This window comes from Gopherus evgoodei, chromosome 1 (assembly GCF_007399415.2).
Source record: "Gopherus evgoodei ecotype Sinaloan lineage chromosome 1, rGopEvg1_v1.p, whole genome shotgun sequence".
Lineage (NCBI taxonomy): Eukaryota > Metazoa > Chordata > Testudines > Testudinidae > Gopherus > Gopherus evgoodei.
Genome location: NC_044322.1, coordinates 364,029,054 through 364,097,700, shown reverse-complemented (window position 1 = coordinate 364,097,700; position 68,647 = coordinate 364,029,054). Strand labels below are relative to the sequence as shown.

The window sequence follows — 68,647 nt, the reverse complement described above, 5'->3', positions numbered from 1 at the left end:
ATGCCTGGCACTCTGTCTCCTAGCAACTGATGGCCTGGGCCCCTCCCCTGCAAAGGTGCCAGCTGAAGGTGTTGGAGACAAAGGGATCAGGTGACCTCCTGGCCCGGGAAAGGGGCTGAGCAGAGAGGAGGGGCTGGGAGGGGTGGTTAGTCTGGAGCTGGCTGGGGTCAAGGGTGGAGGGCAGACCTGGGGGTCTGGCTCACTGCCCCCCAGAATGGACCCAGCCGAGGGGTCCGGTTCGCTGTATCTACAAGCTCTGTTTTAGACCCTGTTCCTGTCATCGAATAAACCTCTGTTTTACTGGCTGGCTGAGAGTCACATCTGACTGCAAAGTGGGGGTGCAGAACCCGGTGGCTTCCCCAGGACCCCGCTGGGGTGGACTCGCTGTGGGAAGCACATGGAGGGGCAGAGGATGCTGAATGCTCCAAGGAGAGACCCAGGAGGTGAAGCTGTGTGAGCTTCTTGCCCTGAACAAGTCTGCTCTAAGGGAGAGGAGGCTCCCCAAAGTCCTGACTGGCTTTGTGGGGAGCAGTTCCAGAGCATCGCCCGGTGACTCCGTGACAACGAGCAGCGTAGCAGTGACCGGAGTGAAGTGTGTGGCTGGGAGGGACACTGCAGAGTTTATTAGCAGTGCAGCAGTGACCGGAGTGAGGTGTGTGGCGGAGAGGGACACTGCAGAGTTTATTAGCAGTGCAGCAGTGACCGGAGTGAGTTGTGTGTGGCTGGGAGGGACACTGCAGAGTTTATTAGCAGTGCAGCAGTGACCGGAGTGAGGTGTGTGGCTGGGAGGGACACTGCAGAGTTTATTAGCAGTGCAGCAGTGACCGGAGTGAGGTGTGTGGCTGGGAGGGACACTGCAGAGTTTATTAGCAGTGCAGCAGTGACCGGAGTGAGTTGTGTGTGGCTGGGAGGGACACTGCAGAGTTTATTAGCAGTGCAGCAGTGACCGGAGTGAGGTGTGTGGCGGGGAGGGACACTGCAGAGTTTATTAGCAGCGCAGCAGTGACCGGAGTGAGGTGTGTGGCAGGGAGGGACACTGCAGAGTTTATTAGCAATGCAGCAGTGACCGGAGTGAAGTGTGTGGCAGGGAGGGACACTGCAGAGTTTATTAGCAGTGCAGCAGTGACCGGAGTGAGGTGTGTGGCGGGGAGGGACACTGCAGAGTTTATTAGCAGTGCAGCAGTGACCAGAGTGAAGTGTGTGGCTGGGAGGGACACTGCAGAGTTTATTAGCAGTGCAGCAGTGACCGGAGTGAGGTGTGTGACGGGGAGGGACACTGCAGAGTTTATTAGCAGCGCAGCAGTGACCGGAGTGAGGTCTGTGGCTGGGAGGGACACTGCAGAGTTTATTAGCAGTGCAGCAGTGACCGCAGTGAGGTGTGCGTGGCTGGGAGGGACACTGCAGAGTTTATTAGCAGTGACCGGACTGAGGTGTGTGGCAGGGAGGGACACTGTAGAGTTTATTAGCAGTGCAGCAGTGACCGGAGTGAGGTGTGTGGCGGGGAGGGACACTGCAGAGTTTATTAGCAGCGCAGCAGTGACCGGAGTGAAGTGTGTGGCTGGGAGGGACACTGCAGAGTTTATTAGCAGCGCAGCAGTGACCGGAGTGAGGTGTGTGGCGGCGAGGGACACTGCAGAGTTTATTAGCAGTGCAGCAGTGACCAGAGTGAAGTGTGTGGCTGGGAGGGACACTGCAGAGTTTATTAGCAGTGCAGCAGTGACCGGAGTGAGGTGTGTGGCAGGGAGGGACACTGCAGAGTTTATTAGCAGTGCAGCAGTGACCGGAGTGAGGTGTGTGGCGGGGAGGGACACTGCAGAGTTTATTAGCAGCGCAGCAGTGACCGGAGTGAGGTGTGTGGCGGGGAGGGACACTGCAGAGTTTATTAGCAGTGCAGCAGTGACCGGAGTGAGGTGTGTGGCGGGGAGGGACACTGCAGAGTTTATTAGCAGCGCAGCAGTGACCGGAGTGAGATTTGTGGCGGGGAGGGACACTGCAGAGTTTATTAGCAGTGCAGCAGTGACCGGAGTGAGGTGTGTGGCAGGGAGGGACACTGCAGAGTTTATTAGCAGTGCAGCAGTGACCGGAGTGAGGTGTGTGGCGGGGAGGGACACTGCAGAGTTTATTAGCAGCGCATCAGTGACCAGAGTGAGGTGTGTGGCGGGTAGGGACACTGCAGAGCTTATTAGCAGCGCAGCAGTGACCGGAGTGAGATTTGTGGCGGGGAGGGACACTGCAGAGTTTATTAGCAGTGCAGCAGTGACCGGAGTGAGGTGTGTGGCAGGGAGGGACACTGCAGAGTTTATTAGCAGTGCAGCAGTGACCGGAGTGAAGTGTGTGGCGGGGAGGGACACTGCAGAGTTTATTAGCAGCGCAGCAGTGACCGGAGTGAGATTTGTGGCGGGGAGGGACACTGCAGAGTTTATTAGCAGTGCAGCAGTGACCGGAGTGAGGAGTGTGGCGAGGAGGGACACTGCAGAGTTTATTCGCAGTGACCAGAGTGAGGTGTGTGGCAGGGAGGGACACTGCAGAGTTTATTAGCAGCGCAGCAGTGACCGGAGTGAAGTGTGTGGCTGGGAGGGACACTGCAGAGTTTATTAGCAGCGCAGCAGTGACCGGAGTGAGGTGTGTGGCGGCGAGGGACACTGCAGAGTTTATTAGCAGTGCAGCAGTGACCAGAGTGAAGTGTGTGGCTGGGAGGGACACTGCAGAGTTTATTAGCAGTGCAGCAGTGACCAGAGTGAAGTGTGTGGCTGGGAGGGACACTGCAGAGTTTATTAGCAGTGCAGCAGTGACCGGAGTGCAGTGTGTGGCAGGGAGGGACACTGCAGAGTTTATTAGCAGTGCAGCAGTGACCGGAGTGAGGTGTGTGGCGGGGAGGGACACTGCAGAGTTTATTAGCAGCGCAGCAGTGACCGGAGTGAGGTGTGTGGCGGGGAGGGACACTGCAGAGTTTATTAGCAGCGCAGCAGTGACCGCAGTGAGGTGTGCGTGGCTGGGAGGGACACTGCAGAGTTTATTAGCAGTGACCGGAGTGAGGTGTGTGGCAGGGAGGGACACTGCAGAGTTTATTAGCAGTGCAGCAGTGACCGGAGTGAGGTGTGTGGCGGGGAGGGACACTGCAGAGTTTATTAGCAGCGCAGCAGTGACCGGAGTGAAGTGTGTGGCTGGGAGGGACACTGCAGAGTTTATTAGCAGCGCAGCAGTGACCGGAGTGAGGTGTGTGGCGGCGAGGGACACTGCAGAGTTTATTAGCAGTGCAGCAGTGACCGGAGTGAGGTGTGTGGCAGGGAGGGACACTGCAGAGTTTATTAGCAGCGCAGCAGTGACCAGAGTGAGGTGTGTGGCAGGGAGGGACACTGCAGAGCTTATTAGCAGCGCAGCAGTTACCGGAGTGAGGTGTGTGGCAGGGAGGGACACTGCAGAGTTTATTAGCAGTGCAGCAGTGACCGGAGTGAGGTGTGTGGCAGGGAGGGACACTGCAGAGTTTATTAGCAGCGCAGCAGTGACCGGAGTGAGGTGCGTGGCAGGGAGGGACACTGCAGAGTTTATTAGCAGTGCGGCAGTGACCGGAGTGAGGTGTGTGGCGGGTAGGGACACTGCAGAGTTTATTAGCAGTGACCGGAGTGAGGTGTGTGGCGGGGAGGGACACTGCAGAGTTTATTAGCAGTGACCAGAGTGAGGTGTGTGGCGGGGAGGGACACTGCAGAGCTTATTAGCAGCGCAGCAGTTACCGGAGTGAGGTGTGTGGCAGGGAGGGACACTGCAGAGTTTATTAGCAGTGCAGCAGTGACCGGAGTGAGGTGTGTGGCAGGGAGGGACACTGCAGAGTTTATTAGCAGCGCAGCAGTGACCGGAGTGAGGTGCGTGGCAGGGAGGGACACTGCAGAGTTTATTAGCAGTGCGGCAGTGACCGGAGTGAGGTGTGTGGCGGGTAGGGACACTGCAGAGTTTATTAGCAGTGACCGGAGTGAGGTGTGTGGCGGGGAGGGACACTGCAGAGTTTATTAGCAGTGACCAGAGTGAGGTGTGTGGCGGGGAGGGACACTGCAGAGCTTATTAGCAGCGCAGCAGTTACCGGAGTGAGGTGTGTGGCAGGGAGGGACACTGCAGAGTTTATTAGCAGTGCAGCAGTGACCGGAGTGAGGTGTGTGGCGGGGAGGGACACTGCAGAGTTTATTAGCAGTGCAGCAGTGACCGGAGTGAGGTGTGTGGCAGGGAGGGACACTGCAGAGTTTATTAGCAGCGCAGCAGTGACCGGAGTGAGGTGCGTGGCAGGGAGGGACACTGCAGAGTTTATTAGCAGTGCGGCAGTGACCGGAGTGAGGTGTGTGGCGGGTAGGGACACTGCAGAGTTTATTAGCAGTGACCGGAGTGAGGTGTGTGGCGGGGAGGGACACTGCAGAGTTTATTAGCAGTGACCAGAGTGAGGTGTGTGGCGGGGAGGGACACTGCAGCCGATATTATTCTGGTTAAAGTGAGTCTTGTTAGGGAGGAAGATTATTGGCCAGAGGAAAGAGTAACTCAGGGGTCAGCAACCTTTCAGAAGTGCTGTGCCCAGTCTTCATTTATTCACTCTAATTTAAGGTTTCCCGTGCCAGTAATACATTTGAACATTTTTAGAAGTGCTCTTTCTAGAAGTCTATAATATAGAACTAAACTATTGTTGTATGTAAAGTAAATAAGTTTTATTAAATGTTTAAGAAGCTTAATTTAAAATTAAATTAAAATGCAGAGCCAGGGCCAGCTCCAGGCCCCAGCGTGCCAAGCATGGGGGGCGCTCTGCCGGTTGCCGGGAGCAGGGTAGGCAGCTTCAGTGGACCTCCCGCAGGCATGCCTGCGGCAGGTCCACTGGAGCCGCGGGACCGGCTGACCGTCCGCAGAAACGCCTGCTGCAGATTCACCAGAGCCATGGGACTGGCGAGCGGCAGAGTGCCCCCCGCCGCGTGCCACCGTGCTTGGGGCGGCGAAATTGCTAGAGCCGGCCCTGTGCAGTGCCTCCCAGACGGGTGGCCAGGACCCGGGCAGTGTGAGTGCCACTGAAAATCAGCTCACGTGCCGCCTTTGGCACACATGCCATAGCTTGCCTACCCCGGTGTAACTGTTGTAGCCTTATCTGAGTATTTTGTCAGGGTGCCTTTGGCTAAAATCCACCTAAAATGGAAGGGATTTGAGGGCACCATGGTTGTGGGGGTAAAAGACACAGTCCCTAAGGATCTTATGATTGGAAATGATATTAAAGCCATGTTCAGTCAAGTTGACACAACCCACGCACAGGAGAGGATTAACCCTACGGTTGTGTCTGAGGAGTGTTTCTCCAAAAGTTTGTCTGAGGAAAAGAGCTGTTTGTCTGTGAATGAAGTTCCTGAATGTCTGTCTAATGTCTCAGAAGTGAAACTGGAATTAGCTCAAGACAGGGAAGAGGAGGACAAGATTTTGGAGGAGCCTAGGCAGCCTTGTGAGCTGATGGCTTTGTCTAGTCAGCAGTTTGGGAAGACAGGGATAGTGGAAGATGAGTGTCCCTATCCCTTACCTGTTTCCTGTGTGGAGAAATGTGACAGTGAAGGGAATGTGCCTGTGTCTGTCGGGCGTATTGACTTGCCTATGGAGGAAGCTGCCCCGGTCTCCAAGCAGTTGTCTGTGAACAGCCCGGTGTGCTGGGACAGGGGAAATGAGACCCCAAGCTGTGTGTCTGGGGAAGAAGAAGGCGTCTCCAGCTTTTCTGTGTCTGTGGAGCAGACAGAAGGGGCCTTTCAGCCTGTGAGGGTTGAGAATAGTGCGGTTGTCCCAGATAGGGCCAGCTTTAGGTCCATTTGCCCGATTCCCCCGAACTGGGCCCCGTGCCTGAGGGGGCCCCGCGCCGGCCGGCAGCGTCTCTCCCGGAAGCAGCAGCTGTTGCTGCTAGGCACCGAGACCGGCAGAGGGCTGAGGCAGAGGCAGCCACGTGGGGGTTGCAGGTCAGGAGGGGGGAGAAGGCACATGTGCTTTGCAGCCTTCCTTCCCCCCCTACCCCCTAGCAGTCACCTGGAGGAGACGCCGATGGGGCGTCTGGTCCGGTGGAAGACAGGAATCTCTGCAGTGGATCTCACCTACCTGAGCAGCTGCTGGGGCTCCCAGCGGTGAGTGTCTGACCCTGTGATTCCCCGCAGGTTTGTAACATTGGGTTGGTGTTGTGGTTTTCGGGGTGTTGCTGTTTGAGGGTGACTTTGTGCCTGCCTGTGTCTGTTTCAGAACTAAACTCGGGATCATGTCATGGAACCCAGGGAAAAGCCCCCAGCTGCTACTTAGGGCTGTGAACTCCAGGTGAGAGAGAGAGGGAGGTTTGGAGGAGGAAATCAAATACATCAAGAGGGGAGAATGCGAAAGGTCTGCAACAAGGCAGGCTGAGACTTCTCTCTCCCCCACCCCCAAGAGGGGAAACTGAGGCACAGAGTGATCTGATTCCCTCTCCAAATTATTTTGCAAAGGAAGGGGACTGGGGCTCCTATCCAAACCAGTTCCCTTCCCATCAACTCTGCTTTCCCTGCTGCAAGACCACTGTAGGGGCTGAATATTTCCATTAAACTATGGCTTCTTCGTTTGCCCTACAACAATAAATTAGATCAGCTTTTGGGGGTGGGCTGTTCTCCCTCCAAAGCTGTGAGGATATTAAGGTTTTTTGAGGGGGGAGGCATGATAATATTCCAGATCAATCAAATGCCCAGCTCAGCTTTCTAGCCATCCAGCAGCTCTAGGCCAGGAAAGGAAGGTGCTCTTGGTGCAGAGTGGTCGCAAAACAGGGGTGAATTTAGTGGGGGGATGGGGGCTCCGGTTGAAATCCTGTCTGATGCAGCCACACAGAATCACTGGCAGCGCTGGGAGAGGCCGGGAGTGGAAACAGGTCGCCTGGGGGTGGGGGGACATTTGCCCTCAGTCCTGGGCTCTCGGATGGACTAGTCTGGGTGGTGTGTTCAGTCTAGTCTTCCAGCCTGTTGCTCTCTGGGGTTTGTGGTTTTCATCTGGCTCCACCGAAAAGATCAAACAAGCCCAGTAGAAAAGGGGGGTGAGAGAGGCGGGAAAGGGTGTGTAAGGGGTTAAAGTGACCCATCAATGAAAGAGTAAAACCAGAGTTTGACTGGTTCCCCCCCAGCCACCACTCCTGCAAACACTGGGCAAGGGGCAGCCCCATTCCCCACCGAGGCTGTGGTGAGGGGCAGCAGAGGAGGAAGGAAGCCACATGTGATGGCAGTCCCCTCCCCTCCCCTCCCCGCACCCCCTCCTCTCTGGTCCCCAAACTCTGTCCCAGAGCCTGCACCCACCCCTCCGCACTTCCTCCCAGAGCCTGCACCCCTCCACCCTTCCTGCACCCCACCCCGTGCCCCAGCCCGGATCCTGCACCCAACACCCAAACTCCGTCCCACTCAGCCTGGGCAAAGCTCTCCTTGGTCTGGCTCCCAGCCCCTCTCCAAGGGTTGCAGCTGTCTGGAGGTGCTGCCTTCCACACCTTCCTAATTCACACCTCATTCATTCAATAGGGTAACTGACTACAAAGTGGGGGGAAGATCTTATTCTACTCCTAGCAAAAAGACATTTTTCTTTTCCCTTAATTACACTGCCTCTGGGGGCTGCTATAACATATTACCAAGGTTCAATACAAAGTCATATAAAAGTTATACAAAAATGCATAATGCAGAGATTTATCTACAACTGCATTGACTGACTGCTGTGTGCAGTAATATAGTGACCCCTGAGTCTTTGACTGAGGCTTTATACTTGGGGGGGAGGTGAGGGGGCAAGTGGCGGGTGGGCAGAGGCAAGCACTGAGCCAGCGGGTGTTCTAGGGGCGTGCATGGGGGTTTTGGGCAGGGGAGGGAGAAGGTGAAAGGAGGTGAGTGATGGGTGGGGGACTGACTAGGAGGGATGCAGCAAGCCAGCGGGGGACTAGGGGGTGAAGAGGGGTGTGGTGGGGGGGAGCAGGGAGGCGGCAGGTCCTATTTTACTGCTGTGATCTGGTCACCCCATGTGTGCTGTTTCTTCCCGCCCCCCCGCAACCTTGTTTCGATGGGACAGAGCTGGGGAAGGAGGGTTTGTTTCCACAGGGCCTGGTGGCAGTGGGGAGGGAAGGAGGGGGCAATTTTTTATTAATGAGGAAATATTTTATAAACTTTAATAAACATTAGTGAAGAAAATCAGTTGTACAACTATCAAAACAAGTTATTTTCCTAATATGGAAGTGCAAATCAGCTAATTAATATATGATGCAATGTATGTAATATATAATTTTGTTATTTATATAGTCATGAGAAGTAAATAATACATGGAAGAAATGAAAGGGGTTTTTTGTTTTAGTCATCCCTGCCGGGGCCCCATCGAAACTGTTCGAATTGGGCCCTGCACTTCCTAAAGCTGGCCCTGGTCCCAGAGTTGGTTCTGGATTCAACTAAAGCCCAGGAATGGTCCTAAGTTTGGGTCTGCTGGGGAGGTGGCATCCAGTTAGCATCGTAGCGAAATCCCAGAGACCAGACAATTCTGGTGCTTGTAGTTTGCCTGTTGCTGACGTATGATTGGAAAAGAGTGTAGCAGCTCTGTCTGCTCAGGGTGATACCCTAGCCAGGGCACAAGGAGGGCATGAAGGTGATTTGATTGTGTTACCTACGGACAGTTTGACAACTTGTACCAAGAAGGAAAAGATTCCTGAGCTTGTGTGTGGCAAAGGGAAGGAGCAGGTTGCTGACCTTTTGACTATGAAGTTTATGAGTTTGCCTGAAACAGGACTGGGGGGAAATCCGTCTGATGGGCCAGAGGTGATCCTGGATATGAGTAAGACCCAGCAAGAGTCTGTTGTGGCTCAGGGAAGTGCTTCTTTAGAGCAAGCCCAAGGGGAAGTGGGGAAGAGCAGAAGTTCTGTGAGGGGGGAATTGTTGCTTAGAAAAGCGTCTAGGGAAAGGAATCCTCATGGTAACCTCTGCAAGCAGCTTACTACAGCTAAAGGGTGCGAAAGTGATTTAATCAAGGAAGTTTCAGTTCCTAACAGCCAGAAATTTTCTGTTGTAAATGGATCCACTGACTTTCCTTTCGAAAGACCCAGTGTGGGGAGCTTTGAGAAGATCTCAGCTGGAGTAAGAGCTGTTAAGAAAGTTGAGCAGCTCTAGAACCACGTGGCTGTGCTTGATCAGCTGGTTGGGAAGACAATGGTGTTGGAACAGGACTGTCTCCCTGCTGATTCTGTGAGTGAGCAGTCTGTGCTGCAGGCTCTGAGGACAGGTTTGGTTACTGGTGTGTCAGAGCAGAAGTTTTATGGGTGAATACTTGAGGATGCAGGGGAGAGCAAGCGAACTCTCACTCTGAGGGTACGTCTTCACTACCCGCCGTATCGGCAGGTAGCAATCGATTGCTCAGGGACCGATATATCGTGTCTCATCTAGACGCGATATATCGATCCCCAACACGCTTATATCGATTCCGTAACTCCACCAACCTGAACAGAGTTGCGGAATCGACAGGGGGAGCCGCGGACATCGATCCCGTGCTGTGAGGATGGTAATTCGATCTTAGATACTTCGACTTCAGCTACGTTATTCACGTAGCTGAAGTTGCGTATCTAAGATCGATTTTCCCCCGTAGTGTAGACCAGCCCTCAGACTCTTTGGATTTGTGGGTATCTTTGTAAGCCAAAGTCCAGCCTTGGAATTGGTAGCAGCTGAAAATCTAAAAGCTAGTGTCTGTGTTGATGCAAATTACCTGACTGACTGGGGGAAGAAAGACTTGCTAATAGCTGTTAGCACAGAGAGCCCACCCCTTCAGCCAGTGAATTAGCTTAAGCAAGAGGAATCAGGGTTTCATCCTGCAGGAGAAAAGAGAGAACTTCCTTTTTCAAAGGGAAGCCACAGGGTAACCCTAGAAGGCCCAAACCTCAATGGTATTGAGCCAAAGGTCTGGCATGACAAACATGACGGTAGATGGACACTTGCAATGGATTTGTTGTTATTGCTAATGGTGCTTTTTGTAACTAATGTGTTGCTAATACCAAGACGTATAAAAATGTACAATGTGCCTAATCGTTTGGAAAATCCCTTGAACACGTAAAGGGGGATACATGAGGACACAATGTGAAAAGGCCCTGTAATACTAATGTTGCACTGTTAGTGACTGCAAACACTATTAGAACTTTCCACAGGAGAAAGGACATTCCAGACCTGATGTGTTGTATAAAAAGGGAGACTGAGGCACACTACCACATTGCTTTATGGCGAAATGCCAAGACTCCTGTACTATGGACAACATTAATATCTACATTGACTTGATGGTTAGTGGGTTCCAAACATTTGCCAGACCTGGTATGGATAAAGTAACTGTTTTCTTTAGCTCTTGACAAGATCACATGAAACATACAGGAACCAGGCTGCAAGAGCAGATCCAATCCACTATTGTTCTAAGTTTTACCTTGAGTTTGTAAAGAGATTCAACATGTTATTGAACATGACTTTGATAAACCATTTCTGTTATACACCAATCCTTGCTGTTGTGAGACAGACCCAAGGGTGGGAAGCTTTTGGGATGCAGCCAGTGATGTCTGTGTTATCCCTTCCTGCATCAATTTTGCGTTGGGGGTGTGACTGTGGGGGAGTCTCCTCTTTGGGAGCAGACTGGCTCCAGGGCAGGAAGCTCCCACGGCTTCACCTTCCTGGGTCTGACCTTGGAGCATCCAGCCTCCTCTGCCCCTTCGCGCGCTTCCCCCAGTGAGTCTGCCCGGGCACGGTCCTGGGGCAGCCAGAGGGTCCTGCCTCCCAATTCCGCAGTCAGACGTGACTCTCAGCCCAGCTGGGAAAACAGGTTTAATAGAGAGGAACATGGTCTAACAGAGCTTGTAGGTACAGAGAACAGAACCCCACAGCTGGGTCCATTCTGAGGGGCACTGAGCCAGACCCCCACATCTGCCCTCACTTCCATCCCCAGCCAGCTCCAAACTGACTCCCCCTCCAGCCCCTCCTCCTTTACTTTGTCCCTTTCCCGGGCCAGGAGGTCACCTGATTCCTTTGTCCTTCAGTACCTTCAGCTATCGCCTTGCAAGAGGGGAGGGCTCCGGCCAGTAATTGCCAGGAGACAGAGTGTTGGCCATTTATGTGCACTGACCCTTTGCTCTGCAACAATTACACTCCCTTATTCCACCACCTAGAGACTTAAGAAATGCTTGGAGAAACTGAGGCACCCACACGGTATTCAGAGGAAATATTACGAACAGTCCCACTTCGTCACAAAGGGTCACGTCTAGGTCACCAACTGGGAGTGGGCCAGGCCCGAGGCCATGGCGGAGGTCACGGGTGCCCCGGGGGCTGCGGGAGGGAGGGTGGCCGGATCTGGGGCCAAGGCAGAGGGCACCGGGTCCCAGGAGCACGGGATTCGGGGGCTCAGAGGCTGCCGTAGACCACCCGGGGACAGGCCTCGGGCAGGATGCAGTGGGCCTCGTGCTCTACCCGCCCAGCAGGGCACTGGCACCCAGGCATGCAGGGTGTGAAGCAGTGCGACTCGATGGCCCCCAGTGGCGCGTCCTTGTTGTAACATGTCTTGGGGCAGGGAGGGCCGCACTCGTCGAACACGTAGCCCCGGTCCTGAGGGCAGCCAACGGCTGTGGGGAGATGGGTGGAGGGGTCAGAGCAGGGCTTGGGGGTGGAGAGGCAGACCTGGGACCTGCCTCCCCCCTCACCCCAGGCTCAGCCCAAGGGTGAGAAGCCAGAACTGTCCCCACAGCCCTGAGGCCAGCCTGAATTTCCTCAGGGGATGGGGCTGTGCTCACCACCTGCCCCTTTCTGCACCCCCTCCCCCAGCCCTAAGCCAACCCAGGACCTGCTCCCCCCTTAGGGGCTCCCCCCGCTCTGAGCCAGCCCAGGGCCTGCCCCCCTTCAGGGGCTCCCCTTGCTCTGAGCCAGCCCCGGGCCTGCCCCCCCCAAGGGGCTCCCCCCACTCTGAGCCAGCCCAGGGCCTACCCGCCCCAGGGTCTTCCCCTGCCCTGAACCAGCCCAGGGCATGTCTGCCCAAGGGGCTCCCCCTGCTCTGAGCCAGCTTGGGTCCTGCCCCCCGACTGGTGGGGGTCAGTGCCAGGCCGGGGCTGCGAGGGAAGCGCTGCCCTCCCCCTCACCGCAGAGCGTGGGCGAGCGCCAGCGCAGAGCCAGCCCTGCCCGGCGGCACAGGGCGGTGTAGGCCTCCAGCACGTCGCACAGGCACTGGTCGGCACCGGCCCCACAGGCGCACAGGTCGTAGACGCAGGCGGCGAAGAAGGGCTCCGGGGGCACCAGGGGGTGGCAGGGCTCGAATGTCCCCGATTTCAGCACCTTACAGCGGGCGTTGGCCTCCTTTCGGGCACGGTAGCCGGCCTCCTTGCAGGGATCCACATCTTGCCCGTCAGCACACGGCCCGCCCGCGCCGTTCCCGTTCTTCACCTGCCCCAGAGACGCCGTCAGCATGGGGGGGGGCATCGCCCCCACCATCCACCCAGCCTGGGCCTGGCAGCTGCCTGGGTCTCCGGGGGCTGCAGGGAGGGAAAGCAGGGGCTGGGGGGGCCAGTGCTCCATGGTGGCACTAGGGGCTGCAGTCCTGCAGGGAGTGGGGGGCTCAGCAGGGGGCGCTCTCCCCTGGCAGTCAGTGCTGACTTCAATGCCCCTATGTGGCACTAGGGGGCGCGGTCCTGCAGGGAGTGGGGGGCTCAGCAGGGGGCGCTCTCCCCTGGCAGTGCTGACTCCAATGCCCTGGTGTGGCACTGGGGGGCGCTGCAGGGAGCAGGGCAAGCGGGGCTGTTAACCCGTGTCCTGACTGCCTCCTCCCCATGGGTGTCTCCCTTCTGCCTCAACCACGCCCCAGTCAGGGGTTGCAGCCCTCATTCCAGGGCATCTGGGGGTCGTGACAGGAATGGTCCCCAATGCGGTGCCCGCTGGGGTGTCCAAGTGCGCCCGTGTACTGTCCAGCGGACGAGCATCTGCTGAAATGCTGCCAACAAGCAGCGTCACTCAGAGGCGTCGCCGTTGAAATGCCGCTGATTTTCGATGGCATTTCAGCAGATGCTCGTCCACCGGCCATAGTCCTCGGTGGCTCGTCATCCAGCACCCGCCAGATGAAAAAGGTTGGGGACCACTGCCCCAGAGGGATGCTGAGAGCTTCCTCTGCCGGTTCAGACCTGGGTGGCAATGTGGAGGTAAAGGGAGCTGGTCTGTGGGGTGATGGGGTGAAGGGAGCCAGGCTCGGGGGGTGATGGGGGGGGGAAAGAGCTGGGCTGGGGGACGATGGGGGGTTAGGGAGCTGGGCTGCGGGGTGTTATGGGGGAAGGGAGCCAGGCCGGGCGGGGGGGGCAATGCAGGGTTAGGGAGCTGGGCTGGGGGCTGATGGGGGAAGGGAGTCAGGCTGGGGGAGGCATTATAGGGGGAAGGGAGCCAGGCTGGGGGGAACGACAGTGGGGAAGGTAGCCAGGCGGGGGGCTGATGGGGGGAAGGTAGCCAGGCTGGGGGGGGGTTTATGGGGGGGAGGGAGCCAGGCCGGGGGGAATGACAGTTGGGAAGGGAGCCAGGCTGGGGGCTGATGGGGGGAAGGGAGCCAGGCCAGGGGAGAATGACAGCGGGGAAGGGAGCCAGGCTGGGGGGGTTATGGGGGGAAGAGAGCCAGGCCGGGGGGAATGACAGCGGGGAAGGGAACCAGGCTGAGGGCTGATGGGGGGAAGGGAGCCAGGCCGGGGGAGAATGACAGCGGGGAAGGGAGCCACGCTGGGGGGGTTATTGGGGGAAGGGAGCCAGGCCGGGGGGGAATGACAGCAGGCAAGGGAGCCAGGCTGGGGGGGTTATGGGGGAAAGGGAGCCAGGCTGGGGGGGGTTATGGGAGGAAGGGAGCCTGGCCCCCGCTCACCCTCCAGCTGTTGCCGAAGGCGGCCTCGGCACGGGCCAGCTGCCCCGAGCGCAGGCGGGCGTCGTCCTGCGGGTGGCCGTTGAAGTCGCCGCACAGGCCGCACATGTGCCCCTTGTAAGTGCCAGGCACGCTGACCTCCAGTTGTGAGTGCCCGCTCCACAGCACCTGGGCGAGAGGGGAGATGGGCAGCACCCCGCAATGCAGGGCACAGAGCCCAGCCAGGTGCTGGTCACATGCCGCTCTGCCTGCCAGGCCCAGGGCTGAATCGGGCACCGCCAGGAAGGGTCTGCAATGTCTGCGTGGCAGCACCCTCCCAGTGGCACAGCCTGGATTCGGGGCCCGGCGACATCACCCCAGCGGGCAGCAGGAGGCAGAGGACCCCCACGCCCAGCTGTTACCTTCACCCCGATGTTGGTGTTGAGCAGGACGGTGTTGGTTTGGCGCTCGACGTAGAGGTGGGGCTCCTTGAGGAAGGGCAGCGTCACCACCTGGCCGTCCACCTGGGAGGGGAGGGCAGGGGCTCAGTGGGCACCACAGGACACCGGGGTCCCACCTGTGCAGCCTGGCTCCCTCTTGCCTCCAGGTGACCTCCCGTAACCGCACCAGGGCCCTGCTCCGCGTGGGCTCCGGGCGACCTCCCCGTAACCGCACCAGGGCCCTGCCCCGCCCAGCACGGGCTCCAGGCGACCTCCCCGTAACCGACTCAGGGCCCCACCCTGCCAGGCACAGGCTCCAGGCAACCTCCCCATAACCGCACCAGGGCCCTGCCCAGCACGGGCTCCGGGAAACCTCCGTGTAACTGAATCAGGGTCCCGCCCCGCCAGGCACAGGCTCTAGGCAACCTCCCCATAACCGCACCAGGGCCCTGCCCAGCATGGGCTCCAGGTGACCTCCTTGTAACCAAATCAGGGCCCTGCCCCGCCCACCACAGGCTCCGGGAAACCTCCGTGTAACCGAATCAGGGCTCCGCCCAGCACAGGCTCTGGGCGACCTCCCCATAACTGCACCAGGGCCCTGCCCCACTCAGCACAGGCTCCAGGCGACCTCCCCATAACTGCACCAGGGCCCCGCCCAGCACGGGCTCTAGGCAACCTCCTCATAACCGAATCAGGGCCCTGCCCAGCACAGGCTCCAGGAAACCTCTGTGTAACCGAATCAGGGCCCTGTCCCACCCAGCACAGGCTCCGGGCGACCTCCCCATAACCAAACCAGGGCCCTGCCCCGCCCAGCACAGGAGCCGGGTGACCTCCCTGTAACCACACCAGGGCCCCGCCGCACCCAGCATGGGCTCTGGGCAATTCCCTGTAACCGAACCAGAGCCCCAAGCTGCCCCGCCCAGTGCGGACTTCAGCCTCGGCTCCATCCCGGGCGGTGGCGGGCAGAGGACCGGGGTGCAGTGGGTGTCTGGCCCGGCAGCGTTGCCCGTCTCACCTTGACCAGCCAGTCCTGCAGCAGCTGCACCACGGCATCCCCGACTTGCACTGTCACCTCCTTGGTCCAGGCCACGCCCGGGCGCCCCCTGTCGTCATTGGTCACGTGGATGCTGTGGGCAGGAGACGGGCCCAGGGTCAGCAGACCGGGCTGTGAGTGGGGGGGCTTTCCTCGGTGGGCTAGGGTCAGAACGGGGAGTCCAGGCTCCAAACCTCCAACCACTAGGCCCCACTCCCCCCCCAGAGCCGGGGAGAGAACCCAGGAGTCCTGGCTCCCAGCCCCCTGCTCTAACCCCTCCCCTCCCAGAGCCAGGGAGAGAACCCAGGAGTCCTGGCTCCCAGCCTTCTGCTCTAATCACTAGGCACCACTCCCCTCCCAGAGCTGGGGATAGAACCCAGGAGTCCTGGCCCCTGCCCCCCAGCTCTCACCACTAGGCCCCACTTCTCTCCCCCCTGGCGCCTGTCCCTGGGGCTGTTGCCCATGTCAGCCACGCCCCTCTCACCTGAAGTCCCCCGCCTGGCAGTCCTGGGCCAGGACGTAGGTGCAGGTGCCCTGGAAGTGCAGCAGTCGCCCGTCGAAGGTGCGGTAGTGTGGGTCGCCGAAGGCCAGGCAGGTGGCAGGGCGGGGCAGGCAGTGAGGGCAGCACATGCCTGGCGTTAACGCGGGTGTCTCATCCTGGGCACACAGGGGCTGTTACGGGGCTGCGGGTGCCAGCCTCTGCCCCCTCCTGTCCCTGTAATGCCCACAGCTGGCTGCCCCTCTCCCATCCCCTTCCTGGCCCCGTCACGCCTGCAGCTGGCTTCCACCCTGGATGCCCCCCTCCCCTCAGCATGGCTATGGGACCCCCCCCGGGGTAATGGGGTGGCACAATGACCCCAGCAATGGGACACCACTCCCACCACAATGGCCAAGGCCAGTCCTCTCTGGGGCCTCTGACGCGCCCCCCATGGGCTGGAGGGGAAGGCCAGCCAAGGAGCTTGACCAGCGGGGAGAGGGAGGGCAGGGTCTAGCCGGGCCCCTGCCCAAGCGCCCCACTCACCGCGGCGCAGGCGGCTGGGGGGCAGCGCTGGCTCCGGCAGTGCACCTCCCCGGAGACGCAGGTACAGGTGGTGCAGGTGTCCACCTGCCAGTGCTCGCTGGCCTGGTACCGCTGGCCCTGGTAGGAGCAGGAGCCGTCCGAGTCTGGGGGCAGAGGATGGGATTCAGTGCTGGGTCCTGACAAGGTGGCAGGACTGGCACGGCGCAGGCAGGGGCACCAGGTCTGGCCCGCCCAGCGAGGGGCCGGTTTGCCGCCTGATAGTGTGAATGCAGAAGGCAGCATGGCTGGTGATTCGAGCAGAGCACATCCCAGCACTGGCCCCTTCCCTGCTCTGGGCCTCAGTCTCCCCATCCGGGGTGTAGGGTGGACACTGGTCAGCCTCATCGCAGAGGCTGTGAAGTTAACCCCGCTCAGACTGGCACCAAGGCAGCTGAATGTGCCGTCTGTGCACAGCCCCTCTAACCTCTTCCGTGCTGCCCTCTGGGATCTGCCAGCGAGGGGCTGGCACCGAACTGGGCACCCCCCACCCCTAGGGAGCCTGGCATTGTGGAGTTACTGGTCTGGCACCCCTCCTCTCCTGGGATGTGGGCCCTGCACCTGGCCAGACCACCAGGAGCAGCTCCTACCTTGGCACTCGTAGCAGCAGGAGCCGGGCATCCGCACCCTCCGCAGCCCGCCCTGGCACTCCACGGGTTCACACTCTGCGATGTGGCACTCCACGTGGCCCCGCTGCATGGCAAAGACACCAGAGAGAAGGGGACATCCGGGCCCTTGGGCCCAGCCCCTGGCAGCGCTCTGCCCCTCTCCCCCCCGGCCAGGCACCCCCATGGCGCAGAGGACACGGTAGCCAGTCTGCAGAGGGCACACCTGCTGCAGGGGGGCTGCTCCATCCTTTCCACATGGAGAGCCCTGCCCTCTGCCCCCCAAACACACCCCTTGGCCTCGCATGCACACAGGCGGGCATGCCCCCTCCCAGTTCAGTACCGCGCACCCGCTGGCCAGGAGGGGGCAGCCCAAGCAAGGTGCCACATGGCCTGTCCGGGTATCTCTGCCACAGAGCCAGGACTCCTGGGTTCCCCTCCCTGCCTGGCGACTGGGGAATCGCTGGCTGGAGGGAGAGGGGTAGGGACACAGACACACCAGGCTGCGGGCAGGAAGGGAGTCCCCAGGGCACAGATGCACCAGGTGGGGGGGAGGGGATGCCCCAGGGCACAGGCGCACTGGGATGGGGTGGGGGTGCCCCTGCTGGGCCATGCCAGGGCTTACATTACAGGTGCAGCTGACGCAGTCTTCCTCGCTGTCCGTCCAGCTCTCACCGTCCAACACCCGACGCCCTCCAGTCTCTATCACGCACTCTGCAAGGGGGGGGGTTGTCAGCCACTGCCCCCAGACCCACGGGAACGGGCACTGGGAACTGCGTGGGCAGACAGCTGTCCTGTGACCAGCTGTACCAATGACAGAACAGGACGGTTCCCGGGGGGGCCACATGATGGGAAGGGGGGGGGATTCTCGCACGCTGACTGGTACACAGCCATCACTAGGCTTCAGAGTTATCAGCCCTGGGATGGGCGGGGCTCAGAGCTAGTGCTGTGCTGTCTGTCCGCAGGGACGGGTGCCTGGACAGACAGACCTGGGGGAAGCTAACCCAAGGTCACTGCTTGGGGTCCCCCTCACCCGCTTGGCCTCTGCTGTCCCAGAAGGGGCAGCTGTCCTGTGGCCAGCTCCAAGCACCTCAGCCACAGGGCTCCGTGCCCAGCTGAGAAGGGGGGGAGCTGCTGCCTGATCCCCAGATCCCAGCCCCCCGCTTCTTGGTGCCATGCTGTTCCCCCTCCCCTCCACAACAAAATGTGCACTGAGGTGCCCATCGGCGAGGCCTCTGGGCACGAGTGGGCGCTGGCCATACATCACCATCGCAGATGGGACAGCAGGCGCCCGGGGGGGTAAACTGCTCAGTGAGGGGGCAGCTGAGCTGTGGGCAGCCCTGGCGCACACACACCCAGGTGAGATCCTGCAATGAGAAAAGCGGGGGCCGGGATTCAGCCGTGCCAGCCTGGGACGGGGCCGCGGCATGGGCACACACACCCGAGACGGGGCCGCGGCACCCCCTGCACACACACCCGGGGGGCGGCTGTGCATACGGAGGCCAGTGCCGAGAGCTGAGGACCCCGACACCATGCTCTCTCGGCCAGGCCTCCTGCGAATGGGGTGAGAGGGGAGGGGTGCGGCAGGGGAGCCATGGGGCAGATGGGCCGCACACAGCGTGCTTCCTATGGCTCCGAGGGTCACCGGAGGGAGAGTTGGAGCCTTCAAACTGCGGGGGGCCCCTGAAAATCAAGGGCCATGAACCCCCACTTCCCCCTGCCGGGCTCTGGCCCCATCTCACGACACATGGGGTTGGGCCCGGTCACTCTTTGGATGGGAGACCTCCAAGGAAAGCACAGGGTGCTGCAGGGAGCAAGGCAGGGGGCTCAGCAGGGGGCGCTCTCCCCTGGCAGTCAGTGCCGGTCCCAATGCCCTAGTGAAGCACTAGGGGGCGCTGTGCTTCAGGGAGCAAGGCAGGGGGCTCTGCAGGGGGCGCTCTCCCCTGGCAGTCAGTGCTGGTCCCAATGCCCTAGTGAAGCACTAGGGGGCGCTGTGCTGCAGGGGGCAGGGCAGGGGGCTCTGCAGGGGGCGCGCTCCCCTGGCAGTCAGTGCTGGTCCCAATGCCCTAGCGAAGCACTAGGGGGCGCTGTGCTGCAGGGGGCAGGGCAGGGGGCTCTGCAGGGGGCGCTCTCCCCTGGCAGTCAGTGCCGGTCCCAATGCTCTAGTGAAGCACTAGGGGGCGCTGTGCTGCAGGGGGCAGGGCAGGGGACTCAGCAGGGGGCGCGCTCCCCTGACAGTCAGTGCCGGTCCCAATGCCCTAGTGAAGCACTAGGGGGCGCTGTGCTGCAGGGGGCAGGGCAGGGGACTCAGCAGGGGGCGCTCTCCCCTGGCAGTCAGTGCCGGTCCCAATGCCCTAGTGAAGCACTAGGGGGCGCTGTGCTGCAGGGGGCAGGGCAGGGGACTCAGCAGGGGGCGCTCTCCCCTGGCAGTCAGTGCTGGTCCCAATGCCCTAGTGAAGCACTAGGGACCCGCTGGCAGGCGGAGGGACAGAGCAACCCCGGGGCCACATACCTTGCACTGGCAGGTGTAACAGGGGTCGTCAGCCGCCTGGAGCTCGTTCCCAGCCAGCTCAGCTGTGCAGTTACTCAAGGCCTCTGCAAGGCACAAAGGCAGCGGGGTGAGGGACCGGGCGAGGGGCCGGGGCACAAGAGCCAGCCCCACCCTGCCCTGCCCTGCCCTGCTCGAAGGAGCTAGGGCCAAACACCCGTGTGACAGGAAACAGCCCAGCCCCAGCCTCATCCAGCAGGGGTTGCTGAGGGGAGGGGCGCTGGCCGTGAGGGGAGCTCCGGGCAAATCCAGCCCTGGTCTGGCCCAGCAGGGGGCACTGGTGGGAGGGGCACTGGCCATAGGGGGAGCTCGTGGCAACTCCAGCCCCGGTCTGGCCCAGCAGGGGGTACTGGGGGGAATGACGTGGGGGCACTGGCTGTGGGGGGAGTTCCTGGAGACTCCAGCCTGGCCTTGCCCAGCAGGGGGCACAGTGGGGCGCATGGGGTAGGCACGGGGCGTTCCAGAGCAATGCTTGCCCTGTGCTATGCCCTGGCACGTGCCCACAGGATACTCACGGGCACAGGTGGGGCAGCAGTGGTGCGGCCCGGGCGGCTGGATCTGGCTCCTGGGGCAGCCCACCAGGCTGGGGCACTGTCTGCGGTAGCAGCGCACGTGCGGCCCCCTGGCTGCCAGCAGCTGGAACGAAAGGCGGAGGCCAGGCTGGTTACCGCCCCCTCACAGCACAGACCCTGCCAGTCCCGTTGGAATGACCCCCTCCCTGATGAGTCTCCCAAAAGACTCCTGACGGGAGAGCAGACCCCCAAAGCTGCAGCACCCCCAGGGTGAGTGTACAGTGCGGGAGGCTTGGGGGAACGGTGTTTGCTCCCTGTTCCCTTACCTCACAGGTGCAGATCTCGCAGGGGTCCAGCGATGGCTGGAAGCTCTCCCCAGGGCTGTACAGCCGGCCCTCGAACATGCAGTCTGGGGAGAAAACCCACTCAGGGCAGTCCCCATTCCTCTCTCAAAACCGGGGGCAGAAGCCAGGAGTCCTGGCTCCCAACCCTGCCCCACTAACCACTAAACCCCACTCCCCTTCCAGAGCCGGGGGCAGAAGCCAGGAGTCCAGGCTCCCCGATCAGCCACTAGTCAAAGAAACAGTAAATGTAGAATCACTGTTGATAATGCCTGTGGCTGATGCAAAGCCTGGGGGCAGGGAAGTTAATATTGCTGAGGAGGGGCCACTGGCCGTGAGGACGTCCCTGGGGCACTAACGTGTGCACAGCCAGACGCCCATCAGAGCTCCAACCCCTGGGGCCTGTCTGGGTCAGACAGTCCCCTCCAGCCCTTGACTCTACGACTCCACGGCTCTAGCCCCCGTGCTCTCTTCTGCAGCAGCTGTTCACCTCTGAGCCCTGTGCCCCCTCCCCTCCCTGCCCCCGTGTGGGCCTGACAGAGCCGCGCCCGCCCTCGCACCTGCACACAGTGGGCAGCATTCCCCGGGCACCTCGATGGGGCGGAGGCAGGAGCCGAGGCAGTGGATCTGGGCGCAGGTGGCGATGCCGTGGATGCACAGGCAGGACACGCAAGGGGAGGAGAACCAGCTGGTGCCATTGGCATGCTCCTGCCCATTGTACATGCAGCCTGTGGGCACCGGGAGAGCAGCGGGTCAGACTCACACCAATGTCAAGCCTGTGCCCTCTGCACGGTCCATCACACAGGAGCATCAGTTCGATACGGATCAATGGGCGCCCATTGCCCCACACCAGAGCCTGCAGCGGTCTGTCCGGGCAGGCACTATTGGCCCAATATGGACCAACAGAAGTCGCCGACCACCCATGCTAACGAGTCATTATTGACTGATACAGACCACTTGTTTCAGGTGGAGTTATGTAGATGAACCTGCTCTCTTAAAGGGATAGGCCCGATGCCACCTGGGGGACATTGGACGGGCAGTGGCCAGGGCATGTGATACCTTTGCAGTGGGGGCAGCAGTCCCCGGGCTCTATCACCTGGTGGGTGCACGTCAGCAGGGGGCACGGGGCCATCACACAGAGCACGTCCCCACCCTGAGGGGGAAAAGGCAAAGCCGTCAGCATGGGGGGAGCCCCTGGCCTGGGATACGCCCCCTCCATCCGAAGCACGAACCGGGGCTGGAGATCTGGGCTGGGGAATGGGTAGATGGGGCTCTTGCCCCAGCTGTGGGTGCCGATGCCCAGGGTTGAAGGTCGAACGCCCTCTGACTGGACCATGTCTTCGCTGACCAGCGGCGTTTGGGCGGAACATTTGCACCAAATCCCCAGTGGCAGCAACTAGTGAAAAATATCCAGTGAACCCAGCCCAGCCGCGGGCCTGTCGCCGGGCCCGGGACAGCATCGCTTTGGGGGCTTGGACAAACACCTGCAAAACGTGGCAAAACAATCAAATCCTGGGACCCACATGCCCAGGCGGGGCCAGTACAGCCAGGTCCAACCTGCTGTGACGAAGTGGGACTGTTCTTAATGTTTCCTCTGAATACTGTGTGGGTGCCTCAGTTTCCCCTATGCCTTTCTTAAATCTCCAGCTTGCATAAACTGCCGACACTCTGTCTCCTGGCAACAAATGGCTGGGGCCCTTCCCCCTGCAAGGGGGTGGCTAAAGGTGAACAAAGATCAGGTGACCTCCTGGCCCAGAAGAGACAAAGGCCAGAGAGGAGGGGCTGGAGGCGGTTTCAGCTGGGATCTTGCAGGGGACGGGAAGTGAGGGCAGACAGGGTGGTCTGGCTCTCTGGGCCCCAGAATGGACCCAGCTGAGGGGTCCTGTTCTCTGTACCTACAAGCTCTGTTTTGGCCCGCGCTCCTGTCCTCGAATAAACCTCTGTGTTACTGGCTGGCTGAGAGTCACGTCTGACAGCGAAGTGGGGGTGCAGGACCCTCTGGCTGCCCCAGGACCCCCCCTGGGCAGACTTGCTGTGGGAAGCGCACAGAGGGGCACATGTTGACTGCTCCAAGGCCAGACCCAGGAGGGCGAAGCCGGGTGAGCTCCTGACTGGCTTTGTGGGGAGCAGTTCCAGAGTATCGCCCGGGGACTCCGTGACACCTGCCTCTCCAGGCACAGAGAGGAGGGGCACCAGGGCGCTGTAACCCACACACGCCCAGGTGGGGTCAGTACCCCTGGGGCACAGCAAAGGGGCCAGAGGGAAGAACTAGCCGGTGCTCATGGACATTGCACACACAGTCCCCGCCCCAGCGCCCCAGGAACCAGGTGGCCCCAGCCCACGTGGTGTTAGTGCCTGGCTCCCTGGTGCCCTGTCCCAGCTGGCTGGCCTCACCTCATGGCTCTTGCTTCCCTCCCAGTCTGTGCCCCAGATGGGCGTGGCACTGGGGGGGTCTGGCTGACGCCCGTCCTGACCTGAGCAATGAATGCCCAGCACCGAGCCAGCCAGGCACCAATGCCCCAAGCCAGCTTGCTGAGCTGGGTTCAGCTTTGGCCTGGGGGGGGGGTGACTGCCCCATTGCTCACTGTGGCACTGAGCCCCAGGGCGCCTGGCCTGGTCCTGCCAGGGAGTGAGCTCCCACCGCAGCCCGGGGAGATGTGCGGGGCCCGGACAGACGGGGGCTGGGGCTCTAGGGACCCTTAGCACACAGGAGCACAGCTGGCAGGGGTCCGTCGGGGACGGCCAGTGCGAGCCCTCAGGATACTCCCGCCCCCCGTGCCGGCACACTGAGACAGAGGGGGGGTCAGTGCCCACCTGGCCTGCCGCCCCGGCCAGATGTGCTGAACTGAGCCACTGCAGGGGGCTGCCCATCCCCCCAGCGCTCCCCCAGCCCCCTGGCTCTCCCCCAACCTCCCGGCTGGGCCGTGCCCCTCCTCCCCCCAACCCCCTGCCCCTGCTCCCCCACCCCCAGCTCTCCCCCATCCCCCGGGCTATGCATTGCCAGCAGCGCCCCCTAGTGGAGGCAGCTCAGCTGGCACCTCTGTGGCTTCTGCTGCCCCCGAACCTGCCCAGCCGCCCGCAGCAGCAGCTAGAAGGCAGGAGGAGGCAGTGCCGTGTGTGGGGCCCCCTGAGAGGCAGTGGGCTCCTCACCTGGACACTCAGGGCAGCAGTGGCCCGGGCGCTGGATGGGGCTGGCGCAGGCGGCCTGGGGACACAGGATGGGGGTGCAGAGCACGTTGCCATGCAAGCAGCGGCAGCGCTGGCAGGGGTCCGAGGGTGGAGTGATGGCCTGGCGGCTGGCGAGCTCCTGGCCCTCGAAGAGGCAGCGGTCGCAGTCGGGGCAGCAGGAGGGGGCGGCAGGCGGCATGGGGTGGGTGCATTGCTGCAGGCAGGGCTCGCGCTGGCACGTCACTGCTTCGTCCTGCGGGCACATGGGGCTGTTAGGCTGCGGGACGGGGCTTGCAAGGGAAGGTTGTAGAATTGATAAATGAAATTGTTTTTAATTGTTCAGTTTATTAATATAACTTCTGTTCACCATTCACTGTAACTTCTGTTCACTGTTTGCCATATTGTAATTCAAACCCCATTTTAAAACAAACATTCATCCCATTTTGTAAAAGCTTCCTCCAACCTTCATTTTTGCAAACCCTGCTGTAATCTTATTAGTTTTGTTTAGATGTGTGAATGAGGTATGTATGAATGACAGAATCAACCTCCAGCCCCAGCCTGTCCTGATGAGATAAAGTTCAAAAACCAAGGCTGAAGACCTAGACAACAGCCCTAAACAAAGGAAGAAGCATCCACCCTAAAAAGAAAAGGACAAAAGAACAACAGAAGGAAGATCAAAGCCAGGTCTAAGGCTGAAAGTCAGGCCTGCAATTGATGGGTGATCAGTTCAAACCCGGAGGCAGCCTGACACAGCAAGACCTATAGACTTTGAATCCAAACTAAAAGCCTGTGCCTCTGAAGAAGTGAGCTGTAGCTCACGAAAGCTCATGCTGAAATAAATTTGTTAGTCTCTACGGTGCCACAAGTACTCCTGTTCTTTTTATAAAACAGAAGGGTGAGATGAGAGACTCTGGGTAACATTCGGCTGCCAACATGGAAGGAAATGGTCGCAGGCCCAACAGAGACCCAGCTTGTCCTTGTGTCCGGCTTTCCTGGCCAGTTACCGCCACAAGCTACGAACCCAAGCTGCAAACTGAAGCCACGAACTCAGCTGAACATCTGATGGACATACGTGTGTGTGTGTGTGTGTGTGTGTGTGTGTGTGTGTGTGTGTGTGTGTGTTAGATATAATGTGTGTGTATAAGAATTAAGATATTAGTTATTGGTCATAAATCAGATTCTTATCATAATAAATGTGGCATTTTTGTCTTGCCCCCTGAAAAGATCCTGTGTAGTTTTGTCTGTACAACAAGGTGGGGGAGGGGTACCTGAGACAGAAGAGGGTGTCTGAGGCCATGTCTACATCTAAAATTTTGCAGCGCTGGTTGTTACAGCTGTATTAGTACAGCTGTATAGGGCCAGCGCTGCAGAGTGGCCACACTTACAGCAACCAGCGCTGCAAGTGGTGTTAGATGTGGCCACACTGCAGCGCTGTTGGGCGGCTTCAAGGGGGGTTCCGGGACCGAGAGAGCAAACCGGGAAAGGAAACCAGCTTCGCCGCGGTTTGCTCTCTCGGTCCCGGAGCCAGCCAGCAAACCGCAGGGAAGGAGACCTGCTTGCTCGGGGTTCCGGGACCGAGAGAGCAAACCGGGAACGCCGCGGTTTGCTCTCTCGGTCCCGGAGCCAGCCAGCAAACTGCGGGGAAGGAGACCTGCTTGCTCGGGGTTCCGGGACCGAGAGAGCAAACCGCGGCGAAGCTGGTTTCCTTTCCCGGTTTGCTCTCTCGGTCCCGGAACCCCGAGCAAGCAGGTCTCCTTCCCTGCGGTTTGCTGGGTGGCTCCGGGAACGAGAGAGCAAACCGGGAAAGGAAACCAGCTTGATTACCAGAGGCTTCCTCCTTCCACGGAGGTCAAGAAAAGCGCTGGTGAGTGTCTACATTGCATTACCAGCGCTGGATCACCAGCGCTGGATCCTCTACACCCGAGACAAAACGGGAGTACGGCCAGCGCTGCAAAGAGGGAGTTGCAGCGCTGGTGATGCCCTGCAGATGTGTACACCTTCAAAGTTGCAGCGCTGTAACTCCCTCACCAGCGCTGCAACTTTCTGATGTAGACAAGCCCTGAGAAGAACAGGGCTGGAGTGGGGGTGGGGAGGGGTCTGGGAGGAGCTGGGCAGTGATCGGGGGAGGGATTGGGTCGATCTGGGTGGAGCACCAGTTGGGTGGGGGTCCGAGCAGGGGCGAGGAGGTGGAGGGAGGGAATCAGGTGGGGTTTGGAGAGGGATCCGGGCAGAGCAGAGGGAATCTGGGGGAATCCAGGTGGGGATCAGAAAGGGCAGATCTGGCTAGAGTGGGGCAGGGATCGGGGGGCGGACCCAGCAGAAGTCAAGGGATCAGGGTTGGACGGGGGGAATCCAGGCAGAGTGGGACGGGAGTCGGAGGGGAGAACTGAGCAGGGGTCGGGGGGATCCGGGTGTATCAGGGCAGGTGTCGGAGGGGAGAACTGAGCGGGGGTCGGGGGGATCCGGGAGTATCAGGGCAGGGGTCGGAGGGGAGAACTGAGCAGGGGTCAGGGGGATCCAGGTGTATCAGGGCAGGGGTCGGAGGGGAGAACTGAGCAGGGGTCGGGGGGATCCGGGTGTATCAGGGCAGGTGTCGGAGGGGAGAACTGAGCAGGGGTCAGGGGGATCCGGGAGTATCAGGGCAGGGGTCGGAGGGGAGAACTGAGTGGGGGTCAGGGGGATCCGGGTGTATCAGGGCAGGTGTTGGAGGGGAGAACTAAGCAGGGGTCGGGGGGATCCGGGAGTATCAGGGCAGGTGTCGGAGGGGAGAACTGAGTGGGGGTCAGGGGGATCCAGGGCATCAGGGCAGAGGTCAGAGGGAAGAACTGAGTGGGGGTCAGGGGGATCCGGGTGTATCAGGGCAGGTGTTGGAGGGGAGAACTGAGCAGGGGTCGGGGGGATCCAGGTGTATCAGGGCAGGGGTCGGAGGGGAGAACTGAGCGGGGGTCAGGGGAGATCTGGGAGTATGAGGGCAGGGGTCGGAGGGGAGAACTGAGCAGGGGTCAGGGGGATCCGGGTGTATCAGGGCAGGCGTCGGAGGGGAGAACTGAGCGGGGGTCGGGGGGATCCGGGAGTATCAGGGCAGGGGTCGGAGGGGGAACTGGGTGGAGGCTGGGGGCCGTGGGGTGGAGCAGGTGGGCCCTGTGGAAGGATCACTCACCAGGCAGGTGCAGGTGGAGCAGGGGTCCCCCCCCGGGGGGCGGAAGGTGGTCCCGCTCTCGTAGAGATGGCCCTGGTAGCGGCAGGCGCCGGAGCATTGGGGGCAGCACTGGCCGGGCAGGGTGACAGGGTTCCGGCAGGGGGTGGGGGAGCACGGCACGGGCACACACGTCACACTGCCATCCTGCGGGACAAGAGCCGCCAGCATCACGTCTGGCCGGGTTTCTGACCTGGCATGCAAGGGACTGAAAGCCCCCACCTCGAGCCAGCAGCCCGTCCCTGGGGCCTCAAGCCCCCATGGTGCCCACAGGCAGGGCAGGGCCAGGCCAGTGCTGGGAAACCCGTGCAGAGGGGCACCTCTCCTGGCACTCAGAGTTGGCTCCAGGGTGGCACTAGTGGGCACTGTGCTGTTGGAGAAACTGCCTTAGCTGAGTCCAAGGCCCTGCCTGTATGTGGCTATTACCGGCCCACTGTCCTGTCCCAGGCCCCGGGGTGACTCTAGCACCCCCAGCAGAGGTGGTTGGCGCCAGGACTACGACCCCCATCCCCAGCACCGGGTGGCGTTGTTTGCTGCTTGGCCCCTCCACAGCGCTGGCTGCATTTCGGGGGTGGACACGGGGCACTCACCAGGCAGGAACAGAGGCGGCAGGCGTCATGGGGGTCGGGGAAGCGCTCTCCGTTGCTGCGCGCTCGCCCGTGGAAGCTGCAGCCGTCACACACGGGGCAGTCGCAGGAGCCTACGGCCGGGTGGGGGCACGTCACCCCAGGGCAGGGCAGGGGCCCGCAGGACACCTCTCCCCGCTGCAAGAGGGCAGGGCGCGGCAGTGAGGGGGGCAGGTCCCCCACCATGCTGAGCCCCCCCTAGTGCCCCCGCTCCCCTCGGGCTCCATCCCCCCGGCACAACCCCAGCCTTGTGCCAGGCTCCCTCTGCCCACAGGGCCTGCCACGTACCAGGCAGCGACACTGCTCGCAGCGCCCGCCGGGGGCCGGGAAGGTCTCTCCGTCGGCGAGGTCCTGGCCCTGGAAGTGGCAGCCTGGCACCGCAGGGGAGGAAAGACATTGAGGGTGGGGGAGAACCAGCCCCCCACACTGTGACCCCCATATCCCACGTCCCCTCCACACACCCGCCAATCCTAATCCCCCCCAGCCCTTGGGAGATCTGGCCCCAATCCTGCGCCCTGCCCCAGGCCCAGCACCTTCCCACCGTAGAGCCAGCAACACCCCCAGACCCGGCCTGTGCCTGCTCTCGCCTCGGGCTCCGCTCGGGGGGGGGGGGGGCAGGTGTCACCTCGGGCTCCGCTCGGGGGGGCGCAGGGGGCCGGTGTCGCCTCAGGCTCTGCTCGGGGGGGTCAGGGGGCAGGTGTCGCCTCGGGCTCTGCTCGGGGGGGGGTCAGGGGGCCGGTGTCGCCTCGGGCTCCGCTCGAGCGGGGGTCAGGGGGCCGATGTCGCCTCAGGTTCCGCTCGGGGGGGGCAGGGGGCCGGTGTCGCCTCAGGCTCCGCTCGAGGGGGGGACAGGGGGCTGGTGTCGCTTCAGGCTCTGCCTGGGGAGGGAGGGGGAAGGCCGGCCGGGCATTGCGACGCCCAGGCCGGAGATTGAGGCCGAGCCTGCCCAGGGTCAAGCAAGGCATCGGCAGCAGGGCAGGAGTAAAACCCGCCTCCTCCACCCCACACGAGCCCTAACCACTGGGCCACCCTCCCCTGCCCTCCCTGGCTCCTGCCACGTCACTGGGAATGGCCGAACCAGCTCTGCCCAGTACCGGCCCAGGCCTGCCTGTGAGGAACGGAAACGCTGGAGCCATCGATTGGCTCCACCCTGCCCCATGGCTCTGCCCAGGGCTGGTCAGGCAGGAGGGGCACCAACGGGGCTGGGGAGGAGCAGAGCTGGGTTGGGCTGGTAGGGGGCTGCGAGTCGGGAGTGAGGGGCACCACTGGGGCTGGGAGGGGGCAGAGCTCAGACAGCAGGGGGCTGCAGATTGAGATTGAGGAGTACCAGGGGAGCCCAGGGCTGGCTAGCAGGGGGCTGAGGGTCAGGAGTGAGAGGCACCAGTGCGACTGGGGGGCACTGGCCATACTCCATCACTTAAACAAGGACTGAGGTTCCCCAGTCATGCCCGGCGCTGGTGGAGAGTGGCCTTGCCATGTGGTGCCCACCCTCCCCCAAGCCCCACTCACCCTGGCACACAGGGCAGCACTGGCCGGGAGGACTGGTGGGGTGGCGACAGCCTGGCGGGTCGCAGGACGTCTTGGTGCAGGTGACGAAGCCATGGAGGCAGGTGCAGTGGCTGCAGCCGTCCTGGGGGTCTGGGAACTCCTGGCCATCAAGGTAACCCTTGCCCAGGTACTCGCAGCCTGTGGGGGGCCGGACAGAGTGAGCCCGATGCCAGGTGCTGCTGGGGGGTAAGAGCCCAAGACACTCTCCAGGGACTGACCCACCCCCCAGCCCTGGCACCCCGGCTGGTGGAGCCCAGCTCCCCCCTGGGCTAGCCCAGCCCGGCCTCCGCCCACACCCCACGCTCAACCCACCTTCGCAGACCTGGCAGCACGGCCCCCGGGCAGGGAAGGGGCACTGGAGCAGCGGGCAGGCCCTGGGCTGGCAGGAGACGCTGCCCTCCCAGCAGATGCACACACGGCATGGCTCCGTGGGGTCCGGGAACTGCTCCCCATTGGGCAGCTCCTTCCCCTGGTACAGGCAGCCTAGGGGCAGAGTGGGTGATGGCACCGGGCTTGAGAGCAGGGCAGGAGCAGAGACGTGGGGCAGGGGCTGTGGGGAGGTGTTCCTGTTGTAGGAGGCAGCTGTCCTGCTGCAGGGTGGAGCAGAGCATGGGGCTGTAGGGAGCTTGGGGGACCCAACAGGAGACTGGGGGGGTACCGTCTCAGGAGCGGCAGCAGTACCGCCACAGGGGGTGAGTGCAGAGGGCCGAGGCTGGGGGCCCCCACAGGGGGACTTGGGGAGCCCAGCAGGGAGTTCAGGGGGCCCAGTGGGGGGCTCAGGAGGCCCAGCAGGGGACTCAGGGGGTACTGTCACAGGAGTGGCAGCAGTCCCGCTGCAGGGGGTGTCAGCAGGGGCTTCAGGGGATCCAGGGAAGCCCAGCGGGACCAGGGGGCCCGTGGGGGGCCCAGCAGGGGGGCTCAGGGGGGTACCATCACAGGAACGGCAGCAGTCCTGCTGCAGGGGGTGGGTGCAGAGAACGGGGGCGCAAGGCTGGCGCTGGCAGGTGACGGTCCCGTTGGCACAGATGCAGTGGCGGCAGGAGTCCGAGGGGTCGTAGAATTGCTGCGTGTGCTGGTAGGAGACGCCCGCATAAAGGCAGCCAGACGGGGGCTCTGGGAGGAGAAAGGGGCGGTTGGGGGTGGGTGCTGGGGATAGAGCACCCGACACCCACAGGCGCAGCCCAGGGCAGGAGGGAAGGGAACCCCCAAGTCTCAGTCCAATCAATGACCCAGGGCTGAGACAGCAGGAGGCTGCGGACTGGGAGTGAGGAGCATGGGGGAGTAACATCATTAATAAGGAAAGTTCAGTGATTTGTACATTGGCCTTGATACCAGACACCTCTGTGTTCTTGGGGAACCAGGGTGCAGTATCCAGTCTGACTCATGAAAGACACCCTCCCCCCCAAACAGCCTCTGCTTAAACCAAAACCCAGCCGAGGAAAAAACTTTGCAGAGAGCAGTGAAGGGCGTTAGGAGACACACCTAGACCCCTCCTGACAAGGGTGACAAGATTAAGACATCTCCATTAGCATACAGAATGGAGAGCAGAGACGACTCCCCTAGCCTCATCTGCATGAAAGATGGGACAGGAAGACATCTCAATTTGCATACAGAATGGAGAACCAAGAACCACACTGAATTCTGGGACCAGAAAAAGCAGGGAAGCAATGCATCATGGGAATCTCTGCTCCAGATGCTAATGAGACCTATGTCTGCACAGACCCAGCTCAGCAATTATCAGACCAATTCTAGTAATGAATCCTTACTTGATATCCAAATAGTGAAGCTGCCTAGTTGCATTGTGAGCTCCCTGGAAGAAAACACCACCCATAGCCAAGAGTGATCAGCTCCTTTTGTCTAGCCTAAAGAAAACCCTCAGCCTTACCTATAAACAAATCTATTGCTCTCCCCTGAACAATTGTATTTTCTCTACAAAAATCCCTACTCACCCTCCAGTTAGTGTTCTGATGCTTAGATCCAAACTAGGCATCAGTTTCACTGGAACTCCATCTTCTCCAGGCTGATTGTACTGGGGACTCTGCCTGTCTCCAGCCCTCAGGACCCTCAGCTACCACCATCACCTGGGACCCTGTCACGGAGTGTGGGGAGTCCAGTCCTGCACCCCTCTTCCTGGGACCCACAGTGACTCTCAGCCAGCCAGTAAAACAGAAGGTTTATTGGACAACAGGAACACAGGTTACAGCAGAGCTTGCAGGCACAGTCAGGACCCCTCCATCGAGTCCTTCTGGGCTTTCAGGGTGCTTGGATCCTAGCTAGGATACCCTGAATTCCGCCCATCCAGCCCCAAGCCCAAACTCAAACTGCTTCCCTCTTGCCACTCCCTTCCTTTGTTCCCCTTCCCGGGCAAAGGCGTTGACCTTTCCCCTCCCTTACCTAGCTCAGGTTACAGGCCCTGGCATCGTCCATCCCCTAAAGTCCTCCCCTGCTCTCCCATTCCCCACACAGACAGCCCCTACTGCATCACATCTCTCCCCCCTTCAAGACTGAACTGAGCGGGGTCACTCTGCCCAGTGACCTGGGGAAGTTCAGGGCCCCCTCTCCGGGACAACGCATCCGCTGTCAGGTTGGCACTTCCCTTCCCATGGACCACGTCCATCTCATAGTCCTGCAGGAGCAGGCTCCACCTCAGGAGCTAGCGTTGGCTCCTTTCATCTGGTGCAGCCAGGTCAGGGGAGAGTGGTCGGTGTACACGGTGAAGTGTCGCCCCAAAAGATATGGCTCCAGTTTCTTAAGGGCCCACACCACGGCCAGGCATTCCTTCTCGATGGCCGCGTAGCTTTGCTTCCGGGGTAGCAACTTCTTACTCAGGTACCCGATGGGGTGTCTCTCCCCCTTTTCATCCTCCTGCATTAACACCGCCCCCAGTCCCATGTAGGAGGCGTCGGTGAACACCATAAAGGGTTTGTCAAAATCTGAGTTTGCCAGAACTGGGCCACTAACAAGAGCCTCCTTCAGCACCCGGAAAGCCTCCTGGCACTGCTCAGTCCAGATCACCTTGTCTGGCTTCCCCTTTTTGCACAGTTCAGTGATGGGGCCGGCTATGGCACTAAAGTGGGGCACGAACCTTTGATAGTACCCCACCATCCCGATAAAGGCCTGGACCTGCTTTTTGGTTTGGGGAGCGGGCCAGTCTCTGATCACCTCCACCTTGGCTGGTTCCGGCTTCAGGCAGCCGCTCCCCACCCGATGGCCCAGGTAAGATACTTCAGCCATCCCCACCTTGCACTTCTTAGCCTTTACGGTTAACCCAGCCTTTCGGAGTTGGTCCAGGACTTGTTTAACCTGGGACATGTGGTCCTCCCAGGTCTGGCTGAAGATGCAGATGTCGTCAATATACGCCACGGCAAAACTCTCCATCCCCCTCAGTAGCTGATCCACCAGGTGCTGGAAGGTGGCCGGAGCTCCCTTGAGGCCAAAGGGCAGGGTCAGAAACTCGTAGAGCCCCAGAGGGGTGATAAAGGCCGATTTCAGCCTGGCATCTGCGTCCAGCGGCACTTGCCAGTAGCCCTTTGTAAGATCCATAGTGGTGAGGTACTGCGCACCTCCCAGCTTGTCTAGGAGCTCGTCAGGCCTGGGCATAGGGTAGGCATCAGATACGGTGATGGCATTGAGCTTTGGATAGTCCACACAGAACCGGATTGACCCATCCTTCTTGGGGACCAGCACCACTGGCGAGGCCCAAGGGCTGGAAGACGGCTGGATCACCCCCAAAGCCAGCATGTCCCTGACCTCTCTTTCAAGATCCTGGGCAGTTTTACCAGTGACCCGAAAAGGGGAGCATCTTATAGGGGGATGTGACCTGGTCTCCACCCTGTGGACAGTCAAATTAGTGCATCCAGGCTGGTTGCAAAACAGCTGTCGGTATAGATGCAGCACCCCTCTGATCTCAGCGTGCTGGGCCAGGGTCAGCTGATCAGAGAGGGGAATCACCTCCAGGGGGGAACCAGCTTTTGTCCCAGGGAATAGATCCACTAAAGGGTCATCTCCCTGCTCCTCCCAATGGCCACACACGGCCAACACCACATTCCCCGTCATAGTATGGTTTCATCATGTTCACATGGTACACCCGATGGTGATGTGCCCGGTTTGACAGCTCCACCACATAGTTTACCTCATTCAGCTGCTTGATAACCTTGAAGGGCCCTTCCCAGGCAGCCTGGAGTTTGTTTCTCCTCACGGGGATGAGAACCATCATCTCATCCCCAGTAGCGAAGGCATGGGCCTGTGCCGTGCGGTCATACCAGACCTTCTGCCTCCTCTGGGCTCGGGCCAGATTCTCCCTGGCCAGGCCCATGAGCTCGGCCAGTCTTTCCCGGAAGGTCAGGACATACTCCACCACTGACTCTCCCTCGGGAGCGGCCTTCCCCTCCCATTCGTCCCTCCTCAGGTCTAGGGGCCCCCTTACCCGCCTTCCATACAACAGTTCGAAAGGTGAAAACCCGGTAGATTCCTGGGGTACCTCCCTGTACGCGAACAGCAGGTGAGGTAAGTAATTGTCCCAATCCTGCGGGTGCTGGTTCATAAATGTTTTTAGCATCATCATCAGCGTCCCGTTGAACCTTTCCACCAGCCCGCTGGACTGGGGGTGATACACTGAGGCCCAGTTATGCCGGACCCCACATTCTTCCAAGCACCGGAGCAGGGCCGACATGAAGTTGGACTCCTGATCCGTTAAGACCTCCTTGGGGAACCCCACTCGGCTGAAAATTGTCAGCAGCGCATCTGCCACTGGGTCTGCTTTGATAGAGGACAAGGCCACCGCCTCGGGGTAGCGAGTGGCAAAATCCACCACCACCAGGATGTATTTCTTCCCTGACCGGGTCGTCTTGCTGAGGGGTCCCACTATATCCATGGCCACCTTCTGGAAAGATTCTTCTATGATGGGTAAAGGCCTCAAAGCCGCTTTCCCCTTGTCCCGGGCCTTCCCCACCCTCTGGCAGGGGTCACAAGATTGGCAGTACTGTCGGACATGGGTAAAGACCCCAGGCCAGTAAAAGTTCTGTAGCAGCCCCTGCCTGGTGCGCCGGATTCCCTGGTGCCCTGCGAGAGGGATGTCATGGGCCAGGTACAGCAGCTTGTGGCGAAACTTCTGGGGAACCTCCAGCTGCCTCCTGATCCCCCATGACTCTACTTCCCCTGGGGGAACCCCTTCTCCCACAGGAACCTCTCCTTGCAACCTCTCCTCATGGTCTGTACCGCACTAAGGTCAGCCCAGTCCCTGGGCTTCCGCAAGGAGGGATCTTTCTGCAACTCGGCCTGGAACTCAGCAGCTGGAACAGGGATGGGGACCGGCTCTCTCTTGCTGGCTGGGTCTGAGGCCGCAGCCTCTCTGAACCCATGCCCCTGGGCGTTCCCCGCTCCCTGGGCTAGGGTCCTGCACCTCCAGTCGAGTACCTTCCCCGTTGTTGGGGTGCAGAGCCCTTTGCTGACTCTGACTACGAGTCACGACCAGGGCACTCTGGGTGTTACTAGGCCAGTCCTCGAGGTCCCCTCCCATTAACACGTCCATGGGCAAATATGGGTGTACCCCCACATCCCTGGGGCCCTCCTTGGCCCCCCACTTCAGCTGTACCATCGCCACAGGCACCTTGAATGGGGTCCCACCCACGCCCATCAGGGTCAGGTAGGTGTCGGGCACCATCCGATCTGAGGCCACCACCTCGGGCCGGGCCAGCGTCACCTCTGCGCCCGTGTCCCAGTACCCAGTGACCTTCCTCCCATCTACCTTCAGGGAAACAATGCACTCTTTCCGGAGGGGCAGCCCCGCGCCCACCCGGTAAACCAAAAACCTGGAGCCTGGAGCATCCAGCCCCCCAGAGGAGCTGACCTGGGGACCTCCTACCTCCTTCACAGGTGGTATGTTGCCAGCCCCCCTTTCCTGCGAATGTAGCCCTTTCTCCGATTGGGTTTTTACCCAGTCCACCCTCTGCGGGTTGGGTCTGCTTGGTCTGTCCCTGAGCTTGGGGCACTGGGCCCGTATGTGGCCTCGTTGGCCACAGCGATAGCAGCCCATGTCTCGTGGGTCCCCTTGAATGGGTCGGAGGGACCTGACGCTGGATGTTCCCCTTTTGGGGGGGTTCTCCATAGGCCCCCGCTGGGAGGTCCCACGGTGACTCTCTCTCTGCGTTGAGGCAGGCCTGCTCCTTCGAGACTCCTCCCTGCCATCCCCTGCCCGACTGTCCACAAATTGGTCGGCCAGCCAGCCTGCGTGCTGTGGGTTCTCCGGCTTCTGGTCCATCAACCACAGCCTCAAGTCGGATGGGTACTGCTCGTACAGGTGCTCCAGTATGAATAGGTCAAGCAGGTCCTCTTTAGTTTGGGCCCCAGCTGTCCACTTGCGGGCATACCCCTGCGCCCGGTTGACCAGTCGTAGGTATGTGACCTCACGGGTTTTACGCTGACTCTGGAACTTTTTCCGGTACATCTCAGGAGTCAGCCCAAACTCGCGGAGCAGGGCCTGTTTGAACAGTTCGTAGTCCCCTACCTCCGCCCCTTTCATTTTCCAGCCGCATCCGCTCCATGGATGCTGAGCGTTGCCGGGAGGATCCCCTGCTGGGGGGTGAGCTTCACTGGTAGGATCCCCTGCTGGCCGGGGGTGTCACGGTGCCCTCGGTATACACTGGGCTCCTCCCCGCCCTTCCCCTAGGCCTAGGAAAGGGGGGGTCTCGGGAAGCCCTCGTCTGCCGGCTGACCACTCCCAGCGGGGACAGACACTGGTGCCTGCGCTGCATCTGCCCGGCTGCTTCCCTCAGAGACAGGGCTCCATTCATTCATGCGGTCTCCCTGCTCCAGCTGGGCAATCAGCTGGTCCTTGGTGCGTCTCCCTGGGCTCAGCCCCCTCTGCTTGCACAGCTCCAGCAGGTCACACTTGTGCCGCTTGGCAAACCTCTTCCTGCTGGCCACTCACAGGCCGGGGTGCTCGCCGCTCCCCACGGTTTCCAGGGGGACCCCTAGTGCACCAGCCCTTCTTGAGGTCACCACCTCTCTGCCAGGGTCGAGCTGCAGACTCCTCCGCCCTGCTCGCTGCAATCCCCCGGGGGACCCTGTTACTGCAAAGTCCTTCTCACTGGGCACACACTCCCAGGGGTTAACCACCCCTTCGTTTTACTGCTCCCCAGTCACTTACTACAGGAAGCGCCGTCCACGGGGTGCAGTATATCCCGCCGCTGCCACCAGTTGTCATGGAGTGTGGGGGAGTCCAGTCCTGCACCCCTCTTCCTGGGACCCACAGTGACTCTCAGCCAGCCAGTAAAACAGAAGGTTTATTGGACAACAGGAACACAGGTTACAGCAGAGCTTGCAGGCACAGTCAGGACCCCTCCATCGAGTCCTTCTGGGCTTTCAGGGTGCTTGGATCCTAGCTAGGATACCCTGAATTCCACCCACACAGCCCCAAGCCCAAACTCAAACTGCTTCCCTCCTGCCACTCCCTTCCTTTGTCCCCTTCCCGGGCAAAGGTGTTGACCTTTCCCCTCCCTTATCTAGCTCAGGTTACAGGCTCCGGTATCGTCCATCCCCTAAAGTCCTCCCCTGCTCTCCCATTCCCCACACAGACAGCCCCTACTCCATCACAGACCCCCGACCAGTTCAAGCCTCATGGAGTGGGTGACACCCCTCTCCCCCCTCTGTTTTCCTTTCTACCGTAGATATTAAACTTAATAATGTAGGTTATTTTGGTCTAGGTTCCTCGTGTAGTTATCACTAGTATTCAATAAATAACTTGTATGGTTAAGCTGGTTGCTTCTCTCTCTCTGGCTGAACCTCACTCTTTTGTGTTTTTAGCTTCCCCCATTCACTCTGCAGCAACGCTTCTTTTACCTAAGCTAAAGATCCCTGCAGAGCCCAGAATCCTGTGGGGTTTGCTCATCAAGCAGGTTACTGCCAGTACAATTGTGTTGTGAAGGGACGTGCTGAATCTGGGACACATGAGGGTAACAGCTTGACAGCGCTGATTGACCCAGTCCATGGAGCCCAGGGGCATATAAGGAGAGTCAGCTTGAAATTGCTGCCTCATCCAGCCCAGTGAGTCCAGGGACATATAAGGGGTCAGCTTGACAGTGCTGATTGACCCGGTCCGCTCAGACTTGCTCTGTTAATGTAGGTGTGGGTGTGCTCATCCGGTTCTGGGGCTGGGGGAACCCAGCCCTAGGGAACCCAGATCCTGCAGGATCGCTCCATTGGGAGGGGACTTGCAGAAGGGAGTACAGCTCCATATGAAAACACATGTGACACAAGCAGTACATTGATAGAATTACAGAATCCCCTTCCCCAGAAAAGTGACCCAAATAAAGCATACCCCAAAGTAATGGGCAAATCTGGTACCAGCCTGCTAAACCCAAGGCTGTGAGTTCAATCCTTGAGGGGCCATTTAGGGATCTGGGGTAAAAATCTGTCTGACAATTGGTCCTGCTTTGAGCAGGGGGTTGGACTAGATACCTCCTGAGGGCCCTTCCAGCCCTGAGGTTCTAGGATTCTAATATGACCAGTGACCATATAGATCATTGTTGCAACCAAGGTCCTGTAGTGGCACCAAATCTCATATGAAGGGGGTCAAATAAGATGCCTAAGACAAGCTTATGGTTGGCTGGTTCTGACTGTGCTATCTGGGGGCAGGTATCATTTTTGTATTTAGAGTTATGAATATTGGCTCTATCCTGTCTGTATTTCAGACTTGTGCCATGCTTCTGGGAGACACTGCAGACAGTTTGGCCTCAGCACTGCCTAGCCTGCTTGGTGGCCATTAAGGACCATCAGCTACACAATTGCCCCACTAAGAGAAGGCAGATATGCCTTGTCACTCAGCAAGGCAGGCAGGACCCTGCCTATGGACAGAACTAAGGCTTTTTCTTGCCATGTGCTGGATGAATGTCTAGGGAACAAAGAAAGAGAGGCCACATGACAAGAGACCATAAAAAAACGCTGCAGCGCCTCCATTTTGTCTTCAATCCTGTTTCTTACCTCTGGAGGGACTTTGCTACAAAGTGAAGCTCTGAACAAAGGACTGAATGACCCATCCCAGTGGGGGATGTTCCAGAGACTTGATCTGAACCTGCAGTTTACTCCATCACTGCTACAAGCCTGAACCAAGAACTTTGCCATCACTGTATGGAATTGATTCCATTTAACCAATTCTAGCTCTCATCTCTATCTTTTTCCTTTGATGAATAAACCTTTAGATTTTAGATTCTAAAGGACTGGCAACAGCGTGACTTGTGGGTAAGATCTGACTTGTATATTGACCTGGGTGTGGGGCTTGGTCCTTTGGGATCGAGAGAACCATTTTCATTTACTGGGGTGTTGGTTTTCATAACCATTCGTCCCCATAACGAGTGGCCCTGGTGGTGATACTGGGAAACTGGAGTGTCTGAGGGAATTGCTGGTGTGACTTGTGGTTAGCCAGTGGGGTGAGACCAAAGTCCTCTCTGGCCGGCTGGTTTGGTTTGCCTGGGTGTGCAGAGAAACCCCAGCCGGGGGCTGTGACTGCCCTGCTCTGAGCGATCTGCCCTGAATTGACACTCTCAGTTGCGTCCCACCAGAGGCAGCGTCGTTACACGGGAGACTGGGTCGGGCACCAGGGGTGGGGGCCAGGGCTGGGGTAGCAGGTAGCTGTGGGTCAGGAGGGGTACCAGGAGAGCTTAGAGCTGGGCAGGCAGGAGGCCACAGGGATGGGCTCTCTCTGACCTTGGCCATGGCGGGGGCGGGTTTCAAGGCAGCAGAGAGTTTAGCCAGTGGGGTCAGTGCTGGGGGGGACCTCCCAGCTCAGATGGGCCAGGCTCAGCTTGGCTCTGCCAGTGAACAGCCCCTCAGAACCTCCCAGGCCCCCCTCCCTCAGACAGATGGGGGGCTGCTGCGAAGGGCCATGACCTCCCCCAGACCACTCCCCCGCAGAGGAAACAGCAGCGATCGGGCTCCTGCCTACCTGGGCACTGAGGGCAGCACCCATTGGGCACCAGGATGGGCTCCGTGCAGAGCAGGGGGGGGCAGCGCCGTGACAAACACTGAACATTGCCGTTCTGCAGGGGAGAGATGCAGGTCAGAGCCAGCCAGGCACTACTGGGGAGAGAACCCAGGAGTCCTGCCTCCCAGTCCCCATCCCACCCCCCACACTATGCCCCAGCACAGCATCCCACCCATCCCATGCCCCCTGCCCCCAACTGTGCCCGTAGCACCAGGCCTCCGCCCACCAACCCAGCCCTCAACCCCACCCCGCACCTCCTACCTGCTCAGCACAGCGTGAAAACCACCGTCCGCTGTGACGCCCCAGCCCCCAGTGTGGCAGGGAGGGGTTAAATGGGCCCCTCCCTCGGGGGCCATGGATCAGCCACTGGACAGGGGACCAAGACGCCTGGGTTCTATTCTCAGCTCTGCCATGCTCACCTGCTCTGTGCCTCAGTTTCCCCACCTGTAACGCGGGGAGTGGGGCCTGCCAGGGTGCTGGCTGCCCAATTGGTCCCCATGAAGTGACCAGGTCAGCTTCCCCCAGCAAGGCAGAAGCCGAGTCCGGGCTGGGACCCAGGTGTCCGATGGGTCACGCTGAGCCGTCCTTGGGCCAGGCCCCCCACTCTCCCCCGGGCACTTACGAGGCAGTGGCATTGCTTGCAGCGGTCCGTGGGATGCGGGAACTCAGCGCCGTTGGGGTACTCCTTCCCCCCATAGCTGCAGCCTAGGGCAGAGCGAGCAGGGACACTGGGGGTTAACGGGGGGCACCCTGCCTCTGCAATGCATGCTGGGAGGATGGGGCAGAGGGCGAGGGCCCCTGAGGTGCCAGCCCAGACTCCATCCAGTGGGTCTGTGCCCAGTGCAGCGACGCCCGATCTGCCCTCAGCCCAGGCAGAGCCGTGTCCACTGGGGCTGGAGAAACTGGCCCAGTGGGGTCCCCCATGCTCGGGGTGAGGGGGGAATGGCCCAGTGGCCCACACATGCAGGGGATTGGGGGGGACTGGCCTGTGGTCCCCGCGGGCAGGGGGTCATGGTATGGGGAGAGACTGGCCCGTGGGCTCCACGCGCAAGGGATGGGGTGGGAACTGGCCTGTGGCCCTGTGGGCAGAGGATCGGGGTGTGTAGGGGGAGTGGCCCATGGGCCCCGCAGGCAGAGGATCAGGGTGGTAGGGGACTGGCCCATGGCCACCATGGCCAGAGGATCGGGCTGTGTGTGGGGCACTGGCCCTTGGCCCCTGCGGGCAGAGGATTGGGGTGGGGACTGGCCTGAGGCCTCCGCAGGCAGAGGATCAGGTGGGGGGGGACACTGGCCCGTGGACCCCACGGGTGGGGGGGGACGGGGACTGGCCAGTGGCCCCCACGGGCAGGGGATCGGGTTGGGTACTGGCCCATGGCCCCTGCGGGCAGAGGATTGGGGTGGGGGGCCCTGGCTTGTGGCCCCTGCAGGCAGAGGATCGGGGTGTGCTGGGGGGACTGGCCCGTGGCCCCCGCGGGCAGAAGATCGGGGTGTGCTGGGGGGACTGGCCCGTGGCCCCCGCGGGCAGAAGATCGAGGTGTGCTGGAGGGACTGGCCCATGGCCCCCATAGGCAGGGGTCAGTGTGCAGGACCCTCTCACCGTTGAAGTTGTTCTGGCAGCAGGAGCTGGGCAAAGGGCGGGCGCACAGGGCACTGGGGCAGTCGCGGGCAGGGGGTTGGGTTATGTGTGGGGGGACTGGCCCGTGGCCCCTGCAGGCAGAAGATTGGGGTGTGCTGGGGGGACTGGCCCGTGGCCCCCGTGGCACAGGATCGGGGTGGGGGGGGACTGGTCCATGGCCCCCGTGGCACAGGATCGGGGTGGGGGGGACTGACTCGTCGCCCCCGTGGGCAGGGGGTGGGGTGTGGGCGGGACTGGCCCGTGGCCCCCGTAGCACAGGATCGGGGTGGGGGGGGACTGGTCCATGGCCCCCGTGGCACAGGATCGGGGTGGGGGGGACTGACTCGTCGCCCCCGTGGGCGGAGGGTGGGGTGTGGGCGGGACTGGCCTGTGACAGGGGGTCGGGGTGCGTGACCCTCTCACCGTTGCAGTTGTTCTGGCAGCAGGAGCCAGGCAGGGGGCGGGCGCACAGGGCACTGGGGCAGTCGCGGGCAGGGGGTCAGGGTGTGTGTGGGTGGACTGGCCCATGGCCCCCGTGGCACAGGATTGGGGGGGGACTGACCCGAGGCCCATGGGCAGGGGGTTGGGGTGCGGGGGGGACTGGCCTGTGACAGGGGGTCGGGGTGCGGGACCCTCTCACCGTTGCAGTTGTTCTGGCAGCTGGAGCCGGGCAGGGGGCGGGCGCACAGGGCACCGGAGCAGTTGTGGGCAGGGAGTTGGCGGGGGGACTGACCCGAGGCGGGCAGGGGGTTGGGGTGCGGGGGGGACTGGCCTGTGGCAGGGGGTCGGGGTGCGGGACCCTCTCACCATTGCAGTTGTTCTGGCAGCAGGAGCCGGGCAGGGGGTGGGCGCACAGGGCACCGGAGCAGTTGTGGGCAGGGAGTTGGCGGGGGGACTGACCCGAGGCCCGTGGGCAGGGGGTTGGGGTGTGGGTGGGACTGGCCTGTGGCAGGGGGTCGGGGTGCGGGACCCTCTCACCGTTGCAGTTGTTCTGGCAGCAGGAGCCGGGCAGGGGGCGGGTACACAGGGCACTGGGGCAGTCGTGGGAAGGGAGTTGGAGGGGGGGACTGACCTGTTGCCCCCGTGGGCAGGGGGTTGGGGTGTGGTGGGGACTGGCCTGTGGCAGGGGGTCGGGGAGCAGGACCCTCTCACCGTTGCAGTTGTTCTGGCAGCAGGAGCCGGGCAGGGGGCGGGTACACAGGGCACTGGGGCAGTCGCGGGCAGAGCAGCTGACATCCCCGGCGGTGCAGACACACAGCTGGCAGGGGTCCTGCGCGCTGGGGAACTGCTCGCCCGCCGCCACCGTGGCCCCCTCCACGCTGCAGCCTGGGGAGGGGTCAGATGTCAGCAACCAACAACCACCCCCCCACCCCGCCCCCATCCTGCCCCCCCCCCGACCCCCGGCTGGGATTCACCAGCTCTTTGGTGTGGCAGGACCTCAGGCCCAGCCCCCCAGGGTTGGCTCCCTCACCCCAGCCCCCCCGTTTGAAGCCCCCACAGAGGTGCTGGTGCCTCCTGTGCCCCCCAGGGAGCTCCGAGGGGGCTGCCAGCCACGTGCCCTTCCCCCCAGCCCTGCACATCTGCACTAGGGCAGTGCTCGGGGTCACCGTGCCCTCTGGGGGCTACTCGCTGCCTCTGCAAGGGGTTCCCTGGAACCAGCCTCTCTGGGGGCGTGTGGGGAGAGCTCAGCGCCATCTCCCCGTTTGGGGCAGAGATGGGTAGGGAACCCAGGAGTGCCCAGCCCCTCAGCGGCCCACTCACCTGGGCACGTGGGGCAGCACTGGCCGGGCTGCCTCTCCGGGTGGGGGCAGCTGGGTGGGGGGCAGGCGACGGGCAAGCACTGCACAGTCCCGTCCTGCGGGCAGGGGGCCAGGTCACGGCAGCTCCCGAGAGCCCCCTCGACCCACTCCACAGGGCCCCCAAGGCCCCCCTCCCCTGCTCTGCCCCTGACCCCAGATCCCCCTGGGGCTGCGCTCCCCACCTCCCCCAACCCATCCTGTGGGGCCCCCAGGCCCTCCCGCTCTGCCCCCAACCCTAGATCCCCCCAGGGCCTGGGTTCCCAGCCTCCCCCAACCCACCCCACAGAGCCCCCAGGGCCTCCCCTGCTCTGCCCCCGACCCCAGATCCCCCCGCGGCTCCCCACTCTGCTCTGCCCTTGACCCCAGATCCCCCTGGGGCTGCGCTCCCCGCCACCCCTGACCCACCCCACAGGGCCCCAGGCTGAGCATGGCTCAGACCCCCCCCATTTGTTCCAGCCCCCCGCTGGGCTCCGTACCCTATGCACAGGTACCCTTGGGGGGAGCACCAGCGCAACACCCCATGGGGGCATGGGGCTGCAGCCTGGCACTGGGGGGCTGCCTGTGGTGTGGGAGGGGCTGCTTGGGGGTCGCCCCCTCACCGTGCACTGGCAGCGCTGGCAGGGGCTGTGGGGGTCGACGAAGGGCTGCCCGTTGGCGTAGACGTGCTGGTGGTAGGAGCACTGGGCACAGGTCGGGCAGCAGTCGCCTGGACGAGGAGAGACAGGCAGGTTAGCACAGCGGGGTGCCCCGATCCCACCCGCCCCACGGCTGGCCCCAGGGCAGGCGGGGGCTGGGCCAGCAGGAGGCGCTGAGGGGTGAGTGCCCCCGCTGGCTGGACCCACAGCGCCCAGTGTGCCACGGGCCCAGTGCCACGCAGACTCCCGGAGCTCCGGGGTGCGGAGCCAGGCCGGGGGTGGGGGCATGGACGGTACCAGGCACTGAGCAGCACCTCTGCATTGGGGGGACCAGAGAACGAAGGGGGTGGGGCCAGGTGGGCACCCACCACTGAGCTGGGTGGAGTAGGGGGCAGTGGAGGATGGGACAGTGCGGGGAGGGCAGCGGGTGGACGGGCACCCACCGCTCAGCCGGGCTGGAGCGGGGGGGGGTGGTTCAGTGGGGGAGAGGAGAGCAGGAGGCAGTTGGGGGGCACTCACCGCTCAGCCAGGCGGGAGCGGGGGGGTTCAGTGGGGGAGGGGGGAGCAGGGGGCAGTTGGGGGGCACTCACCGCTCAGCCGGGCGGGAGCGGGGAGTTCAGTGGGGGAGGGGGGAGCAGGAGGCAGTTGGGGGGCACTCACCATTCAGCCAGGCGGGAGCGGGCGGTTCAGTGGGGGAGGGGGCAGCAGGAGGCAGTTGGGGGGCACTTACCGTTCAGCCGGGCGGGAGCGGGGGGTTCAGTGGGGGAGGGGGCAGCAGGAGGCAGTTGGGGGGCACTTACCGTTCAGCCGGGCGGGAGCGGGGGGTTCAGTGGGGGAGGGGGGAGCAGGAGGCAGTTGGGGGGCACTCACTGCTCAGCCGGGTGGGAGCGGGGGGGTTCAGTGGGGGAGGGGGCAGCAGGGGGCAGTTGGGGGGCACTCACCGCTCAGCCGGGCGGGAGCGGGGGGGGTGGTTCAGTGGGGGAGGGGGCAGCAGGAGGCAGTTGGGGGGCACTCACCGCTCAGCCAGGCGGGAGCGGGTGGTTCAGTGGGGGAGGGGGCAGCAGGAGGCAGTTGGGGGGCACTTACCGTTCAGCCGGGCGGGAGCGGGGGGTTCAGTGGGGGAGGGGGCAGCAGGAGGCAGTTGGGGGGCACTCACCGTTCAGCCGGGCGGGAGCAGGGGGTTCAGTGGGGGAGGGGGGAGCAGGAGGCAGTTGGGGGGCACTCACCGCTCAGCCGGGCGGGAGCGGGGGGTTCAGTGGCGGAGGGGGGAGCAGGAGGCAGTTGGGGGGCACTCACTGCTCAGCCGGGTGGGAGCGGGGGGTTCAGTGGGGGAGGGGGCAGCAGGAGGCAGTTGGGTGGCACTCACCGCTCAGCCGGGTGGGAGCAGGGGGTTCAGTGGGGGAGGGGGCAGCAGGAGGCAGTTGGGGGGCACTCACCGCTCAGCCGGGCGGGGTGCTGGCAGGTGACGGGCGGGCACGGCAGGGCCCCGCAGACGGGCTCTCCGGCGAGGCAGGTACAGGTGGTGCAGGGGTCCCCGTCTGGCTCCCACTGCGCCCCCTCCTCGAACTCCTCCCCTGCCAGCACGCACACTGGGGGAGGCAGGCTGTGAGGGGGGGCTCCCTGCCGCAGGCCCCGGGGACCCAGCCGGCTCACCCCTCCCTGGCTCCTCCTTCCCCCCCAGCCCTTCCAGTCCCAGCCCCCCAGGGCCCTGTGCTCCCAGTCCCCCCAGGGCCCTCCCCTCCCCTCCCGCCCCCTAGGGCCCTGTGCTCCCGGTCCCCCCCGGGCCCTGTGCTCCCGGCCCCCCCAGGGCCCTGTGCTCCCAGCCCTCACACGGCCTTGCCCCCTGGTTCCTACGCTACTGGCTCCCCGCTCCGGGCCCTGCCCTCCCGGCCCCCTGCCCCTGGGGCCCAGCTCTCGGGGAGCGAGGAGCCTTCCCCGCCAGGCCCTGGGCTCTGCAGCAGTTGGAGGCTGCCCCAGGGCTGGCGAGCCCAGGCAATGCCCACGGACTGGCAGCTCCCAGCGTCCCGCCTTGGCGATGGCCCCCGGCCCACGCAGGGGGCAGTGGTGCTGCACCACGGGCGCCGTCAGGCCGGGGCTGGCCCAGAACTGGGCGTTACTCAACCTTTGCAGACGGGGCAGCAGCGCTGGGGGTCCTGGATGGGCTGGGCACAGGGCACGGGAGGGCACCCCTCTTCCTGGCACTGCACGTGCCCAGCCTGTATGAGAGAGCCGGGGTCAGCGGTGCATGGGCACAGACCCGGGCATGCCAGTGTACCCCCACAGCCCAGCCATGGAGCCCCTCGGCGGGTCTGCCCCTGCCCCAGGGCTGCCCAGCCCCACCTCAGCCCCCGAGCCGCCCTCCCCTAGCCCAGCACCTCCCAGGCCTCCATTGCTCTGCCCTAGCTCGGTGCCAGGGACCCTCATCCCCTGCTCTCTGTGCCCGTGTGGCTGGGCACCCCCGGCACAGGGGGGGCTGGTTACGTGGAGGTGATGCCCCACCCCCCAAACCCATGTGCGACCGTCCCAGGAGTCCCCGAGGTCACTCACCGAGCAGGTGCACCGCATGCAGGGCCCATGGCCTGGGGGCGTGAAGGTCTCTCCGTGCCGGTACGGGTGCCCCTCGTACTCACACGCTGCCCATGGAGAGAGACGGGTGAACAGCCCCACACGGGGGGCAGCCTGCCAGCCCCAGCCGAGCCCCCGGAGACCCCCAGGCTGGCTCAGAGACCCCAGTGCTCCCCACAACTCTGATACCCCAGAGCCCTCAGAGGGCCCCCTCTGGCTCCACCCCCTGCTTAGAGACCCCAGCATCCTCAGAGACCCCCCTGCCTGCTCAATGACCCCTGTGCCTGCTCAGAGACCCCAGCGACACCCCCGCTCAGAGACCCCCGCACCCCCAGAGACCCCCCTGCCTGCTCAGAGACCCCAGCGACACCCCCGCTCAGAGACTCCTGCACTCCCAGAGTCCCCCCTGCCTGCTCAATGACCCCAGTGACACCCCCCACTCTGAGACCCTAGCACCGCTAGAGACCCCCTGCCTGCTCAGAGACCCCCCGTGCTCCCTCAGAGACCCCAGCACCCCCAGAGACCCCCCTGCCTGCTCAGAGACCCCAGCGACACCCCCCGCTCTGAGGCCCCAGAACCCGCAGAGACCCCTCTGTCCCGTCAGAGACCCCGACACCCCCCCGCTCAGAGACCCCAGCTCCTCCGAGCCCCCCACCAACATCTTGGCGACTCCAGTGCCCAGAGACCCCAACCCCCCGCTCAGAGACCTGGCTCTGACCGCCCAGTGGCCCGGGCGGGTCTGGCGGGGGTCTGGACGGGCTGGGCCCTGTGAGCCGGGCGGGATGGGCACGGGGAAGTGCCAGCCCTGCCCAGAACTAAGCAGGAGGGACGCCCCCAACACCCTGCCCTGCCCCACCAGCTACTCACTGTGGCAGGCCGGGCAGCACTGGCCCGGGGCTGTGCCAGGGTGGCTGCAGGGCGCGGGCGGGCAGCTCTGCTCCAGTCGTTCACACGACACCTCCCCGGCCTGCGGGTACGAGCCAGAGCTCAGCCAGGCATTGGCGAGAGGCCCCTGCACCCACCCCCTGGCATAGAGCCTTTGCCAGCATGGCACTGCCCCATGTCCAGGTGCCCAGCTTCCCCCTGCAGCCAGTGTCCCCGCCCCCCTGCAGCCAATGCCCCCACCCTCACAACCAGTATCTCTCCCCCCCCGCAGCCAGTGCCCCCGCCCTCGTAGCCAGTGTCCCGCCCCCCTGCAGCCAGTGCCGTGATGCCCCACAAGCCGCCGGCCCTGGCCAGGGTAGGCCTGACACTGCCAGGCCTCCGGTGCTCTCCAGCGGCTGGGGGGAGCCGAGCAGGAGCACGGGGGCACCCAGGGTGAGGTTGCCAGGCCAGCGGCCCACCTGGAGCACTGGCATCCCTTGGGGAGGGGCTGTGCCGTCACGGGGTGGCGTGGCCTGGGGGGTCAGGAGCTGGCCCAGGCTTCGCAGTGTTGGGGGGTGGCCCATGGAGAGGGCTCCTGGGGGCGCTAACCATGCGGACCCCTGGGCTGGGGGCGCCTGCCCTGTGCCCAGCTCACCTGGCAGCGGCAGCTGAGGCAGGGCTCCTGCGGGGGGGTAAAGATGGCACCGTCCGGGACGGGCTGGGCGTCGGAGAGGCAGTCCCGGCACCTAGGGCGAGGCGGGCGGTGGCAGAGCAGCCAGAGCCCCCCGGTTCCTCCCATCCCCCACTGCAAACAGCACCCCCGGACTTCTCAGCCCTCCCCTCACCCTGGCGACCTGCCCCCAGCCCCACATTCACTCCAGGCCATGGTCCCCCTTACCAGCCCCCCAGCCCCACTCGCCCGTGGGCGGTGCCCCTCCCCTAGCCCCACTCACCTGTGGGCAGCGCCCCTCCCCCAGCCCCACTCGCCCACAGGCAGTGCCCCACCCCCAGCCCTACTCACGATGGGCGACGCCCCTCCCCCAGCCCCACTCACTAAGGGCAGTGCCTCGGGCAGCCCCCCCTCCCCCAGCCCCACTGCCCGCAGGCAGCGCCCCTCCCCCAGCCCCACTTGCCGGCGGGTGCCCCCCCCCCAGCCCCACTCACTGCGGGCAGCACTCGCCAGGTCTCCGGACAGGCTCTGGGCAGGGGGCAGCTGGGCAGGCGGTGGGTTTGCACAACACGTTCCCGCTCTGCATGACACATGCACCCCCCAGTTTACTAGATGCTGCCCCAGCCTGCCCCCCCCAACCCTGGTCTGGGGGAGCCCCAGGGCCCAGCCCCACATGCTGCCTTGACCTCTCCCATCCCTGCCAGCCTGGGCCCTTCCCCCCACCCCCCTGGTGAGCAGACTGGCAGGGCCAGGCGCCCCCGCCCAAGCACTCACCACGCAGGCACACTGGGTGCAGGGCTCCCTGCTGGGCACCGGCTCCCCGCTGGCAAACTCCCGGCCGTCCAGTGAGCAGCCTGCAGGGAGACAGAGCAGTGCAGGCTGAGGGTGCCCCCCCCCAGGGACAGCCACAGCCCTCAGCACCGCCCCCCTGGCAGGGTGGGATGGGCACCCAGGGGCCTCCTCCTCAGGGCACTGGGCCGGCCCCGCGGCCAGGGCACACAGCAAGTTTGCTGGGCCTCAGCCCAGTGCTCACCTCACCGCCCGGCCCCGCTTGGCACCAACCAGGTCCCCACACAGGGACCACGGAGCCCGCAGGCCTCGGGGCGCCCCCAGGGCTGGGAGAGGGGCACTGGCCCTGGCACAACCAGGGACCCCCAATGGCCCCGTGGGACCGACCCACTTCCCTATCGACCCTGCCCCGCCCCCCACGGCGAGCCCCTCCCCTCGCTCACCGTCGCAGATGGGGCAGCAGGTGCCCGGCCGGGGGCTGGCAGGGTGACGGCACAACCTGGCGCATTGCCTCTTTCTGCACAAGGCGCGGCCATCCTGTGCAGGGCGAGGGGGGGTCAGGACTTCCGGGGGCTGCTCGCGGGGCAGCAGCTCCCAGCCCAGGGCGTTCCCGCCCCACCCAGACCCCCAGACAGACCCAGGGCCCCCTGGAAAGGGTCCAGCAAAATAATGGGAGGGATGGAGCCTATGCCAGGTTGGGGGCGGAGAATTGGGATAGAGCTCTGCCCTGAGGAGCAGGGGGCGCCCTGAGGGGATGGGGACCCCCAGACCTTGCCCAGCGACACAGGGGGGACATGGTCTTACCAAGCACCGGCAGCTCTGGCAGGGGTCTGCACGTGGTGTCCACTCCTCGCCAGGCTCCCGCCGGGCGGCTCCGTCCACACAGCCTGGGCGGGAGAAACTGGCATCAGCCGGGCCCCTAGACCCAGACCATGGCTAGCGGGGGCAGAGAGAGTGGGGCTGCAGGTTGAGAGTGAGGGGCACCAGTAGGGTGGGGCGCGGGGGGGAGCCCAGGACAGGGCTAGCAGGGGCTGTAGGTCAGGAATGAGGGGCACCAGCAGGGTGGTGCATGGGGGGGAGCCCAGGACAGGGCTAGCAGGGGCTGCGGGTCGAGAGTGAGGGGCACCAGCAGGACTGGGGCATCTCCCTGCAGTGGAAGGCTCTCATCTCCTGTTAAAAGGGCCTGACTCTGCCCCCTCCAGCACCCACCTCCCCTACTTCCCCCCACTGCCTCCCCCTGGGCTCACCCTGGCAGCGGGGGCAGCAGGCCCCGGGCACCTCCTCCTGGATGGCGCAGTGGAGCTGTGGGCAGACGAGTCCGAAGCACTGGACATTCCCGTCCTGGGCAGGAGAGACACAGCCAGTGTCCTGACCCCACCCCGTCCTCTGGGGGGTCCCATCCCCGAGGGGGTCCCATCCCGATCCCGTCCCCTGGGGGGATCCAGCCCCACTCCATCCCCTGGGGGGTCCCATCCCAATCCCAGCCCCTGGGGGGTCCCATCCCCGAGGGGGTCCCATCTCGATCCCATTCCCTGGGGGGATCCCGTCCCCTGGGGGATCCAGCCCCACCCCGTTCCCTGGGGGTCGCTGTGGCCTGGCTGCAGCCCCGGAGGATCAGGATACAGGGTGGCGAGGCTGCATGGCTGCCCTGGCGGGAGTGCAGGACCCCTGGGGGCCTGGCCCACTGAGGGGCCCCTCCGAGGGGCTGTTCTGGAGCTGGGGGGGGGGAGCCTCAACCCTGGGGACCCTCGCTCTGCCGGAGCCCCTCACTCCCGACCCGCAGCTCCGTTAGCCCTGCCCCGGGCTCCCCACACCCAGCTCTGCCGGTGCCCCTCAGGCCTGACCCACAGCCCTTGTGACTCCCGCCCTGGCCCCCCTTCCTCTGCCCTCCCCCCTGCCCCTCCCCGGAGCGCAGGATCTCACCAGGCAGGAGCAGTTCATGCAGGGGTTGGATGTGGCCAGGAAGGCGTCTCCGTCCTGGTACCGCTGCCCGTCGTACTCACAGCCTGGGCACAGGAGAGCAGTCGGGTGACACGGACACCCCTCTCCCCCGGGCCGCGGGGAGCCAGGCATTCAGCAGGGGGCGCTGTGCTGTGGGGAGGGGGCTATGCAGGGGGCAATGGCCTAGGGGGGAGCTGAGTGGGGGCTTGGCCTGGGGCTCGGTGGGGGGTGCTGGGCAGGAGGGAGGGGGCGGGGCTCAGCAGGGGGCACTGGGCTGGGAGGAGCCGGGCGGGGGTTTGATGGGTGGCGCTGGGCTGGGGGGAGACTGGTGGGGGTTTGGTGGGGGCACTCGGTGGAGGAGAGGGGGCAGGGGCTTGGCGGGGGGCAGAGGTGTGGCCAGGTCACAGCAGCCAACAGACTGCGAGTGAGGGGGCCATGAGCCCAGCTGGGGAGGGCAAGCGGGACACCAGGAGAACACACGTGCGACACATATTCCCTCCCTGCGGCTCCAGGTCAAAGCCCCGGACCCGACCCCCATCCTGCGGCTCCAGGTCAAAGCCCCGGGCCTGACCCACTCCCTGAGGCTTCGGGTCGGAGCCCTGGGCCCACCTCCCCATGTGACCCTCCCTGGACAGCCCCGCCCCTTCTTCCCCACGTGACCCACCCCGGGCGGCCCCTCGCCCACTCCCCCCAGCGTGACCCGACCCAGGCGGCCCCTCCCCCACTCTCCCATGCGACTCACCTTGGGGCAGCCCGCCCCTTCCTCCCCGTGTGACCCGCCCCGGATGGCCCTGCACCCTCCCCCCGTGTGACCCATCCCAGGTGGCCCTGCACCCACCTCCCCGTGTGACCCGCCCCAGGCGGCCCTGCACCCACCTCCCCATATGACCCGCCCCAGGCGGCCCTGCGCCCTCCCCCTGTGTGACCCACCCCAGGTGGCCCCGCCCGGGGCAGCCCCACGTCCGCCCGCCCCCCTGTGTGACCCGCCCCTGCCTGGACTGGCACTCACCACAAACCCCTGCCTCCCCTGAGACCTGCTCCCCTCTGGGCACATGGAGGGATTTCCAGCTTGTTAGCCGCACAGGCCGGTAGCAGCGGCGCTGAAGGGGGAACTCCCCCCAGCAGCAGTACTAGAGCTGTTACCCTCATGGCAGTCACTCAGCCAGAGGCATGAGAGCTGCAGGCGGCTGAGCGGTCCAATGGCGGCAGAGGGGCAAAGCTCGGTGCCAGCCAGGTGCCGCGGTGCGAGCTCAGCGCATGGCACAGCCGCACCCAGTCCAACTCTGCGCAGCACCGGGCACGCTGGGCATGGTGCCCTGGAGCACCAGCAGCCGGGCCAGTCATCGCTGAATGGCACAGCGCCCCCGACTGGAGCGCGGGTCGGGCAGGCGCCCGGCTCTCTCTGCACAGCAGGGCCCTGGCCCCCTGCTCACCGCGGCACTGAGGCCGGTCCTGGCGCGCCGAGCACCGCGCCGCCCCCTGCAGGCAGATGCAGGTGGTGCAGTCGTCCTTGTCCCAGGTGGCTCCGTCCTCGCGCTGCGTCCCCTCCCACATGCACACCGGCCTCCGGCACTCGCAGCTCTCCAGGGACTTCACGCGGGCCAGCAGCTCCGAGTTCTGCAGGAGACAGCAGATGAGGCGTGAGCACGGCCTGGGATCTAGTGGGCAGTTGGGGGAGGGGGTGTCCTGGGAGCCTGGACTCCTGGGTTCTATCCCAGCTGTGGGAGGGCAGTGGGGTCTAGTGGTTGGAGCAGGGGGCTGGGGGCCAGGACTCCTTGGTTCTATCTCAACTCTGGGAGGGGAGAGAGATCTCGCGGGGGGCAGGACTCCTGGGTTCTATCCCAGCTCTGGGACGGGAGTGAGATCTCGTGGGGGCAGGACTCCTGGGTTCTATCCCAGCTCTGGGAAGGGAGAGAGGTCCAGTGGTTAGAGCAGGGGGGCTGGGAACCTGGACTATTCCTGAGTGGGGCCAGGAAGGGAGTGAGTCTCATAGAATCAGGGCTAGATGGGACCTCGAGCTGTCACATCCAGACCCCTGCGCTAAGGCAGGATCATACAGGCCTGGACCAGCCCTGCCAGAACCCCCCGTGTCAGGGATCCCACGACCCCCACTCCAGAAGCCTGGTCCAGAGCTGAACAATCCCAAGAGCAAGAACGTATTTCCTCCTACCCAACCCAAACCTGTCCTGCCTTGAGTGGAGAACTGACCCCCGTTCTCTGCAGACAGGCTGGTCTCAGGTCCCCCTCAGTCGGCTTCTCTGCAGAGTAACCAGGCCCCGTGTTCTAACCTCTCCCCCGAGGTCGGGCTTTCTAAACGCGCCCAGAACATATTAGCCTTGGCCAGACCTGCCTCGCGCTGCTGACTCATATTCAACAGACGCTCCACTGTAGCCCCCGGCTCCGTTTCACCAGTGCTCCCACCGAGCCGGCTGCTCCCCGATTTCACCTTCGCTTTCATTTCTCTTTGCACTCGTCTGTACTGAATCTCAGCTTGTTAAATTCAGACCAATTCTCCCAATTGCCAATTCTGCCCCTGCCCTCACCCAAGTGCTTGCAACCCCTCCCAGTCGGGCGTCACCTGCAATCTTCATCTGCGTATTCGCCACTCTGTGAACCAGGTCAGTAATGAAAATATTGACCAGTCCCGGACCCCGCACTGACCCCTGCGGGACCCCACCCAATACGGCCTTCCCACTGGCCAGTGAGCCCCGGTACCGACTCTTGGAGGACGAGTTTCACGTCCATCTTATAGCAATTTCATCGCGACCCCATTTCTCTAGAGAATGTCACATGGGACAGTGTCAAAAGCCTTACTGAAAATCAAGCTACATCACAGCTACAGCTCCCCACCCGCCCGCCCCCCGGCCAAGAAGGCAATGAGGTTGCTTTGTTCCAGGCAATCCCTGCTGGCTGCTCCTGCTATCCCCTAGGCCGGGGGGTCTCAAACTGGGGGTCGGGACCCCTCAGGGGGTCGTAACGTTATTACATGGGGGGTTGTGAGCTGTCAGCCTCCACCTCAAACCCAGCTTTGCCTCCAGCATTTAGAACGGTGATAGATATATTGAGAAGTGTTTGTAATGTACAAGAGGAGTCGCACTCAGCGGCTTGCTAGGCAGAAAGGGTCCCCAGTACGAAAGTTTGAGAACCCCTCCTCTAGTGCTCACAAGCAGATCCTTCCCGAGCTTCCAGGCACCAAAGCCAGGCTGCTGCGTCTCTAACTCCCCAGTTCCTGTTTGTTCCCCTTTCTCAGGGCAGGTGCCACGTTTTCCTCTCTCCAGCCCCCGGGGCCCTCAGCCGGTGGCCAGGTCTCAGTTCTGGGATTGCTTCGGGAGGGGTGAATTTCACCAGGCCCTGCCGACCTGAATCCAGCTCACCTCTCCAGCCATGCTTCACGCTGGGCCTTGCCTGTTGCGGCCCGGGGGTAATACAACCCGTGTGAAGTATCCGCTCGCCATTTACTGCCTTAGTGAAACCCGCCAGCTCTCCTGCCCGGCTCCTTCACGGGGGCAGTCTGCAGCGGCACCTGTCCTATCGTCCGGGAGGAGCTGCCTGCTCTCCAGAACACCTTTTCCCCGAGCATTTCCTCCCACTGGCCGCGCCCCAGGGTCCTACCTGCGCTTTGACCTTGTCCAGCACGGCCCCGAATCCATCCACCAGCTCCTCCAGCTGCTGCACCCTCTCCTCCAGGGCGCCCGGGTGGGGCCACGCCACCCCTGGGGGGAACTCAGGCTCGCTGGGCTGCTGCTGGTAGTTACGGATGTCGGCGAGGGCCGGCGGCTCCGGGGCCAGGGGGGATCCTTGATCAAAGGGGGGCTCAGCCAGGTCCCCCTCCTCCACCAGGGTGTACGGCATGGGGAAGAGGTCTGCAAGGCACCGCAGGCAGGGTGTGAATGGGGGAGATGGTGCCACAGCATTGGGTCTAATCCTGCTACCCCCCCAACTCACCTGGCCTGGCTCGCCCGTCCCCGTGGAAACCCATGGCTGCCTGGGCCCCGGATATGAGGGTTACCGGGAGCTGCGGGGAGGGGGGAAGAGAGAAATGGGGGATCCGTGTGCCCCAGCCCTTGCTGCGCCCCTGAGGAACCCCTCCCATACTCGCCGCCTCCCAGACAGCTCAAATCCGGTTCCCAGCAGCTGCCAGGGCACCTGTTAGATGGCTGGCGCACAGCCCAGCCCTCTGCTGGACAGATGCAGAGCTGCCCTGATGCGTGTCATGGGCTCTAGACTGCTAGGAGTTAGGGGGGGATTTCCCTTCCAAAGGAGGCCTGCTGCCTGGGAGCCAGGGACCTGCACCTGTACCCACCAGGAGGCTGGGCAAGGCCCAGGCCAGGGCTGGCAACATCCACAGGGGCTTTGGTGACTGCAGCGGGGACAGGCCAGGTGACGAAACGGAGACCTTCCCCAGAGACCTCAGCAGCCGAGACCACATCACCTCCATGCTGCAGGAGTGGGGGGCTGATCCCCGGGGGTCCCTCCCCCGATACACCCCATCCATGCTCAGCTCACATGCCCATCTCCCTAGGGCACCGAATCCTGCCCTGCACCCAGCGCCCACCAGCCGAGCCAAGGGTGGGCCCAGCACCCAGAGCACAGCCAGCAGCTGGTTCCCCCTTGCCCAGCAGCCAGTGCCAAGGGCAGCCTGTTGGCCAGCCCCATCCTGGCATCGGCCAGGGTAAGCGGCCAGCAGCCGGTTCCAGGCTGGGCTCAGACGGGAGAGGGGGAATGTGCTGCAAATCAGAGGGGCAGGGGAGGACGGGGGGCTGCCCAGGGTTCCCCGGTGCCTGGCCTTGGTGCGGAGGGGCAGCTGGAGCAGTACGCGGCTGCCTGGCCCGGGGACAGGAGCACGTGGGCAGCGTTCAGAGCCGGGCCCTGCCCGTCTGTGCCACATCCAGCCAGGCCCTGAACTCTCCACTCCCCGCCCCCAGCCCCCCAGCTCCTCCTTGTCCTCCGGCCCAGGCTCTGGGGGGGTGGCCTCTGGGCACCCAATTCCCTCCCAGACTGACTGCCCAGGGAGCGGGGGCAGGCTGAGGCGCTCAGGAGGGAGGTTAACCCACAGGCGGTGGCCGGGAGCCTGCACGCGGCACAGCTGAGGGCCCACCCCCCTGGCCTCAATGGGGGCAGTGGAGTGGAGCTGGCCCCAGCAATTAGCGCTGGAGGCTGCCCAGGGCCCTGCTCGCTCGTTAGCAATGAGGCCGGGGGCAGCCGCGGGGGCAGCTGTTGTTATGCTGCCAGGGCTGGAATTGAGGCCAGCGGGGAGAGATGGGGGGAAGGGAGGAGGAGAGAGAAGCCAAGGGAGGATGGTTGGTGGGGGGAGAACGGGCTGGGGGACAGGGCCCAGAGTGATTGTAGCCGCACCGCTGAGAACAGAGACCTGGATCTATCTCAGCTCTGGGAGGGGAGTGGGCTCTAGTGATTGGGGGGGGGGGGGGGGGGCTCGTCCAAGGGCCTGGAGCAGCCAGGCACCTGGGGAAGGGCGGGGGGGGGCATCACATGGCCAGGGCTGACTAGACCCCTGGCCAGGCCCCAGCCCCAGTGACCAGCCAATCCCATATCTCCAGAGAGGATGGCCTGGGCTGCCCGGGTCTGTCCCAGACCAGGGGCAAGCCCCCTTCCTTGCCCTAATCGCCCCCCATTCTCAGCTTCCCCATGTGTCCCCCCAAGAACAGCCAAGCACTCCGCGGGGGGAGGAGGGGGAGGCAGAATTCTGCAGTGTCCTGCACTCTGCTAAGCAGGGGCAATACTGATTTATGCAGATCTCTCCCCCGTGGGGCCCCATCCTGCCCTGGAGATGGGACCATCCCATCCCAACCCAGCAGCCTTGGCCGGCTCCTACCTGCCAGGTTCTCGCAGTGCCACGGCCGGCGTGGGAACCCGCTGGGGGAGATCTCAGCTGTCTGCCAATATCCCTGCAGCGAGAGTGAAGCCCGTCAGGGGCGAGAGAGAACAGGTGCTGCCCTCTGCCAAACGTCACCACGCCCATGAAACTGGGGTGTGCAGGAGGATCTGGATGGCTGTGTGGGGTGCCCAGGCCTGGGGTAGCAGGGGGCCACGGGTTGGGACTGAGGGGCACCAGCAGAGCTGTGTATGGGGGGAGCGCAGGTTGGAACTGAGGGGCACCGGCAGAGCTGCGTATGGGGGGAGCCCAGGCCTGGGGTAGCAGGGGGCCACGGGTTGGGACTGAGGGGCACCGGCAGAACTGTGTATGGGGGGAGCCCAGGCCTGGGGTAGCAGGGGGCCACGGGTTAGGACTGAGGGGCACCGACAGAGCTGTGTATGGGGGGAGCCCAGGCTTGGGGTAGCAGGGGGCCCAGGTCAGGACTGAGGGGCACCGGCAGAGCTGGGGATGGAGACAGTTCTGAGCTTAGGGGGCAGAAGGCAGTGGTGGGGAGCCTCCTGCTGCTGACAGGCTCTATCTCAGGGAGGACACTAGCAGAACCCGAGAGGCAGCCCGGGTGCGGGAGCCGGGGCAGGCAGGGGCCGCTCCCAGTGGGCGCAGGGCTCACCAGGAACTTGCTGGCCGCGTCCCCGGGCAGGCTGGCGAAGGTGATTTGCAGGTCGAGGGGCAGCAGCAGGCTGAGCGCGTCCCGCGGGCCGCCCCTCTCCAAGAGCACAGCCGGGCGGCAGTCCACAAAGAGCACCAGGCGGTGGGGCTGCAGGTCAAGGGCCAGCCGGGCCCAGCGGCCCCGGGCCAAGGGGCTGCCTCCGGGGAAGAGCAGCGAGGCGGGCTCCATGCTGGGCCCGGCGCGGTAGTCCAGACGCAGCTGGTTGGCGCGAGCGCTGGATACCAGCTGCAGCAGCGGGCGCCCGTCCCGCACGGCAGCAGCCGGCGACACCAGGGAGATGAGGGTGCCCACCGAGCCCCGGCTCTGCCTGGCCACGAAGTGGAAGCCCAGGGCGCCCTGCGAGCTGGCCAGCAGGTAGATGGCATAGTCCCAGGGCAGCGTCAAGTGGGGCACCCGCTGGCGGAACTTCCAGGCCGACGTGCCCGGCTCGGGGCCTGTGGCCCTGCTGACGCCCCGGACGGAGCGGGTGACGTTCAGCGCCTCCAGCAGGTCAATGACTGCGAAGCAAGCAGGGGTAGGGGGGCTAGCAATGTGGATCTCCCCTGCCCCCTGCTTTCTCCCCAGCTCCCGCTTTCCCTCTGTCTGCAGAGCCGTCGGCCCAGATGGGACTTTGGGGGTCTCTGCTGGGACCTCCCGGTCCCCACTTTCACACTGAGTCCCTGGCTGGACCGATGTCAAATCCCAAGGGGCCTGGAGCCTACCCTGAGCAAAGGGGAGCTGGGGACCCTCATGAAACCTGCCCCAAGCCAGCCCTGGGCCGCTGGCCCTGTGCACGGTGATCCAGTGGGAGCCGAGAGACGGAAGAAATGGGAAGGAAGAGCCCTCCCACCCACGCAGCTCATCCCCTCACCCATGTGCAGAACTGGGGCTGGGGCTGGACACTGGTGCCCCAGCACAGACCCCGCTGGGCTGGGGGGTGGATAGCGGGGGCGGGCAGGGGTCACCTGAGGAGTCTCCCAGGCTGTTCCTGACAGCTCTGTGCAGCTGTGCTGGGGATGGTGCCAGGGGCTGTGTACACATGCAGCCTGCAGGAGCCCTGTGCCTGGGAGCCCTGCTGAGGAAGATGGAGGGAGTGGAGGGCTGCCTGGGGGGCACTGGCAGGAGAGGCAGAGAGAGAGACACCTTGGATCTCACTGGGATTCACTCTGCCTCCCAGCCCAGCAGGGTCTGTGCCTGGGGACACCGGCACCAGGATCCCCCACTCCCAGCCCAGTGGGATCCATGCCCCAGGGCACTGGCAGCAGGATTTGGCCCTCGTGTCTTAGTGTCCCCACATCTATGAGATGCCAGAGGTAGGAACATCTGGAGGTGGCCTCGGGGAGGGGCGTGGGAGGCCAGCTGCACAGAGTGCGCGTTCTCAGCCACACGTCACTGGGGGCACCCGGATGCCTGGGTCCCAGCCGGCAGGCCCTCTGGAGTGAACAGGCCCCAGGGGAATCCAGCCCGTAGGCCCTGGGCCTCTGGCCACAGTTCATGTCCCCAGGCTGAAGCAGCACGCGGATCGGGTGGGAATGAAGGGAACCAGCCTGACCCCCCCGGGAAGAAGAAACGTGACTAGGTCCAAAGTGCTGCCTGGCGCCCCAGGGAAACGCCCTGAGCCCAGCAGGGGCTCACCCCCTTCCAGAGTCAGCGCCAGGCCCTCCAACAGGGAACCCCTCGGTGCCATCAAGCCAGCCCCAAGCCCCCCAACTGAGAACCCGCCAGACAAGTCCAGGAACCCGCGCTCCAGCAGGCGAAGCCCGAGCCCAGCGGGGCCCCGTGGGGCAGCGGATTCCCGACGCCCGGGAGGAGCCGGGCGGGGCACGTGGGTCCCCTCGGCCGAGCCGTCGGAGCGGGGCTCACTCACCGCTCTCGCCGTAGTGGAGTTCGGGGCCCGGCTCGCCGCTCGCCGGGGCCTGCAGGGAAAGCGCCGCCAGCCCGAGCCAAAGGGCCAGGGGCAGCCGCGCCATGGGCCGAGCGGCCGGGGCCAGGCGCACGGAGCGCGGGGGAAGAGCCGCCGGATCGGGGCCGGGGGCCGGCCCAGAGCGGGTCCCGGGGTCCCGCCCCGTAACGTTTAGCTGGGGGGAGGGAGCCCCGGGCGCACGGGAAGGGGGGCGCAGGGCGCACGGGGAGTGGGGGCCGCGCCACCCCCAGCAGCCCAGCCGGGCTCTGCCTTGGCCGGAGCGGCCCGGGACCGTCCCTCCGGGGACACAGCCGGGGCGGCCCGCGGGGAGCGGAGCTGGGGGGGCGGCGGCGCGGGAAGCAGCAGGCGGGTGCGCTCCGGTCTCCGTGCGCCCCTCGGTGCAAATGCAGCGCAGGGAGCGGGACCCCCCGGCGGGGAAGGGGCCGGCGCCGGGACCCTCTGGGGGCCGCAGCGAAAACCCGGAGCGGAGCCGGGCGAGAGGCAGCGCGGAAGGGACCCGCTCAGAGCTGGGCAAAGGAGGCGTCTCCCCCCCACCAGGGGCCGGGGACAGCTCGGCCCGGAGAGCGACAGAGCCAAGCCCCGGGCCAAGGGTCCGAACCTACCCGGGCAGGGTCCAGAACCCTGCGGGCCACGCCCCGGCTCTTGTGAAAACCTGACCCCTGGTTTCCCTGCTTCGGTTCTGGCTGTGAAATGGGGGGTCACGGATCCCCAGCCCGCTGCCATGGGCGCCGCAGGGTCACACGCTCACCTGGCTTCCCCATCTCCTGGGACCCAATCCTGGCGCCCCCAGTCCCCCTGCGTCAGGCCGGGAGCTTCCTTCAGCGAGTCCTCCTGGCTTGGAGACCCAGGGGAGACCTGCACCCCCAAAGGGAGCAGCCCCCCCCCCCGGCACCTGCCAGGACTCAGCCAGCGGGGCCAGGGAGTCGGGTTATCAGATGTCTGGACTGTCACGGAGTCCCCGGGCGATGCTCTGGAACTGCTCCCCACAAAGCCAGGCAGGACTTTGGGGAGCCTCCTCTCCCTTGGACAAGTGGGACTGGTGGTGATGCTGGGATACTCGTCCAGACTGTCTGCAACGCAAGAAGCTCCCACGGCTTCACCTCCTGGGTCTCTCCTTGGAGCATTCAGCATCCTCTGCCCGTCCAGGGGCTTCCCCCAGCGAGTCCAGCCCAGTGGGGTCCTGGGGCAGCCAGAGGGTCCTGCACCCCCACTTCGCAGTCAGACATGACTCTCAGCCAGCCAGTAACACAGAGGTTTATTAGATGACAGGAATACAGGCTAAAACAGAGGTTGTAGGTACAGAGAACAGGACCCCTCGGCTGGGGCCATTCTGGGGGGCAGTGAGCCAGACCCCCATGTCTGCACTTCACTCCTCGTCCCCAGCCAGCTCCAGACTGAAACCCCCTCCAACCCCTCCTCTCTGCTCAGCTCCTTTCCTGGGCCAGGAGGTCACCTGATCCCTTTGTCTCCAACACCTTAAGTTGGCACCTTTGCAGAGGAGGGGCCCAGGCCATCAGCTGCCAGGAGACAGAGGATCAGGCATTTAGGTGCACTGGCCCTTTGCTCTGCCAGATACTTAAGAACTGCCCAGGGGACACTGAGGCACCAACACAGAGCAAACATTAAGAACATTCTTAGTTCATCACATCTCTCCCCCCTTCGAGACCGAACTGAGCGAGGTCACTCCAGCCAGTGACCTGGGGAAGTTCAAACCCACCAAGGTTCCCATGGATGCCCCAGCATCTCTCCCATTCCTTGGTGTGAGTTACACCAGGACAGTCCAGTCTCACGCCCTCCCTTAGGTCGGGTGTGCTTGATGGCACTCGCAGGCTGCATGTGGGAAGGTTTATGCGGCTTGAACCCTTTTGCTACCTCAGTACCCCTGGAGTTCAAACTGGGATGGGGTCTTCTCCCAGCGCTCTGGGCTGCGATTCAGGATCTCTTGGTTAAGAGCCCCCATCTTGGCCTTAGCCAGCTCTGGGCTTGGGCAGCCGCTCCCCACCTTGTGGCCCAGACACAACACCTCTGCCGTCCCCCCTTGCACTTTCCAGCTTTTACCGTCAGTCCCACCTCCTTGAGGCAGCCCAGCACCCTCTTCACCTGAGACACCTGTTCCTCCCAGGTCTGGCTAAAGATGCACATGTTATCAGTGTCTGCCAGGGCCAAGTTCTCCATCCCCCTCAGCTTGTCTAGAATCTCCCCAGGCCTAGGCATGGGGTCAGCATCGGACACCGTTGTGAAAGTAGAATGAATTTTATAGTAAGAATAGAAAGGATTAAAGAAATGTTGTCTGTATCTTTAAGCAAAATTGTTGGAATGTTGCAACCAGGTGTCAGGAATAGAGACGTTAACATAGAACAATTGCACCGTTTAAGGGCAATTGGTGAAGCATTAGCCTTAGATAGATAACAGTTAGTAAGGAAATAGGATATGCATGCTGTGCCCCAGGTGAATTTTACTGTTTTGATTTCTTTGCCCCTTTGTCTAATTCCCGCTCTTTTATCTGTATAAATAAGACTGTTTGGGCCTTGCATGGCCACTCACATATTCTGAATGTTATTGGCGGAGCGCTGCGCTAATAAACAGAGTGGTCTGACAAATTGTGAGTCCTGATTCTAACTTTGACAATTTGGAGTTTCCACCGAGATGGCAACCGTCTTCATGGGGGCTGTGTGATTCCTGACCTTTTTTGTAGGAAGACCGTGGCAGCTGGCACCTGGGCACTTGGCCCAAGCGGTCCTCCACTAGAGTGGAAAGGCGCACAGCCACAGTGAGGTCTACGCCATCGAACCTGTTGGTTCCCACTCTGTTCTGGTAAGGATCCCGGGATCTGACATCAGGAATCTGGTCAGGTAATTATTTCTGTGTTTTGTCTGGACTGAGGACTGTCCTGTCTCTGTGTCTATCCGTTCTCCCTGTGGAGTGTTTGAGTCTGGGTGCCATCTCCGTCTGGAGATCGGCCGACCAAGGGGTTCCTGTCCCCGCGGTCTGAGTTAGTGAAATCTGCACAATCGCAGCCGCGCCGCACCTTGGGTAAAACCCTTAGTGTGAAAGCAAGGGCGACTGAGGCAGTAGCCTGTGGGCTCCTTTTGTGTGTTGCACTGGGCATTGCTCTGACAAACCCAAATTTCCTTCTTGTGTGATTAGTGTGTGGAGTCCTCCTATATGGGTAACCAGACGTCTAAGCCGGGGTAGTTCCCTAAAGGAACTCCGGCTCATTTTATGTATTTTAGGAAGGGTCTGGACTCCTGTAAGTTTCTGGAAAAATGGTCTAGGCTAACTCAGGGAGATCCCAAAACTCAGTGGCCACTGTTAGGATCTTGGGATAAGGATTGAATAGATGTCTTAAAAGACAAACTCTGCCAATCTAAAACTAAATTGGCAAAAGGAGAGGTCGATTGTTTCATGCAATGGTGGGAAAAGGCAAATCATAGATGGACAGAATCGAAACTCGCCTCTCTCAAAGATTCAAATGATAAGTTAAAATCTTTATTGGAAACCTCCTCTCCCACCACTAGACCGAGCGCTCCCCTTTACCCTGTTCTCCAAGCAGACCCCCCTTCATACTCCTGTCTCCGGGTGGGAAAAGACGAAGAAAACCCCTTGCTAGATTCCGGGGATGAGGGTGAAGATGCATTAATTGGCCTGGCAGCCTTGCGTCGAAGCAATAGACAGCCACCCACACCCCCAGCTCAGGAACAACTATCACCAGATCTCCCAGATCAGGAACAATTCCCAGAGATCTCCAGTTCGGACCCGTCTGGATCATCCAGTACTGCCGAGGCCCATTCCTCTGGACTCACTCTGCCTCATAAAAGCTCACGCTTGGGCCTTAAAAATATCCAGGCTCCCCTCCGAATCCTGCATACTGGGGGCCAGGATGGGGCTCCCACTTGGAGCTATAAACCCTGGACTCGAACTGAGCTCCTTTCAATTATAAAAGGCTTTCCAAAGCCCCGAGAACATCCTACCGAATTTGCAGAGGAATTTTTGTTGGTGTGCGATACCTATGAACCCTCTGAGGCAGACCTCCTGCAGCTGTGCAAGCTACTTGTAACAGCCCCTAGTGAGCATGAAAAATGGCTCACGGCAGCATATTGGCTCGCTGCTGACCGCCACTCTACTTTGCCAGACACTGGTCCTAATGCTGAATACCAAAAAAAGTGTAAGGAACGAGCTAAAAATCTATTTGAAGCCATCCCTCGGGTATGGACTCCTAAAGCCAACTGGACAGCCGTAAATAGCTGTAAGCAACAACAGGGAGAAAACCCGGGCGATTATCGCACCCGGCTAACTGACATTTTTCTGCAACATTCTGATATACAGCAACCAGATACAAATGGACAGGGCGCCCTGGCTAGTGCATTTGTTAATGGCCTCCTGCCTGCTATTGGCAATCTGCTAAAACGAATAAGTGTTGGATGGGAGACCGAAACCATGGACAAATTGCAAACAGTGGCAGAGCACTGCCAACGTACTTTAAAAGGAAAAGAAGAGCAATCAGCTCAGCAGTTAATGGCCTTGCAAATACAGCATTATTCAGGGCAGGACAAACAGTACCGGGGACGAGGAAAATACCAGGGACGGGGACATGGTCGTGGGAGGGGACAGGGAACTGGATTTTTGGGTTATGGGGATGTTTGTAATTACTGTAAACAGCCGGGACATTGGAAGAATGAGTGTCCAAGCCGGCCTGGTAACTCTGTGAACAACCAGTTAAACTCCCTGCCAGCACAGCCAGTCAGCCCCCAGCCTTACTTTGCCCCACAACAATGACGGGACACCGGGGAACCTCAGGAAATTTTAGCCCCTTTACTGCCTCTCACTCCCACGGGTGAGTGTGTGTTAACTATCAATGATCTTTCTCTCCCTTTCCTTGATACGGGAGCTTCACTCTCTGCAGTTCGTACTACCGACCTGCCTGGGGTTCCCCGCTCCGGAAAAACCGTGTCTGCTGTGGGCATTACGGGAGTCCCAGCCCCTTATCCCCTTTCAAAACCTCTACCAGTCCAGGTTGGTCCCCTTTCTGCGGATCATGCCTTCCTTCTCTCTGATTCCACTCCGGTAATCCTTTTGGGTCGGGATCTGTTATGTAAGCTTGGCTGCACCATATACTGTTCCCCGGATGGGGTCTATTTACAAATTCCCCAGTCTTCCCTGAGTGATTCTGTAGTCTCCCTGCTGTCTGAAATGTCCCTTTCTACTCCGGTCCCTTGTTGCCCACTGGTCCCGTCCCTTGAGCACCTAATTTCACAGGTCCCATCCTCTCTGTGACCAACCCATTCCTCTGAGGTGGGCCGCTTAAATACTGATCCTGTCTGCATTACTGTTGACTCTTCCAAACCCCTGCCTCGCCTATCTCAGTACCCTTTAAACCCTGAGGCAGAGGCTGGCATTGCTCCAGTCATAACTGCCCTGCAGGAGCAAGGCATTATTGTTCCCTGTTCCAGTCCCTGTAACACTCCTATCCTCCCCGTTCGAAAAGCTGATGGCAAATCATGGCGATTTGTTCAGGACCTTCGAGCCATTAATCGTATTGTCATTCCCGTTTTTCCTGTTGTCCCAAACCCAGCAACAATCCTGGCTTCTATCCCACCAGCTGCAACTCATTTTACTGTTGTTGATTTGTGTTCTGCTTTCTTTTCTGTTCCGGTTCACCCTGATTCCCAATACCTCTTTGCCTTTTCCTACAGGGGACAGCAATATACATGGACCACGCTCCCTCAGGGGTATACGGAAGGTCCATCTTATTTCTCCCAGGCATTAGTCCGAGACCAGCTGACCTTGTTTTCCCATCTGGGTCCACTCTAGTCCAATATGTAGATGATTTGCTCCTCTGTTCCCCCTCGTTATCTGCCTCAGAAACTGATTCTTTAGTGCTCCTTACTGCCCTAGCAAACAAAGGTCACAAGGCTTCTCGCTCTAAACAACAGCTCTGACAAACCTCTGTCACATACCTTGGTTTTCTCCTCTCCCAGGGTTCCCGTATGCTTTCTCCCACCTGCGTCCAGGCTATCCTTAGCTTTCCCCGACCCTGCACTCCACGCCAGGTCCGAAAATTTTTGGGCATGGCTGGATTTTGCAGGCAATGGATTCCCCAATATGCCTCCCTTGCAAAACCTCTACAGGAACTCACTCAACTCTCTGTGCCTAATCCCATGCCATGGCCACCTAAAGCAGACTCTGCCTTTGTTTCCCTCAAACAAGGTTTGGCTTCGGCCCCCGCTTTAGGGCTGCCAGACTATTCTAAGCCTTTTACCCTTTTCTGCCATGAACAATCTGGATGTGCACTTGGAGTTCTCACTCAGGTGCACGGAGGCGAGAATCGCCCAGTAGCTTATTTCTCTGCCACTTTGGACCCCGTGGCCCAAGGCCTGCCCCCCTGCCTGCATGCTGTGGCTGCTGCAACGTGCTTAGTCGAAATGTCTGAATCCTTGTCCTTCGCTCCCCCCTTACTCTCATGGTCCCTCACTCTGTAGAAACTCTGCTGTTACAACGCAATACAAGCCACCTCTCCTCCGCTCGCCTTACCAGGTATGAACTTCTACTGCTGTCGGCCTCATATATCACCATAAAGCGCTGTTCTCAGTTAAATCCTGCCACTCCCCTTCCTTTGTCTAATGACGGTGATCCTCACGACTGCCTTGCAACTGTCTCTGCTATCACCGTCCTGCGCTCTGACCTTTCTGATGTCCCTCTCCCTAACTCTGACCTTGTTTTGTTTACTGATGGTTCCTGTTTTTGAGACAACCAAGGTCGTCTCCTTGCAGGATATGCTGTAGTGTCACTCTCTGAAACCCTAGAAGCTGCACCTTTACCTTCTGTAACCTCAGCACAAGTTGCTGAATTAGTTGCCCTCACCCGTGCCTGCTTTTTGGCGGAGGGATGCTCCGCCACCATTTACACTGACTCCCGCTATGCTTTTGGGGTTGTACATGACTTTGGCATCCTCTGGCAAGCTCGGGGTTTCCTTGCATCTGCCAGTACCCCTATTAAGAACGGCCCCTATATCGCTGCTCTCCTGTATGCAGTTTTACTTCCCTCTGCCCTGGCTATTGTTAAGTGCCCTGGCCACTCGATGGCAGACGCTGATGTTGCTAAGGGTAACGCATTTGCTGATGCCTCTGCTAAACATGCTGCTGCCATAGAACCTTCCCCAGATGCATTTCTAGGTTCCCTCTCTGTTTCTATACCACCGCCGTCCCTCACTGACCTCACCTTGCTCCAGGACTCTGCCCCAGAAACCGAAAAAGACTCCTGGGTTGCCCAGGGTTGCTCTCTACATCCTGATTCCCTTTGGCGTTCGCCCACTGGTACCTTCGTAGCCCTCTTTTCATTCTACCCATCGCTGGCCGCCCTGCTACACAGTGTTTCGCATGTCGGAAAGGAGGGAATGGTGTCTCCTCTAACTAAGGCGGGATGGTGGGCTCCCCATTTCAGCTCTTTTGCAGCCCGCCACTGTGCCGCCTGCACCACTTGCCAAAGCCACAATATTGGTAAACCTGTAAAACTGGCTCAGGGATTCCAGGGCTTGCCCCAAGCATCCTTCTTGCATTGGCAACTTGATTTTGTACAAATGCCTAAGTGTCAATGATATGAATTTATTTTGGTTATGGTATGTTTATTTTCTGGTTGGATTGAAGCCTTTCCTTCTCACAAGGCTGACTCACTGTCCGTTGCTAAATGTTTGTTAAACCATATTATGCCTGCCAAGGGAATTCCTGCCACTCTGTCCAGTGACCGGGGTACACACTTTACTGGACAAATTGTCCAACACCTGGATCGTATATTACCTGTCACACACCTGCTGCACTGTCCCTACCACCCACAAAGTGCAGGTGCTGTGGAAAGGCGAAATGGTGTACTTAAGAATAAACTTGCTAAGATTTGTGACTCCCCAGGGTTAAGCTGGCCAGCAGCTTTACCACTAGCCCTTATGGAAATGCGATCCACTCCATCCCAAAGGCATAAACTGAGTCCTTTTGAAATCGTTATGGGACGCCCTATGCAAGCTGTGGCTACCATTACTCCAGTCCCAGACTTGAATTTGACTCACAGTACGCTCCTTCACTATTGCAAGGGATTAATGCAAGCTATAAGTCACTTCCATTCACAGGTTCGAGCCGCCTGGCTGACAGAACCCACCTCTGATACCTGCCACAACCTTGAACCAGGTGACTGGGTCTACGTATGGCATCACCATCGAAAACACGCCTTGGAACCTCGGTGGAAGGGTCCTCATCAGATACTGCTTACTACCCAGACAGCTGTTAAACTATCTGGCATCGCAGCGTGGATACATGCTTCACAGTGTAAGATGGCATCCCCTCCGGCAAATCATTCAACACCTCAGGACTGCGCAGAGTTAGTTTTGTCTCCAGAAAAAGTCGTAGAGGAACAGCCTGCAATACCTTACAATCTACGCTCTCGTAAGGGTTGCCAGAAGCAGACGACAACCTAAAGCAAGGCCCAAGAAGAAGCAGTAGTGCGCCTAGCACCTGCTGCCTGGTGGACATAAAACCACGATTGCGGTTCCCTCAGTTGAGGTTGTCAGAACCAGAAGGGCCCTGCCTCCGACATGCACCTCTGGTGGTGCCTGTTCCTCGGCTGTTGGTGTCTTAAGATCTGGGGAGCCCACAATGACAATTCTTTTATCCAGCAGCAAGTGTGGATATTTCTAAATGCTGGGTCTGCAGCCACATCCCAGCCCACTCTCAAGCTGGTGTTCCTGTCCTGACTATCCCACTCAATTCCCCAGACCTCACTGGAGGACCTCGTCCGTTTCACAAAACATGGAACAGCAATGACACCTGGGAAGCAGTGGGAATAAATGTATCTAAATGGATAAGTGTGGTGGGGGGGAAAAGGTCATTGGTGTTGTGTGTGTAATGGGGCAGGGCTGGATCTGGGAAAAAGCCGTTGCCTTCAGCATATTGTGGCAAATGGTGTATGGGATTATTCAAACAAAACTAAAGAGTGGCGGGCTGGGTATGGGGATATGAATTTTTTCTCAACCTGGGATCAAACAGAAAAATTAATCTCATGTTTCCCCTACAGTAATCTTAGTAAAAATAATACAATCTTCCAATGCCATACAAATACTACCACTCCTCGTAAGGAGGATTACCCTGTGCCCTTTGGAGGATATTACTCCTCATTTGCAGATACCTATGTAACAAATGGATGCAATCAACCCTTCCCGGCCTTAATAGGCCATCATTGGGTTTGTGGAACCAAAGCTTATACTGTATTACCAGCTAACTGGTCAGGTATCTGTTATCCCGCCTGACTCTTCCCACAATTCTGGGTACTAAAGTCCCTCCCACGAGAACGCCTCCGTAATTTCAGGCGAAAAAGAAGGGACTTACTAGATGCCCAATGGTACATACATAACATAAGCCCCTTAACTTGGGAAGAGGCCACTGGCACTTCATTTATCCCACTTGGGGGAGTAATACACCACGCAAAAAGACTCCTAAGGTTACAAGCAGTGGTTGAAATATGGCAAATGAAACCGGAGAAAGTTTAAAAACCTTGGCCAAAGAAACAGGGATGATCAGACAGGTGGCCCTCCAAAACCGTCAAGCATTAGACATAGTGCTGGCGGCCAAAGGAGGGACCTGTGCTCTCATTGGAAAAGAATGTTGTGTGTTTATACCTGACAATACCAATGAGGTAATAGATCGCGCTAGCCACTTAGAACAAATCACATATCTTCCTCATGAAGAGCCGAGTTCTTTATGGAAGTGGCTAAGGGCTTGTCTACATCAGAAAGTTGCAGCGCTGGTGAGGGAGTTACAGCGCTGCAACTTTGAAGGTGTACACATCTGCAGGGCACCACCAGCGCTGCAACTCCCTGTTTGCAGCGCTGGCCGTACTCCCGTTTTGTCTCGGGTGTAGAGGATCCAGCGCTGGTGATCCAGCGCTGGTAATCCAATGTAGACAGTTACCAGCGCTTTTCTTGACCTCCGTGGAAGGAGGAAGCCTCTGGTAATCAAGCTGGTTTCCTTTCCCGGTTTGCTCTCTCGGTCCCGGAGCCACCCAGCAAACCGCGGGGAAGGAGACCTGCTTGCTCGGGGTTCCGGGACCGAGAGAGCAAACCGGGAACGCCGCGGTTTGCTCTCTCGGTCCCGGAGCCAGCCAGCAAACCGCGGGGAAGGAGACCTGCTTGCTCGGGGTTCCGGGACCGAGAGAGCAAACCGGGAACGCCGCGGTTTGCTCTCTCGGTCCCGGAGCCAGCCAGCAAACCGCGGGGAAGGAGACCTGCTTGCTCGGGGTTCCGGGACCGAGAGAGCAAACCGGGAACGCCGCGGTTTGCTCTCTCGGTCCCGGAACCCCGAGCAAGCAGGTCTCCTTCCCCGCGGTTTGCTGGCTGGCTCCGGGACCGAGAGAGCAAACCGCGGCGTTCCCG

General features: G+C 61.7%; 1 protein-coding gene across 1 annotated transcript; it reads right to left on the bottom strand.

Annotated features, from left to right (window-relative positions):
• Positions 1-10,974: 10,974 nt before the first annotated feature.
• Positions 10,975-58,282, bottom strand: KCP (kielin cysteine rich BMP regulator). Its single transcript, XM_030549839.1, has 42 exons — positions 58,180-58,282; positions 56,274-56,830; positions 55,604-55,676; positions 53,383-53,633; positions 51,204-51,387; positions 49,753-49,835; positions 49,077-49,170; positions 48,634-48,716; positions 48,273-48,366; positions 47,815-47,894; positions 47,535-47,620; positions 47,026-47,116; positions 46,374-46,473; positions 45,489-45,574; positions 45,064-45,157; positions 44,378-44,530; positions 42,906-43,012; positions 42,269-42,362; positions 41,660-41,833; positions 39,515-39,597; positions 38,854-38,947; positions 29,844-30,026; positions 29,226-29,396; positions 28,875-29,051; positions 27,654-27,736; positions 27,330-27,503; positions 26,704-26,886; positions 23,526-23,796; positions 20,936-21,103; positions 20,361-20,443; positions 20,038-20,158; positions 19,487-19,569; positions 18,242-18,341; positions 17,600-17,688; positions 16,960-17,062; positions 16,334-16,476; positions 15,797-15,969; positions 15,295-15,406; positions 14,262-14,363; positions 13,864-14,028; positions 12,113-12,413; positions 10,975-11,602 (listed from the first exon to the last, which is right to left on the bottom strand). Exons 1-42 carry the CDS (start codon positions 58,280-58,282, stop codon positions 11,385-11,387), a joined length of 5,967 nt encoding a protein of 1,988 aa, XP_030405699.1. The 3' UTR covers positions 10,975-11,384.
• Positions 58,283-68,647: the final 10,365 nt, after the last annotated feature.

Coding starts and splice junctions, on each gene's coding strand:
- KCP (XM_030549839.1), bottom strand. CDS start 58,282: ATGGCGCGGCTGCCCCTGGCCCTTTGGCTCGGGCTGGCGGCGCTTTCC. Junction 20,159..20,360: donor GCGAGATCTGCACCTGTGAG/GTAAGGGAACAG, acceptor CTTTCGTTCCAG/CTGCTGGCAGCCAGGGGGCC. Junction 11,603..12,112: donor GCGCTCGCCCACGCTCTGCG/GTGAGGGGGAGG, acceptor ATCTCCCCACAG/CCGTTGGCTGCCCTCAGGAC.